General features: G+C 50.4%; 2 protein-coding genes across 4 annotated transcripts; one reads left to right on the plus strand and one right to left on the minus strand.

Annotated features, from left to right (window-relative positions):
* Positions 1-889: 889 nt before the first annotated feature.
* On the plus strand, positions 890-29,677 carry HCN2 (hyperpolarization activated cyclic nucleotide gated potassium and sodium channel 2). Its single transcript, XM_037042279.1, has 8 exons — positions 890-1,587; positions 10,957-11,380; positions 12,177-12,338; positions 13,404-13,622; positions 14,777-14,923; positions 25,849-26,089; positions 26,327-26,491; positions 28,301-29,677. Exons 1-8 carry the CDS (start codon positions 941-943, stop codon positions 28,993-28,995), a joined length of 2,700 nt encoding a protein of 899 aa, XP_036898174.1. The 5' UTR covers positions 890-940; the 3' UTR covers positions 28,996-29,677.
* Positions 29,678-29,741: 64 nt separating this feature from the next.
* Positions 29,742-59,119, minus strand: POLRMT (RNA polymerase mitochondrial). Of its 3 annotated transcripts, none has more exons than XM_037042276.1 (21): positions 58,973-59,119; positions 58,359-58,457; positions 54,990-55,618; positions 38,093-38,223; positions 37,718-37,910; positions 36,137-36,286; positions 35,688-35,852; positions 35,399-35,564; positions 34,865-35,094; positions 33,807-34,595; positions 33,247-33,369; positions 32,785-32,907; positions 32,331-32,510; positions 31,929-32,015; positions 31,739-31,852; positions 31,603-31,655; positions 31,356-31,454; positions 30,389-30,461; positions 30,119-30,210; positions 29,974-30,032; positions 29,742-29,860 (listed from the first exon to the last, which is right to left on the minus strand). In XM_037042276.1, exons 1-21 carry the CDS (start codon positions 59,058-59,060, stop codon positions 29,811-29,813), a joined length of 3,693 nt encoding a protein of 1,230 aa, XP_036898171.1. In that variant the 5' UTR covers positions 59,061-59,119; the 3' UTR covers positions 29,742-29,810. The 3 variants fall into 3 exon arrangements, with proteins under 3 accessions (XP_036898171.1, XP_036898172.1, XP_036898173.1); XM_037042277.1 differs by having other exon boundaries at positions 34,865-35,089; positions 35,394-35,564; XM_037042278.1 differs by lacking the exon at positions 32,331-32,510.
* Positions 59,120-61,434: the final 2,315 nt, after the last annotated feature.

The raw sequence follows: 61,434 nt of genomic DNA on the forward strand, positions 1-61,434 counted from the left end.
AAAGTCTTGGGCCTGTGCCCCATGTCATCTAACCCCAACCTGGCTCTGGCTCCAGAAACAGAACCTCAAGAGTCTTCTCAGAGTTGGGGCAGAGAAGTTGGGCAGCATGCTGGGGCATCTGATGGGAGGGAACAGCAGGCTCTGGGATCCCCTGAGACCCCGGACATTACCCAAATGTAAAGCCCACCAGCCTTACAGAAGACCCAGGCCCCCACTGTGGTTTAGGGCGCCATTGGAGAGTGTGGGTCGTCATCAGCCTTAGGTGGCTCTTCCTGTCAGCCTAAGTTTCCTTATACGCAGAAGGTGGGCGGCTGTGGGACAGGCGACATTAACCCCACTTTGCTCCTCCCTACATAATACATTCCCACTTGAGGGCTTTGTCTAAGAACCCTCAAGGGCCCTTGAACAAGCCAAGGGCTCCTGTGGCTTTAAAACCAGCCTTTTATTATGAAATCCTCAAACCCGTAGAAAGGAAAGAGGCTGCCACGGGAACGCCCCAACTTCTCTGTCCCACCAGCAACGGTTACCGCCCCGCCCGGAGCAATGGACAGAGGCGGACCCAAGGCCCCATGCCAAGTCAAGGTCGCGCTCAAAGGCTCCGGCCCCGCGACAGAGCTCGGTGACCTTGGGCGCGTCCTTCCGTTTCGCGGGCCTTCGTTGCCACTTCAGGGGAGAGGCCTAAGCGGATCTCTCTCGTCTCGGGTCGCGTGACCTTGGACTGTCCCCGACCCCACAGGCTCAGTTTCCCGGTTGCGGAGCTAGGGCGAGCAGAGGGCGCAGGCGGAGGCGGGACTGCCGCCCCTGCCCAGCCCCTGCGAACCAGGCTCCGCCCCAAGCGGCTCCGCCCCGCCCCGCCCCCGCCTCCCCCGCCTCCCTCGGGCTCCGGCCGGCGGCGGCGGCGGCGGCGGCTCCGCTCCGCACTGCCCGGCGCCTCCTCACCATGGACGCGCGCGGAGGCGGCGGGCGGCCCGGGGAGAGCCCGGGTGCGACCCCCACTCCGGGGCCGCCGCCGCCGCTGCCACCCGCGCCCCCACAGCAGCAGCAGCCGCCGCCGCCGCCGCCGCCCGCGCCCCCTCCTGGCTCCGGGCCCGCGCCCCTCCAGCAGCCTCCCCGTACTGAGGCGGCGCCCCCGGAGGCGGCGGACGAGGGCGGCCCTCGGGCCCGGCTCCGAAGCCGCGACAGCTCCTGCGGCCGTCCGGGCACTCCGGGCGCTGCGAGCACGGCCAAGGGCAGCCCGAACGGCGAATGCGGGCGCGGCGAGCCGCAGTGCAGCCCCGCGGGGCCCGAGGGCCCGGCGCGGGGGCCCAAGGTGTCGTTCTCATGCCGCGGGGCAGCCGCGGGCCCCGCGTCCGGCCCGGCCCCGGGGCCGGGCTCGGCAGACGAGGCGTGCAGCGAGGAGGCGGGCCCGGCAGGAGAGCCTCGCGGCAGCCAGGCCAGCTTCATGCAGCGCCAGTTCGGCGCGCTCCTGCAGCCGGGCGTCAACAAGTTCTCGCTGCGGATGTTCGGCAGCCAGAAGGCCGTAGAGCGCGAGCAGGAGCGCGTCAAGTCGGCCGGGGCCTGGATCATCCACCCGTACAGTGACTTCAGGTACGGTCACCGGGAGGGACGGACCGGCGCGGAGGGGTCACAGCGAGCGGTTGCGTGGGGACCGTCCTTGGAGCGCCTCGCGGAGGTCTGGGCAGTGCGCCCCACAGGTGACCTCGGGGCCCCTGGATGACCTCGGGAGCGTCCGAGAACCGCCTGGGATGACCTGGGTGCGCGAGGCTCCGCCCTTGGAGGGGCACTAGGAGGCTCGCGCAGACTCCTGCCGTAACCCTGGCGCTCCCCCACGCACCCAGACATCCCCCGCCCTGCCGGGAGGGCGCACGTCACGGACCGCAGGACCAGGGTCTGAGCGCGGAGGGACGGAGAGGACGAATAGAGGGGAACGTGGGTGCCGGGGACGCGGCGGAGCGGAAGGAAGAAGGAAGGAAGTGCGCCCGGGAAGGACGCGCCCTGGAAAGTCTGGCAGATAAAGGGTTAAGCAGACACGGCCCGCTTCCACGATTTCTACCTGCGCTCCACGCCACAGGGAGGCGCGTCCCTTCCCCGAGGCTGGATATTGCGTGAGGAGGGTGCTCTTAGCATCCCGGGGTCCCTGGGCAGGCTGTGTCCCGTGAGCCTCATCAGTCTCAGCTTCTGTGCACATGTGTCAGTGGGTGTGTAGATTTCGGTAGAAATTAAACCGGTTGATTGATTCGCGGAAAGGCGCAGAGTGAGGCCGAGCGCAGGGTCACCACCGTACCCCGACAGCTCGTTCTGCAGCCAAAAGGAAGCTTAGGGCCACCCAACAAGACCTGTATTATTGCCCTTCTCGTTCCTGGGCGAACGCTCTGTGGCTTGTGAGTGTGGACAGTGCATATCACTGCAGATCGTGTGTGCGATCACGAGCATGTGACTGCGAGGAGCTGGGGTCCTGGGGGCGTGGGAGGAGTAACGGGGAGGAGCGTGTTCCTAGGGGTGTGTCTGAGTGGTGAGTCGCTGGTATGTGTTAGAGGAAGATAGGTATGTGCGCGTGTGTCCGGATGGGTGTGCACAGGTGGGAAGTGTTTGTAAATTATGTGCACGATATGCATGAGGTTTTGTTTACGTGAGTGGGGTCCATGTGAGACGCATCCAGGCCGCCCAGCCCCTGCTCTCAGGGCGGGCGCGATTTCAGCACCACGGACAGCATCCCAGCCGCAGCTCTGAGTCCGCTAGATCTCGCAGTGCAGAGGTTCTCCCTCCCCAACCCTCCCCACCCACCCATCTTCCAGCGCCCTGTCCAGGGTCTCCACTTGACAGATGGGGAAAATGAGACTCGGGGATACACAAGTCCGAGACTAGGCTCGAAGAAAGTCCGGGATTTCAACTCCTCACCCCTCAGACCTTCCCTGGGAGGTGAATGCAACCTTGATTGGTGACCTGAGTTTTGAGAGAGGCTGGGGAGGAGGGGGAGAGCACCGAGGGGCAACCAAGATGGGATGCATCTGAATGGTCCCGACCTGCATGGGGGTTCAGCATGCCTGTGTAGATGGTACAAGCTGGGAGAGCCTGGGTCTTGGCTGTGGAGGGTCATGTTCCAGTCTGTCAAACAGGGAGCTGGTGCTGTCTGGCTGGGAAGGTACATGGGGGACATGGTGGTAAGGGGGAGATGGCTGCAGAAAGTGACTATCCCCCCATTCCCTCCAGCACGTGAGTGGCCCTAGGCTCCCCCTTCCTTAGAGTGGGGCTTGGCTGAGGGGTGCTGGGAGGAGCAGTTGGCCTCCCCATCCAGTACCCCTTGAGCACAGTTGCCTGTGGGACCCTGGGCAGGCCATGAGGTCTGGGCTGGTCAGATAGACTGTAAAGTGGGATAAGTAGGGGGGGTGACCTGTAGCTGGGACTAGGGGAGCAACAGTCAAATGGAAAAACTTAGGCTGTTGCCAAGCTGGGGTGTAGCAGGACCTCCACAACTCCCATGCGTTGGGAACTGTACCCCTTCTTGACCCTTCTGATTCAAGATGGAGACAGACCTCAAGCACGTGACCAAAGCAATGTTTCCTGAGCACTCCCTGGGCCAGGTGCTGTCGGAGCACCTTGCAAATATTGATTCAGTCCTCATGTCCACTGTGCAGTGGGTGCTGCAGCTGCCTGCATTTTACACTAGAGAAAGGTGGGGCACAGAGAGGTAAAGTCACTTGCCCAAAGCCACACAGCTAGCCAGGGGGAGATCAGACATTCACACCTGGGCCAGATGGCCCCTGTCTCCATGTCCTTGACTTCTGGTCAGTCTGGCCTCTGGCTACATCCTGTACAGGCCAAGAGGACATGGGAGGAAAAGGCATTTCAGGGATTGTTCAAGATATTGAGGGGCACCCAAAGGTGTGCTGTGGGTTCTCTCTAAGTTTGCATATGTGTGTTTTATAAAAACCGTTCACAGAACAGTGGGGAGGGGCCTGTGTGGCCCACTTTTCCACTGCTGCTTCCTTGTGTCCTCAACACCCACGATGCAGACACCATCCCCGTGGGTGTCCATGACCACACACGGTTCCAATTAAAGGGGGAAAGTGGGTGGTGAGGTGGAGGCTACTGCCCAGCCCCCAAGGTCCCCACCTAGTGCCATGGGGTCTCCACGTCTTTGAGCTATGACTTTGTTGCTTGCCAGTGGGGCCCATCCATGCACACAGGCCTGGAACTCGCCTGGCATCGAGAACAGGACAGATACTGCAAGGCGCACTAGAATGGCCCTGGCTGTGCCTGGTTCTGTAAGGGCTGCTGTGGAACATCCAGGGAGGCAGGCATTTGCAGAGTTCCGCAGGAGGGAGATGACCCACCTGAGACCTTACTGTGGAGGGTGTCTGCTGCAAGCCCCTGTGCCACCTTGAGTCCTCTCTGGCACTGCCTGCTCAGTTTGCCCAAATGTGATGTGGTGGTATGAGGGGAAGTGGGTATCTGGCTTTCACAGCTGTGCCAGCATCTCTCTAGGCCTCAAGTCTCGCACCTCTCTCCTCTCCTTCCTTCAGAGTGACAGCCTTTGTACAAGCTGGTCCCCCTGCCACATGTGTCCTCCCCTCAGTGTTTCTGATTTTCAGCTCCCAGTTCACAAGCTGTTCTCCCCAGAACCTTGTTCAGCACAAGCACCCTGCTGTTTCCCACCTCTTTTGTGTCTGATGCTCAGATGCTTGGAAGCTGCCTTTTCACTGGTGTTGCCTACTTGTCCCTCAGCCCCACTGCCATGAACATGAGGGTCTGTAGAGGTCCCTGTCACAGTGGGTGCCCAGGATGTCTCTGAATCCACTGAGGGACACACTTGGGTGCTGAGCAGGTCTAGGGGAGCTCTGGCCTGGGGCCGGAGTCCTCATCTCCCTAGAGAGAGTTTGGGCAAGTGGCTTCCTTGCTGCCTTTCATCCTGTTCTTAAGTCCACCTGTCTCTGAGGTCTGACGTGAGTCTTTCCTGCTGCTGCTGAGTTTCAGTTCAGTGTTTCTGAACTGTCTACTGCTGGAGGGCCTGGCATGAGAGGAAGGAGATGAATTGGCCCCTTTCCTGGCCCTCGGAGGACTTTCTACAAAGCCAGGGGATGCTGACTTGTTTCTGTGTCACCTTCTCTGGGGTTCCCCAGAAGGTGGTGGTAGGGGAGGCTGGCCTGAAGAACCCTACAGGACTAGAGGCCCCTATCCCTTGCCCGCCATAGTCCAGAGGATCAATGAGAGATGAGGATGTGGGGCTCTCTGCAAGTCCCTATATTAGCTCAGAAAAATAAACCCCACATTGGCCCAGGCTAGTGTAGCTCAGTGGATTGGATTGAGCTTGAGCTGCGAACCAAAGGGTCGCAGATTCGATTCCTAGTCAATGCTTGGGTTGTGGGCCAAGTTCCCAGTGGGGGCCACATGAGAGGCAACCACACATTGATGTTTCTCTCTCTCTTTTTCTCCCTCCCTTCCCCTCTCTAAAAATTAATAAATAAACATCTTTCAAAAAATAAAAAAATAAACCCCACATTATCCAGAGTTGGGGCGTGAGGGTTTCCCTGGCTCCAGACAACCATGAAGGCGCTCGAAGTGGGGGTCAGTGGAAAAACCCATTTCCCAGGTGGGAGGACTGAGGTCCAGGGCACCCTGAGCTGGGAGGAAGTGAGCTCCATGGCCCTTATGACCGGATCAGGGCTGGGGCTGGCCAAAGCCTCTCTCTCACTCCTGGACCTTCAGCTAAAATTTCAAATCTCTGGTCCCTGAATTCTCTTCTTTAAAAATCTCAAATCCCCAGGCCTCCCCAGGGGTATGCTCTCGGGGTGGGGGTCCCTTCCTCAGCCACTTGCTTGTTCAGACCAGACCCTGCTACACTTCCCCCCATCAGCATATCCAGCTGGCAACAGGTCACCCCATCTCCCGCCTGGATGCCGCCCTCTGCCCACTTCCTAACCTCTGGCTGCCAGCAGGGCATCTCAAGGTACACACGTATCCTCATTCCCCCATCACATAAAACCTCCCCTGGCCAGAGGCCCCAAGACCCTGCAGAGCCCAGTTCCTGCCCCCTCCCATCATCTCCTCTCACTTCCCTTACTCCTCCTGCTCCAGCCCCAGGCCATGTAGCCAACCTTGAAAGGGGAGACGGATCCTTGCACTTGCTGCTCCCTCTGCTGGGGTGCAAGACCTCCCACACTCCATCAAGGGACTCCTTCTCCACTGTCCATTCAAGTGCCACCACCTTTAAGAAGCCCCCTCTGACCACTCTGGCTGAGGTAGCACCTCTGAGGCACCCCTTTTATTTATCTGTTTGTGTGGAGCACCTGGCTCCTCGCCAGGGCTGGGGGCTCTGGGCAGGGGGTAAACCTGTCTGGTTACTGTGGGTCACAGGGCCTGGCACGCTGTCGGCCCCACAGTCTGCCCTGGCGTGGGATAGACTGGGAATCCAGCATCTTCCCCAACAGGAATCTCCCTTTCCTAATCCCTGACACTCGCCTCTCCGCCTCTCCATAACTCTACATCCATCCGAGGGCTCAGGCCCTTAATCCTCCATCCCCTACTCACCCTTAATCACTGACCGGGCCCCTAATCCCTCAGATTTGCCAGATCTGTAATTCTCTGGCTTCTGGCTTCTCACATGCTGGGAGTGGGGGGAGCTGGGAGCCAGTTCCTTGTTCACCATGTCCCTGACCAGCAGCTGTGAGGCCTCAGCCAAGCTCCTGCTGGCAAGTCTGGCCACCTGGGTCCTGTCACTTAACACTTGCTGTGCCCTGGTATCTCTGTCCGAGCCAAGAGAATAGCTGGGCATCAGCTAGAGGAGGACTGAGCTCATAGTGGTGGCAGATACGAGGGCCCCACTGAGGTCACCAGCCTGTGTGGGTGCCCCAGGAGAGGGTTCCAGGCTCTCTCCTGTCTACAGGGCACTGGAGCTGAGGAGCCTGGGCCTGGGGGCCAGGGGTCATTGCTGCTGAGCCCTGCACTCCCTGAGACGCCCTATTCTTGTCCCTGAGTCTTTTTGGCCGGCTTTCCTCTCTCCATGAACAAGGTGTGAACTGCCCAGTCCACCCTCTCCCCTCCTGGATGGAGCAGCCAGGGTCTGGGCGGGTAAGGGCCCCACTGTTACTTGTCAGGGAAGATTTTATAGCACAGGATGTAATTGTGGTCATTGAAGGCGCTGGGTAGTTGAGGGCTGACCATGTGCCAGCCCCTGCTGGCTGCCTGACGATGCCCCAGTAGTCCCTGCGTCCTGGTGGTCCCTGGGGTGCCCGATGAGGAAGGAGCTGCCGGAATTGGGTGATGAGGCATTGGAGCTCAGAGAAGAACTAATTAGCCCCACACTACACAGCCTAAAGGGGTGGGCAGGGGAAGGAAAAAGTAGGGGTGCTGGGGCAGATACCTTGGATTTCTCTACCCTCCACCCACTTCCTCTACCCAGTTTTGCCTTGGAGGCGTGAGACTGGCTGGAGAAGATAAGGGTCAAGGGCCCAGGGCAGTTTGCTGGCATCCCAGTTGGAGCAGGTGAGATGTACTGTGCATGGCACTGGGTCGTCCTGCCCATCATCCCATCCTCGGTCCCCTGCCCTCTGCTCCAATGCTCCATAAGCTCGGGGGACATCACCCAGTGGAAAGACTGTACACAGCGTGTGAGGGGGCTGGGGCTCAGGGCCTATGGGGGAATTCCCAGACAGCGGGGCAGGGGACAGGGAACAGGCCCTGGGGGTGGCACGCCTGGGTCTCAGTTCCTTGCCCCAACTTCCTGGCTGAGCCACCTCTCTGGTCTGTCAGTAGGGAGTTGTAGTTCCTGTCCCCACTCCTACCCCAAGAATAAAAGGAGAGAATATCTGCAAATCACCTGTCAAGGGTGCCCTTGTTGCAGGGCGTGTGTGTGGAGTGACTGAGGAGAAAAAGAATGAAAACTCATGGACTTGGACAACAGGGTGGAGATTGCCGGGGTGGGGGTGGAGGAGGGGATGGGGGGATAAATGACAAAGGAAGGAGACTTGACCTGGGGTGGGGAACACACAATACAGTGTACAGGTGATGTGTTATGGAGCTGTGCACCAGAAAACTATAATCCTGTTAACCAGTGTCACCCCAATAAATTCAATAACAAGCAGATTAAAGAAGGGTGCTCTCATGCTCTCGGGCCATTTAGGCATTTCTAGGCCCTGGTGGTTTCCAGGCCCCCTGGCCTTCTCAGTCACTCTTGCTTGCTTGCCATGTACCAGGGTGTGTGCCCTACAATGGGGGGCACAGGTCTCATTCCAGAGAGGGTTGGGTGGGATTAGGAGCTCTGTAGCGAATGCTCTGGGTATGGGAAGTGGGGACTGGAGGCAGCAGGCAGCAGGGTGCAGGGGGAGCCTCAGGTCCATTGGGTGCTGGGCCCTGGGCTCTCAAGGGTGAGTAAATGCCCAGAGTGGGGGCCTGAGCCCCCACCTTATCTAGATTCAGGCAAGAGACAGTCTGGAATTTCTAGCAGTCATTTGATTTTGCCCTGAACACCCAGAGCCCTTTCAGTTCTCTCAAGGTCTTCATCCCCACCCCAGGCAGGTTTGTCCAGGGCTCTCCCATAGGACTGGTCCCCTCCCCATGGGACCGGAGTCCCCATGTCCATGTCCACTTAGAGGAAGTTCCATCACAGGTAGGTGGGACAGTGCCTGGGAGGACCCTCAAAGGCTGCCACTCCCTGGGCTCCTCCTGGATGGAGAGAAGAGACTGAGGTTCCCAAGGGCTGGAAGGACTTGCCCGAAGTCCTGTCTGCCAGCGGGCAGGAGTGCGTGCCGGCCAGGTCTGGCTGCTGCCACCAGTGTTAGACGTTGGGTTCCTTCCAGCCTTTGGCTTTCGCAGGCCGAGCTATTGTGAATCTGTTGGTGTAAATAACTTAAATTTTTTTCTTTTTCTCTTGGACAGTTTCCTTGAGACCAATTTTCTGGAGTGGAACACCAGCCGGCAGGCATGGTGTTAATAGCTCTCACAGTGTCGTCAGGAAGGAGCCAATTTACAGCGGCTACCGAAATAGGAAGCTTACCACAGCCAAACCAGCGCGGGGGCTTACAGCAGTTTATTATGTGTGCTAGTTTTGGCAAGTCCCCCAGCCACTGGGAACCTCAGTCTCTTCTTTTGTCCATCCTGGAGGAGCCCAGGGAGTTGCAGGCTTTGAGGGTCCTCCCAGGCACTGTCTCACTTACATGGGATGGAACCTTCCCTGAGGGGACATGGGGACTCCAGCCTTGAGGGGGAGCAGAGTGGCCCTACAGGAGAGCCCGGCACACACCTGCCCGGTGACTGAAGACCTGAGACACCTGAAAGGGTTGATGTGATCTGGGGGTGGGTACGCTTTCCTCAGCATTAAAGGCAGAGTCAAATAATGTTCTCTGTTTAAAGTTTGAGGACACCCTTTGCCTGACTCTAGACTGCAAGTGTGGGCTCAGACCCCTGATCCAGGGTGTCTGCTTATCGCCGAGACCCCCAGGCTTCAGGGTTTTTTGTTTATAATGTTAACACAAATATAAAACATAAACTATGGCCTTTACTCTTTAAAAGTGTACAACTGAGTGTACAATCACAATGTGTTGTGTGCCCATCACCCCATCCATGTCCAGAACGTTTCATTTTCTAAAACAGATACTCCTCAGCCCCTGGCAACCACGAACCCCCTTCCTGTCTCTGTGGATGTGCCTGTTCCAGACATTTCATGTAATTGGAATCACACCCTGTGTGGTCTCGTGTCTGGCTTCTCTCACTGAGCACCATGTGTTCAAGGTCCACCCATGTTGTAGCGAGTGTCAGAGCTTCCCTCTTTCTCATGGCCAAGTGGTATTCCAGCGTGTGGAGGGACCGCATTCACTCATCGGCAGACATTTGAGTTGCTCCCAACTTTTGGGTGTTATGCGTTGTGAGGCTGTGAGTATGGGGACACCAGAACCTGTTGGAGTCCCCGCTTTCGCTCCTCTGGGTGCGCACCTAAGCGTGGGTTGCTGCATTGAATGGTGACGCAGTTTAACTTTTTGAGGGACTGACAGTTCTCCCTCAGAGTGGTTTTGATTCACATTTTCTTGATTGTTCCAGGGCTGCAATTTTCCCATGTGGCCTTTAACTGTGTCCATGTGTCCTCACAGATACTTTACCCAGAACACCATGCCTGGCCATCAATAGGTATTCCTTGAATGGACAGGCCTTTTTCTGAGAGCACATTCTGGGTAGAATTTAGGAATTGACTAGGGGGTCTGGTGTTTGGGAGTGAAAGGCACTTGTCATTACTTTTTTAGGCATATCTATCACATTGAATGTCTGTCCGGTCACTCAAGTCACTGCCACAGTCTCAGCCCTCCACACTGGCCCCACCTGGCCTGTGCCTCTTTCTCCCTGCTGCCTCCCTGTGACCCACAAGGGCCCTTCCCGAAATGGCACTATAGCCAGTGCTGCACATGGACACCCTGCTGCTCAGGATGGAGGAGCTGGTGCCCTGCACCCCCAGATGTCAAGCTGCCATGTCTACTTCCTGCCCTGCACTCTCCAGCACCTGGCGCCCCCACTGAACCTGCCACCCATGCTCCTCCCTCCAACTCCCCACCACCCTGGCTCTTCTCTGCTTGGCTGCTCTCTGCTTGTCTTCTCCTTTCTTGTGCTTTGGACTGCACACTTATGCCAGGCACATTGGGTCTTTTTGGTCAAGGGAAACATTTAATCAAATTTGGAGTGACCTCTTAGGTTCTGTGAGGTCATGAAGGGAAAATTAGAACTGGGTCAGTGGTAGGGCCCAGGCTGGGGAGGCCAGCAGGCTGTGAGGTTCTGTCTGGAGGTAGGTAGGTGGACTTTCTGGAGGCAGAGTCCACAGTGGTCATGACCTGGGGCCAAAGTCTTGGATTGGATTTGCGGGAGGAGAGATCTGGGCTGGTCCCCGAAGGCTCATGTGCACAATGGGGACACTCTCATGGCAGAGTGCGTGGCATGGGCAAGGGCTTTGGGGCTGATGCCCACACCTCCTCCCAGGTTCTACTGGGACTTCACCATGCTGCTTTTCATGGTGGGAAACCTCATCATCATCCCAGTGGGCATCACCTTCTTCAAGGACGAGACCACGGCCCCATGGATTGTGTTTAACGTGGTGTCGGACACGTTCTTCCTCATGGACCTGGTGCTGAATTTCCGCACGGGCATTGTGATCGAGGACAACACAGAAATCATCCTGGACCCCGAGAAGATCAAGAAAAAATACCTGCGTACATGGTTCGTGGTGGACTTTGTGTCCTCCATTCCCGTGGACTATATCTTCCTCATCGTGGAGAAAGGCATCGACTCCGAGGTCTACAAGACAGCACGAGCTCTGCGCATTGTGCGCTTCACCAAGATCCTCAGCCTGCTGCGGCTGCTTCGCCTGTCCCGTCTCATCCGCTACATTCACCAGTGGGAGGAGGTGAGGGTGCAAAGGGGACTGCATGGGTGGGGCCTAAGGACACTGTGGGAGGAGCCATTGCTGTAGGGGTGAGGCTTGATGGGGGCTGTGGGCGTGGTCATGGCTGCAGGGGCGAGGCTGTGAGGATTACAGGACCAACAAGGCTGGGCCGCGATGAGAGACTCAGGGTGGGGTTTTGAGGGTCCAGAGGCTGGGCCACAGGAGAAGGCAGGCGGCTACAGGTACAGAAGAAAGGCGCCTGCGGGGGCTCCGGGTGGGGTCACAAAGGCTACAGTGAAGGGCCTGTATCATAGCGAACAGAACTTGGACTTGCTGTGGGGTGGAGCGGTGATATGGGTTCATGGAGAACACTGCGTGAACCTTTGACACATTGCGCCCCTTTCCTTCATTCTGCCCTGTAAGAGGATGAATCCACAACTCCATTGGCAGTAGGGAAACTGAGGCTCAGGAAAGTGAATTCATGACTTTGTCCCTCAAGTCAGTACCACCTCTGGACTGCCCATGGACTGCCCATGCCGAGCGATGTCACCCCCAGTTTCCAGAACAGCGACAAGGCTCTAAGGGGGGAAGCAGGCGGGGACAGGGCTGTAGAAAGGGACAATGGCCCTGGAAGACGAGAGCGGAGGTTATCTGGGGCACCAAGCTGGGCAGGGGCCACGTGCTCTGGTTCAGGACGTTTCATTAACCAGAAAGGTAGCAGGGCCTTGGGGGAGTCTCGGGGGATGCTGGGAAGGGATTTGAATCCCGCTGGAGGGGGCGGGGCTCCTTTTTTACTCACGTGCCTCCCACGTCCCAGATTTTCCACATGACCTACGACCTGGCCAGTGCGGTCATGCGCATCTGCAACCTCATCAGCATGATGCTGCTGCTGTGCCACTGGGACGGCTGCCTGCAGTTCCTGGTGCCCATGCTGCAGGACTTCCCTCGCAACTGCTGGGTGTCGATCAACGGCATGGTGGTGAGCGCCCCGCCCTGTGCCACTCCCAGCCCACGCCCACCTGGGCTCCGCCCCACCTGGCTGTGTCCAGCTCAGTCCTAGGGTAGCACCCCTTTAGGACCCTAAGCAGGCAGCTCCTTGATCATTGAAGTGACTATGACAACTTTTGTCACCCAGACACAGTATTATCTGCTTACTGTTTTTTTTCTATTGAGTCCACTTTCTTATGTACATAATTTATTCAAAAGACAAATGGGAACATGGTATCATGGGCCATAAGAGACAATCTGTGGAGACCCAGTCACCAGTTGCTACCTGGCTCAGATGCTGATGATTAAAAAAAGAGTCTTGGGTCCCTCTGGCACATGTGGGGTTGGGATACACTTATTGATGGGCAGGAGCAGGGGTGAGGGGAGGAGTGGAGAGAGAGGAGGGAAGGGGGAGGGGAGGAGGAGGGAGTTGGTGGGGCAAGAGGCAGTAAATGCAACATCCTCAGGCGCGCGCGTGGCGCCTGGCACAGCTGTCCGGCTGAGGCAGCTTATTGTCTGGCCGGACACCCAGGCATGCTGTGCTGTTTCCTGAATGGGGCCCCACTGCCTCCCTCCCCTAGCAGGGTCAGCTGAGGACTGGGTTGTGGGGGGGGGGTCCTCCTGGCCCTGCCAGATGCCTCCACCCTCTGCCCCTCTGATTGGATTCCGGTGTTCTCAGCTCACCATCCCCAGGGTCCCTAGAACTTTCACATCCTCTTGGCCTTAGAGACACTCTGCCCCTCTGATCAGAGGCTGCAAAGGGGTGGGGGCTCCTGAGCACCCAGAGCCATGCTCTGTTCCTGCTGATCCTCAGTTTCTCCAGGAGTAAAGTGTGTAGGCAGATCCAGACCTGCCCCTGCCTCTGACTTGCCGTGACACATGTACATATTAGGTCACCTGAGTCTTGGTTTCTCTTGGTTATCTCTGGACACGGGAAGCTCATCACCTCAGATGCCTGGGGGAGGACAAGCAGGTGGGGCCCTTGGAGAACCCCCAGGGTCAAGGGGCCCCCTGGGGCTGTGAGCACCTGCCCACCTGCACACCTGTGGCCTTGCAGAATCACTCGTGGAGCGAGCTCTACTCCTTTGCGCTCTTCAAGGCCATGAGCCACATGCTCTGCATCGGGTATGGTCGGCAGGCGCCTGAGAGCATGACTGACATCTGGCTGACGATGCTGAGTATGATTGTGGGAGCCACCTGCTATGCCATGTTCATCGGACATGCTACTGCCCTCATCCAGTCACTGGACTCCTCGAGGCGCCAGTACCAGGAAAAGGTCTGGGGGCACCTACCTTACCATTCCCCAGCTCCATGGTGGGGGAGGCATGGTACTTCCCTAGAGGGGAGTTCTGGAGCCAGGAGGGGACACATGCCAAGGAGGGGGATAGGAGTCATGGCATCCAAACAGGGCAGGGCCAGTCCTTGTGTCATCAGGGAGCTCCCCGGGGGATGGGGATGCAGGGGACCTCTCCAGGAGGTAAACTCATGCTGGGGTTGCTGGGCTGGCTCCAGAAGGCACCGAGCAGGATCCCAGAGGACCAGGGTCACTCAAGGACGAGCTAGTCAGCCATGTCCGGGGGCGGGGGTGGCTCTGGGGCATCAAAGATGTTTGGCCGCTTGCACCTGGCTTCGGGGCTGGGGGAGTCTCCTTAGGGCTAATTCAAGGGCCGGGGGACCAGAAAGGGCTGAGGGAGAGCAGGCATTGGCCCCATAGGCCACCCCTTTGTGGAGTTTGCTCGTGATGTCTCCCTGGTGCCTCGTTTTTCCTCTATAAGGACCAAGGATGAGCTTGCTCCCCAACCCCATGCTGCCCTTGTTTGTCCTGAACTGCTGTTTGATGGCCGACCCCGGCTGGGTAGCTGGAAGCACCCCCAGCAGTACTAACCGGGTCAGCTGGGTCAGCTGGGTCAGCTGGGCCCAGTGCCAGGTGCACCGGCTGTCCGGAAGCCACAGCCTCACACCCAAACATGAGCTGGTGCTGCCACCCACCCACCGTCACGGGTTCCGCTGAGCTCAGGGCAGCTGTGGCCGGGTGGGGCTGGGGCACCCCAGGGGTGCCATCCTGGGGACAGCCGGGCCTGGCACCTCTGCTTGGTGCCCACATTCCCTGGTTTATAGAAAGATCCTAGGGGAGGAGGGCTGGAGTCACAGGCAGAATTGGGAGCCCCTGAGACAGGAGTCCAGTATCTGTCAGGGATAAGGATGCCAGATACAATTCAGGACACAAGGAATAACTTGTGTTAGCAGAAGCATGTCCAAAGTATTGCACAGGATTTACTTACGTTAAGCATGTTTGCCATTGATCTGAAGTTCAAATGTAACTGGGTGTGCTGTTTGTTGTGGTTGTGGCTAAGCCTGGGAGCCGAGTGCAGGCTGAGGTCGGGGTTCCCTGAGCAGCTACTGACCTGCCTGCACCTCGTCCCCTTCCAGTACAAGCAGGTGGAGCAGTACATGTCCTTCCACAAGTTGCCTGCCGACTTCCGACAGAAAATCCACGACTACTACGAGCACCGCTACCAGGGCAAGATGTTCGATGAGGACAGCATCCTGGGCGAGCTCAACGGGCCCCTGCGGGAGGTGAGGCAGGCCACGGGGCCCTCTGAGTTGGGTGGGGTTTGAGACAGCCCTGCTGCCTGGCCCCCAGTTCCTGAAACGAGGAGGGGCTGGCCCAGCTACAGCATGAAGGACTCAAGCTAGACTTGTACACAGCACCAGCTGCCCCTCTGTGAGCCTGTGTGTTCCACATCCCCACGATGCCCCAGCCATCCTGAGTCCCCACACCCTCTGTGTGATTCCACGTGCCCTGTCTGGGGTCTGTGTTAGAGGGTGGAGGCAGAGGAAGGGTGGAACTGGAGCCCGTCAGCCGGACCAGTCCCAGCTCTGCCTCTCACAGTGCTGTGTGACACTGGGCAAGGTTCTTGTGGCAGCCATGACGAGTGTTCACACGCTGGATAGCTTAGAACAACGGGAATTTAGTTTCTCACGCTCTGGAGGCCAGACAGACAAGATCAAGGTGTCACAGGGCTGTGTTTCCTACGGAGGCTCCTTCCTGCCTCTTCCGGCTTCTGGGGTAGCCAGCAGTCACTGGTGTCCCTGGGCTTAGAGACGTGTTACCCCGATCTCCGCCTGTGTCTTCGCATGGCCTGGCTGTCTTCCTGTGTACGTCTGTCCTCTTCTGATAAGGACACCAGTCATTGCATGTGGGCCCCCTACTTCAGTGTGATCCCATCTTAACTAATGACAGCTGGTCCACACAGGGTCACATTCCCAGGGACCAGGGATTCAGGACTTCAACATTTCTTTTTTGGGGACGTGATTCAACCCACAACACTCCCCAAGCAGTTATGGAGCAAGTCTGTGGGCCCTGCCCTGTGCCCTCAGGGAGTCCAGAGCGAGGAGCCTGGGGAAGGGCGGGAGCGGGGAGGTGACTGGTAAGAGGCCATCTTCTTGAGGTGGTGTGAACCCGTGGGTCCCAGGTGGAGGGTACAGACAGGAAAAGGCCCTGAGGAGGGAAAGGTGACATGCAGCCTGAGAAACGGTGATGAGGATGGGGAGGGGAGGCTGATGAGGGTGGGAAGGGAGGGGCCCTGTGCTCAGGCGGGGACGCTGTGGGGTTGGGGACCCATTCACTCGCGTTGCCACATAGAAAACTGGTGCTGTGGTTAATGTCATAGAGAGTGTTCAATTGTATTTGATACTTATTTTCATTCATTCATTCATTAATGGAATACACCTCACAGACCCTAACCGCATGCAGCTCAGTGGGTTTGGGAACATTCAGAATCATGCAGCCACCATCGCTGCCTACTCGCAGCGCTCGCAGCAGCCCGAGGGGACACCTGCACCCATGAGCCATCGCTTCTCCCTCTCTGTCCCCAGACACTGGCAGCCTCTGTTAGGTAATCATTTAAATGTGTACGCAGTTCCAAAGTCAAGTTTTACAAACCACATATACCTAGAAGTTTTCCAGCTTCTATCCTGTGTTTCCACCAGTTCTCTCCTGCTATATCCTTCCGTTTTCATTTTGAAATATTGGGTTGGCCAAAGAATGTGTTTGTTTGTTTGTTTTTCTTCGTAAGGTGGCTCTAGTGGCACTTAGTTGTCTTTAACTTCATTTGAAACACTTTTGTTAGGTTGTATTGTAACAGCTGTCATATCAGCAGGCATTTAAAAAAATAAAATTGATGAATTTTTGTGTAGCCATTTTAACACTGAAGATGGAAGAAAATAAGCAACATTTTTGGCATATATTTTACCTTTCAAGAAAGGTAAAAATGCAACGGGAAAAAAAGATTTGTCCAGCATATGGAGAAGGTGCTGTGACTGATGGAACGTGTCAAAAGTAGTTTGTGAAGTTTTGTGCTGGAGATTTCTTTCTGGATGATGTTCCACGGTAGGGGGACCAGGTGAAGCTGAGAACCATCAACGTCATACTGTGCAGCGCTGGCCCTCCTCCCCTTTTCCTGCACCCTGTGGGCGCTCTGTCTCGGCAGTTTTGCTTGTGCCTCTGCAGGCGGGACACCCGGCGCACCGGGCGGGGCAGAGGGCCAGGGGCCTGCACGCTGCTGCACACCCAGCAGCTCCCTGAGGGACACCTGCTCCCAGCTGGGGAACACGCACCCGAACACACCGCCAGTGTGTCTGTGGACAGCCTCAGGTGTGCTGCCCGTCTGTGTGCTTCGGGGATGTTTTATTTGTGTTCCTCTGTCTGTGAACCGTCCATAACTTTTGCTAGTTTTTCTCCAGAGCTTTCAGTCTTTTGGGGTTTTTGGTAGGAAGTGTTTACCTGTGGAGGACTTCAACTCTTTGACATACACATTTCTATCCCAATGGCCACTGGCCTTTTAATTTTGCTTATTTTGTTTTTCTTTCTTTTTTTTTCGACTTGGGGGATTTTTATGTTCTGTACAGCAGGAGCTCTGTGTCTGCTTTCTCTATATAGTAGGCCACACTACCTGCCTGTTGTATGTAGCAGATGCATAATACATGCTTGTTGCACACACCCAGGTTATAGTAGAATCCATCCATGTTTCCTTCTAATGCTTCTGTAGTTTCATTTATTTTTTTATCGCCATTCCCCACACCCTCCCCCTGGGCAACTATCAGCTTGTTCTCAATATCTATAGTTCTGCTTCTACTTTGTTTTGTTTTAGATTCCACATGTAAGTGAGGCAATACTGTATTTGTCTTCCTCTACCTGACTTAGTTTACTTAGCATAGCACGCACAACACCATGATACTCAGGGACATGCATGTCTATCCACGTTGTTGCAAATGGCAAGATTTCATTCTTTCTTATTACTAATATTTCATTGTATATATGTGCCTCTTCCATATCCATTCATCCATGAATGGATACCTAGGTTGTTTCTATTTGTTTTCCTTGGATAAATACCCAGAAGTGAGGTTGCTAGGTTATATGGCAACTCTATTTTTAATTATTTGAGAAGCCTCTATGCTGTTTCTATAGTGGCCGCACCAGTCTGCATTTGTACCAGCACTGCACATGGGTTCTCTTTTCTCCACATCCTTGCCACTTAGATATTGGTGTCTTTTCCATAATAGCCATTCTGACAGGTGTGAGGTGATGTCTCATTGTGATCTGAATTTGCGTTTCTCTGGTGTTTAGTGATGTTGAGCTTCTTTTCACCTCTGTCAGCCATCTGCATGTCCTCTTGGAAGAAACGTCTATTTACATCCTCTAATCGTTTGTTAAGTGGATTGTTTGGTCATTTATTTATTTATTTATTCATTCATTCATTAATTTACTTACTTATTTTTCGGTGTTAAGTTGCATGAGTTCCTTGCACACGTTTTTTGTTGTTTCTTTTTTGTTTTTCTTTTCTTTGTTTGCTTTCTCGTATATTTCAGATATCAATCCCTCGTCAGAGGTATCCTTTGTGAGCATCTTTTCACCTTCATTAGGTCATCTTTTCATTTTGCGGGGAGTTTCCTTCACTGTGCAAACACTGTAGCTTGATGTAGTCCCATTTGTTTTCCTTTTGTTTCCCTTGCCCAAGGAGACATTACCCAAAAAGATATTGCTAGGACCGATGTCAAAGAGTGTATACTACCTGTTTTCCTCCAGGAATTTTATGGTTTCAGAGTCTTATGTTTAAGTCTTTAATCCACTTTCAGTTTACTTTTGTGCATGGTGTAAGCAAGAGGTCCAGTTTCACTTCGTTTATGCACACGTCCGCCCAGTTTTCCCAGCACTGCCCATTGAGGGGCCTGTCTTTATCCCACTGTATATTCTCTTCTCCTCGGTCCCATACGAGCAGGGATTTATTTCTGGGCTCTCTATTTTGTTCCACTGCCCCGTGTGTCTGTTTTTAGGCCAGTACTGTGCTATCTTTTTAAAAAATTAAATGTTTTGGGGTAACATTGGCTAACAACATTATATAAATTTCGGGTGTACAACTTCATGACATCTGTATGCTCCACTGAGGGCTCACTACCTGAGGCCTCGTCTTCCTTCATTACCATATGTTTGTCCTCTTTGTCCTCCCCCACCCTCTTTCCCATCTGGTAACCACAGTTCTGTTGTCTGTGTCAATGACTTTGTTTGCTTTATTTGTTCATTTGTTGCTTTTTTGTTTTATAGCCCACACGAGTGAAAACATACGGTTCTTGTCTGTTTCCATCTGACATATTGCATTTAGCATGATACTCCCAGGGTCCACCTGTGTTGTTGCAAATGGCCATATTTCATCATTTTCATGCCTGCGTGGTATTCCATACCACATCTTTATCCCATCATCCACTGAGAGACACTTGTTTCCATGCCTTGGCTATTGTGGATATGCTACAGTGAACATAGGCACACATATATCCTCATGACTAAGTGTTTTCAAAATTTGGGGGTAGATACCCAGAACAATGGCTGGCTCATGCGGTAGCTCTCTTCTTAATTTTTGGAGGAAACTTCACACTATTTTCCTTAGTGGCTGTACCAGTTTACATTCCCACCAGCAGTACATGAGAGTTCTTTTTTCTCCACCTCCTTTCCAACACTTGTTAGTTCTTGTCTTATTGAAAACAGCTGTTCTAACAGGCCTGAGGTGGTATCTCATTGTGGGTTTGATTTGCATTTCTCTAATAGCTAATGAAGTTGAGCAAGCATCTTTTCATGTACCTTTGGCCATCTATGTGTCTTCCTTGTATCTACTCAGGTCCTCTGCCCATTTTTTAATTGGACTGTTTTTTTATAAGGTGTATGAGTTTTTAAAAACATATTTTAGATATTAGCCCCTTACTGAAGGTATCATTTACAAATACCTTTTCCCATTGGTGCATTCCTTTTTGTTTTGTTGATCATTTCTTTGACTGTGCAGAGCTTTTAAGTTTGTAGTCCCATTCATTTATTTTTTCTTTTACTTGCCTTGACTTTGGGGTTAAAAAAAAGTGAGACAAATGTCCATAAGTTTAGTGCATGTCTTTTCTTCTATATATTTTACTGTTTCAGGTCTTCCATTTAAGTCTTGAATCCGCTTTGAGTTAATTTTTGTGTACGGTGTCAGACTGCAGTCTGTCTTCTCTCTTTTGCGTGCAGCATCCTGAAACTTTACTATGTTTATTTTTAATAGTGTTTTAAAGTCTTTGGATTCTCTCTCTATAGAATCATGTCATCTGCAAATAGTGACACTTCCGCTTCTCTTTCCCCATCTGGAGGCTTTTTCTTTCTCTCTCTTGTCCAATTGCTCCGGCTAGGACTTCAGTTACTATGTTGAGTAACAGTGGTGAGAGTCAGTACCCTTGCCTGACTCCTGACCTTAAAGAAAAAGGTTCCAGTTTTTCACCATTGAGTATACTAGCTGAGAATTTGCCACAGAGGGCCTTTCTTATGTTAAGGTACTTTCCTTAACACCCATTTTATTGAATGTTTTAATGATAACAAGATGTTGTATCTTGTCAGATACTTTCTTTGTATCTATCAAGGTGACCATATGGTTTTTACCCTTCATTTTCTTAATGCATCACATTAATTCATTTACAGATATTCAACCATGCTTGTGTCCCTGGTATAAATCCCGCTGGTTGTCGTGTATGATTCTTTTAATGTATTATTGAATTCGTTTTGCAACATTTTGCTGAAAATATTTACATCCATGCTCATAGATGATATTGGCCTATAATTTTATATTTTTGTAAGTTGTTCATTTTTATCTTTTCAAAGAATAAACTCTAAGTTTTATTGATCTTTTCTATTTTTTAAAGATTTTATTTATTTTTAGAGAGAGGGCAAGGGAAGGAGAAAGAGTGGGAGAGAAGCATCAATGTGTGGTTGCCTCTCAAGTGCCCCCTGCTGGGGACCTGGCCCACAACCCAGGCATGTGCCCTGACTGGGAATCAAACTGGTAACCCTTTGGTTGGCAGGCCTGTGCTCAATCCAGAGCTTCACCAGCCAAGGTGATCTTTTCTGTTTTTCCAAAAAGTTCTATTCCATTCTGGCTCTGATCTTAACTATTTCCTTCCTTCTACTTACTATGGGTTTGCTTGTTCTTCTAGTTCCTTTAGGTGTAGAGTTAAAATTGTTTATTTGAAATTTTTCATTTATTGAGGTCAGCCTCCATGGCTATGAACTTCTCACTTAAAACTGCTTTTGTTACATGCCATAAATTTTGTAAAGTTGAGTTTTAATTTTCTTTTGTAAAGGTCATTTTTTCTGTCTGATTTCATTTTTAATCCATTGTTTAGTAGCATATTGTTTAGTCTCTACATATTTGTGTTTTTCCCAATTTTCTCTCTGTAGGTGATTTCTAATTTCACACCATTGTGGTTGGAAAAGATACTTGCTATGATTAGTGTTTGTGAATTTATGGAGGCTTGATTTTTTTAATTTTTATTGTTTTCTTCTGTTTTTTAAAAAGATTTTGTTTATTTTTAGAGATAGGGGAAGGGAAGGAGAAAGAGAGGGAGAGAAATATCAATGTGTGGTTGCCTCCTGCATGCCCCCCACTGGGGATTTGGCCTGCAACCCAGGCATGTGCCCCAACTGGGAATCGAACTGGCAACCCTTTGGTTTGCAACTGGCACTCAATCCACTGAGCTACACCAGCCAGGGCTGGAGGCTTGTTCCGTGGCCTAACATACCACCTGTCCTAAAGAATGTTTCATGTGCACTTGAAAAAATTGTATTCTGCAGTTTTTGGATGAACTGATGTATAAATATCTATTAAGTTGATCTCTTCTAATGTGACATTTAAATCCATTACTTCCCTATTTTCTGTCTGGATTGGTTTGAGTGGGGTATTGAAATTCCCTACCACTACTGTATTACTGTGAATTTCTCCCTTTATGTCTATGAATATTTACATTATGTATTTATGTGCTCCTATGTTGGGCAGGTAGATATTTACAGTTATATCCTCCTCTTAGATTGACCCCTTTATGATTATGTCCTTCTTTGTCTCTTTTACATTTGTTGTTTTAAAGTATACGTGGCAAATGTGAGTATTGCTACTCCAGGTTTCTTTTCATTTCTATTTGCATGGAATATATTTTTTATCCTTTCACTTTTAGTCTATTTGTGTCTTTTAATTTGATGCCTCTGGTAGGCAATATAAAAATAGTTATTTTTAATCCATTCAGCCACTCTATATCTTTTTATTGGAGCTTTTAATCCATTTGCTTTTAATGAAATTATTGATAAGTTCTACTGTGCAGTTTTGTTGTTTTGTGGTTGTTTCTATTGTTCTTTGTTGCTTTCTTCATCTCCTGATTTCTTTTCTTTTGGTTTACTGGTTTTCTTTAGCGATTTGTTTGAGTACTTTCTATTAATTCTTTGTATCTCTTTTGTAGGTGTTTTTTATTGTGGTTACCATGAGGTTTGTGTATATCATTCTACATCTATAATAGTCTATCTTAAGCTAATAGTCACGTAAATTCAAATATATGAGGACTACATCTGTCCTCCCCCTACACACTTTATGTTGATATCATGTTGTACATCTTTTTATGTTGTATATCTAGCTACTTATAGTTTAAATGGAGTTTGATCATTTTTATTTTGAACTTCATAGTAGCTTTTAAATGTCCAATTTATTTATTAAAGTTTGGCTTTACCTGTGAGATTTATTTTCCTTTCCCATATTCACTTTATTTTTTAATGATTTTATTTTTACCTGGCTGGTGTAGCTCAGTGGATTGAGCACAGGCCTGTGAACCAGGGGATCACGGTTCGATTCCCAGTCAGGGCACATGCTTGGGTTGCAGGCAGGTTCCCTGCAGGCCAACTCCCAGCAGGGGACACACAAAAGGCAACCATACATTGATGTTTCTCTCCCTCTCCCCTTCCCCTCTAAAGGTAAATAAATAAATAAAAAAAATGATTTTATTTTTAGAGGAAGGTGGGGAGAAAGAGGAAGAGAAACATCGATGTGCGAGAGATACAGCAATTGGTTGCCTCTCACAAGCCCCCAACCAGGGACCTGGCCCACAACCCAGGCATGTACCCTGACTGGCAATTAAACCAGCAACTCTTCAGTTTGCAGGCTGCTGATCAGTCCACTGAGTCACACCAGCCAGGGTTCCTTTCTCATATGTCCTTATTTCTCATTATGGTCTTTTCTACTTAAAGACCCCTTTAATATGTCTTGTAAAGTTGGTTAATGGTGATGACTCCCTTTACATTTTGCTTGTCAGGGAAATGCTTCATCCCTCCCTCAATTCTGCATGAACTTGTTGGGTAAATTATTCTAGGCCATAGGTTCCTACTTTCAGCACTTTAAAAGCCCCTCCCACTCCCTTCTGCCCTGTCAAGTTTGTATGTAACTGGCTGTTGTCCTCTTGCTCCTTCAAAATTCTCTAACTTTTGCCATTTTAATTACATTATGTCCTAGTGTGGGTTTTTTTAGGCAAATTATGTTTGGAATTTTCTGGACCTCCTGGACCTAGACATGTTTCCTTCTTAAGAAAGATTTCAGCCATTATTTCTTGAAGTAAAGTTGCTGTTCCTTTCTCCTCTGGGATTCTGGGATCTCTATAATGTGAATGTTTGAGTGTTTGATGTTATCCCAGAATTCCCTTAAACTATCCTCATTAAAAACAAAAACAAACCAAAGGATCACAGTTCGATTCCCAGTCAGGGAACATGCCTGGATTGCAGGCCAGTTCCCAGCAGGGAACGCATAAGAGGCAACCATACATTGATATTTCTCTCCCTTTCTCCTTCCCTTCCCCTCTAAAGATAAATAAAATCTTAAAAAAAAAAACCCCACAACTCTGGTTGGTGTGGCTCAGTGGACTGAGCATGGGCCTGTGAACCAAAGTGTTACTAGTTCAATTCCCAGTCAGGGCACATGCCTGGGTTGCAGGCCAAGTCCCCAGTAGGGGGTGCACAAGAGGCAACTACACATTGATGTTTCCCTCTCTTTCTCCTTCCCTTGCCCTCTCTGAAAATAAAATCTTAAACAAACAAACTAAAACCACCTTTTTCTTCCTGCTGTTCTGATTGGTTGACTTCCATTAGTTTGTCTTCCAGGTCACTGATTTAGTTCTTACCTGATCTGCTGTTGATTCCTTATCATGTTTTTTTTTTCCATTTCAGTATTGTACTCTTCAAGTCTGCTTTGCTTTTTCTTTTCTTTTTTTTGGTTTTATTATTATTATTTTTTGCTTTGCTTTTTCTTATACTTTCCCTTTGTTGACATTCTCCCTAAGTTCCTCCAGTCAACTTAAGTTTGGTGAGCATCCTTATGAGTGCCTCTTTGAATTCATTATCAAGCAAATTACTTTTCTCCTTTTCCTTAGGTTTTCTTTTCTGATGGAGATTTTTCTCGTTTCTTCATTTGAAAGATTTTATTTTGATTTCTATGTTTCTACTTCTATAGAAGCAGACTCTGTGTAGGCTGAATGTGCCAGGTGGTTTGGAGAAACTGGTGGGAGCTGAGCAGGTGTGTAAGGCTTCTGGAGCGCTGGCCCACTGAGCTAGAGAAGTCCTTGGTGGTGAGGCCTGGTGGATGTGGTGATGCTGTATTATCCTGTGGGAAGCTAAAGGCCCCAAACAATAAAACTGGGAACACAGAGCGGTGACCTCGCACGCATGCCAAAGCCCCAGGATAGAGCCCATACAGCCATATCTAAGTAGAGGGGACCAGAACAATGGTGTTCATCAGCCCCTTTGACCCTGGAGAGTTCCTGCAGCTCCCAGAGAGGTCTTGTGGCTCCAAAGTCCTGTTTGGTCTCTCTCGTTGCCAGAAGCTATTCATTCAGCTCTGTTGTCTCAAGAGTAATTATCTGTATTGATGTATGTTTGAGTTTAGAATGGGAGGAGGCAAATTCAATAGCCTCCTATGCCACTGCCATTGCAGACCTCATTTTTTATATTTAGGTTTTGATCCCTTTGGTATTGAAGCTGAAATATGGTGTGAGGAAGGGATGCAGTGTCATCATCTGTTGAAACATCTGACTTTGCCCCTTGATGTGGTAGCCACCCTTACCTTAAAGTTCCATTGTGCTTGGGTCTTTTCTGGACTTATACTGTATCCTGTTGGCCTGTGTGCTCTGTGTGTGAAGCTTTACAATGTGTTTTAACATCTTAGGGAGCTATTCCCACTTCCCTGCTGGTTTTCCCCTCAACGGGTTTCCTGCTATTTTTGCTCATTTGTTCTAAATGAACTTGACTATCTTAAGTTATTAGACAGCAAACCTGATGGAATTTTCATTGGGATCAACTGAAATGTGTAAATGAACAGGGAAAATGGAGAAAACTCATGTCAGTGGGCACACTTGATGTTCCATACAATGAAATCCCCATGTAACGGTCACTCAGCTCAAACATCAAACATTTCAGTCCTCCAGAAGCTTTTCTTTTTTTGCCAAGGATAACTGTCAGCCTGACTTCTACCCCATTCATTTAATATTCGTTTTTATGTTGATTTTTTCTGTCACTGCTAGTATGACTAACTTCCTCTATTGCTATTGTTTTCCACTGATTCCTTTGGGTTTTCCAGGTAGTCACATTAAAGGAGACAGTAAAGAGATAGTGTTACTTTTCCCTTTCCAGTTCTTGTGTCTACAGTTACTTTTTCTTGTCGAATTGTACTGACCAGCACTGCTAATACAGCGTTAAATAGTAAGGAATCAGTGTGCATCTTTTCTAACTTGTCTTCTTTTTTTAAAAGATTTTATTTATTTATCTTTAGAGGGGAAGGGAAGGAGAGAGGGATAGAAATATCAATGTACCGTTGCCTCTCGTGAGCCCCCGCTGAGAACTGGCCTGCAACCCAGGCATGTGCCCTGACTGGGAATCAAACCGCGATCGTGTGGTTCGCAGGCCCGCGCTCAATCCACTGAGCTACACCAGCCAGGGCTTTTCTAACTTGTCTTTGGTGGCAAAACCTGTAGTGTCTGTCCACTAAATAAAAAGCTGGCTTTCAGGCTAAAATGTTAAACCCCTTTCACAAAGGGTCTGAAAGGTGAAAGAGTCCCAAAGGTGGGGTAAGATGGAAGCAAGCACTCAGCCTGTTCCCAGATATCACCCCTGCTCATTGCCTCTACAGGAGATTGTGAACTTCAATTGCCGGAAGCTGGTGGCCTCAATGCCACTGTTTGCCAATGCTGACCCCAACTTCGTCACAGCCATGCTGACCAAACTCAAGTTTGAGGTCTTCCAGCCAGGTGACTACATCATCCGTGAGGGTACCATTGGCAAGAAGATGTACTTCATACAGCATGGTGTGGTCAGCGTGCTCACCAAAGGCAACAAGGAGATGAAGCTATCTGATGGCTCCTATTTCGGGGGTTAGTGTCTGCAGGGACCAGGGAGCAGGCAATAAAGTTGGACCCTTCCTGGGGATGGAGGGGAAGGCAGGGAGGTCACAGGGGTGCCAGCAGGAAGGACCTCTGGCTAGAAGGGGGCCACACTAGCAGAGGTGTGGGCTGGGCTGCACTCACTGCAGCTAGAATTACCCACAGGATGAATACGGGGGCAGCTGGGTGTTGACCAGTGTCTGAGGTGCCTTCTTTGGCCACACACAGAGATCTGCCTGCTAACACGGGGCCGGCGCACAGCGAGTGTGCGGGCTGACACCTACTGCCGCCTCTACTCACTGAGTGTGGACCACTTCAATGAGGTGCTGGAGGAGTACCCCATGATGCGGCGGGCCTTCGAGACTGTCGCCATTGACCGCCTGGACCGCATTGGTGAGTGGGCCTGGCTGAGCCCTCTGTGGTCCTGGGAGAAACCATGCTGAGATGGAACGTGGTGTGGCTTAGCTGACCCGCAGGAAACCAGATTATCTGACTAGCTCTGTCCCCTGGCTTAGCACAGCTTTAGTTTCCAAGGAAGAAAAATTGTGAGGTGTTTCCAATTGTGCAGAACTCTGCCCACTGGGCAAACAACTGCTGAAAAGCTACCATGTGCCCAGAGTGACAGCTAGTGGGCCATGAAGCTGCCTCAGTCACCACCCTCAGGAAGCTTGTCAGAGAGGACATGTGGTAGTGGTGGGGCTTTCTGGTGATGCTAACTGGAGACCAGTACTAGTAGGTGGTGTCAGGATGAGAAGGCATGTTTTTGCACATGGATGCTGATTATGCAAAGACCCTGCGGTGAGAAAGAGATCCAGAGTCCAGAGAGCCAGAGAAGCTGAGAGGAGGGAGGTTAGTGAGGTAGGCAAGGACCCAGGCACACAGGGTCTGGTGGGCTGTGTGGGGAGGTGGTTGGACTTTAAATCAGGAGCAATAGGGAGCCACAGACAGTTCTAAGCAGGGGAAGACCTGATCAGATTTGTATTCTACAAGAGTACACAGCAGGGAGATGGTGGCCAGGCCTGGGCAGGACGTGGTAGCCTTGGTTGTAGGAAGAAGTGGAGAAAGTCTCAGAAATATTTGGGAGGTGGAGCCCTCCGGACTTACTGACTAGACATAGGACCAGGAAGATGGTGGCCCTTGCTATTTGTGGGCATAAAGATAATGGCTAGAAAATCAGGACTGGGTGGGGTGGACGGGGATTAGAGGACTTCCCCATATGCAGAAAATGTTCAATACATGTTTATATGCAAAAGGCACTAAACAATGTCTATATAGTAGGTATTCAACATTTTTGGGACAGGTGCTTAGACATATTTGCTATATACGGCAAGTACTCAACACGTGGTTGCAGTGTATGTTTTAAGTACTTGGCCCTCTAGTTGCAAACAGGCAAGCATTCTGGGTGTGTTGCTGTATAGTGCAGGCGCTCAATACATGATTGCTATATGCGGGAAGTGCTCCATGGATGCTAGCAGTTTACATAGGTGTCTCATACCTACTTTATGTATGCAGCAGGTGCTCTGTGCTTGGTACACACAACAGATGCTTGATTCCTGCTTGTATATAGATCATGCACACTTGCTGTACACAGAGGTTCTCGTCTCCTTCCCATACACAACAGACACTAGATGCCTGCCCTCCTTATAAAGGAGACACTTAGTACACACAAGTGTACATATACTGGCTATACACTGTGGATGCTAATACCTACTTGCTGTATGTAGGAGGTAATCAATACACAGAGCTGTATGCAGGAGGCACTCAGTACTACCTGTGATATACAGGTGTGCTTTGTATACTGGCTGTAGATAGTAGGTGCCCAATACATTCTTCGTGTGTACAGGAGGCATTCCATGTACATCTGCATATATGTATAGGCTGTAGAGAACAGGTGGCTATGCCTACTTGCTGTATACAGCAGGCATTCAATACACAAAGCTGTAAGTGTACTGGTTGTAGAAAGTAGGTGAGCTGTTGGCTGTATGTAGAAGGCATGCAATATGCACAGGTGCGTGTATGCTGGCTGTAGAGAGTGGGTGACTGCTGTATGCAGGTGTTCTGTGCCTACTGGATGTAGTGGTGCCCAATACTTGGTTGCTGTATGTAGAAGGTACTCAGTACATGCAGCAGTCTGCCTACTGGATACAGGCTAACGTATGCAGGAGACACTCCCCTGTGCACTGACACCTCCCCCATCCCCAGGCAAGAAGAACTCGATCCTGCTGCACAAGGTGCAACACGACCTCAACTCAGGCGTGTTCAACAACCAGGAGAATGCTATCATCCAGGAGATCGTCAAGTATGACCGTGAGATGGTGCAGCAGGCTGAGCTGGGCCAGCGTGTCGGCCTCTTCCCACCACCACCCCAGCCACAGGTCACCTCAGCCATCGCCACGCTGCAGCAAGCCGTGGCCATGAGCTTCTGCCCGCAGGTGGCACGCCCGCTAGTGGGGCCACTAGCTCTTGGCTCACCACGCCTCTTGCGCCGCCTGCCCCCAGGGCCTGCACCCAATGCCACTGCCTCCCCGGGGCACGTGCCCGCTGCCAGTCCCCCAGGCGCACCCGCCAGTCCCCGGGCACCACGGACTTCGCCTTATGGCGGCGCACCCTGCTCTCCAGCTGCACCCCGTGCTGGGCCCGCACTTCCAGCGCGCCGCTTGAGCCGCGCCTCGCGCCCGCTGTCCGCCTCACAGCCCTCGCTGCCCCATGGCGGTCCTGGCCCTGGCCCTGCGGTCTCCACACGTCCAGCCAGCAGCTCCACACCGCGCCTGGGGCCCACACCCGCCACCAGGGCAGCCGGACCCAGCCCGGACCGCAGGGACTCGGCCTTGCCCAGCGCCACAGGAGGCCTTGACCCGCCTGACTCAGCGCGTTCGCGCCTCTCTTCCAACTTGTGACCCTCGCTGCACCGCCCCGTGGGCCTGGGTGGGCCAGGGGCGGGGCCTTCATCCAAACCAAAGCCATGCCATTGCGCGCTGCCCCGGCCACCCACCCCAGAAGCCATAGAGGAGACGTAGGTAGTTGTAGTCAGACAGGCGGGCTCCTGCTGTCCCCCCTCATCACCTTACGCCCACCCACATCGCCCCCGCCCCCCTGGCGGTGGCCTCACGGGCCTGCGAGGGGGCTCCCTTCACCTCGGTGCCTCAGTTCCCCCAACTGTGAAACAGGGAGGGAGCCACCCCGTGGCCGAGAGATGGCTGTGGACTTCCGCCTGCCCCCACCCTCACAGGTGGCCCGCCGTCCGATGAGGATTCTGTTTAAGTGCAATACTTGGCCTGCCGGCTTCCTGCTGCCCCCACCACACTCACGCAATAACCGGCCCCGCCCCTCCCCATGTGCGTGCCCCATGGTGACCTCCTTGGAGCAGGCGCAAGCAGCATCCTCCAGCACCGGGCACCCAGGGGCTGGCAGTACGGGCGCACCTAAGCATGGGGGTGAGGCTGGGGAATCCCCGCCTTTGTGACGAATGTACTGACAAGCCGAGGCAGCAATGTCCCCACCATGCCCCCACACCCCACTAACTTCCACAACCCCATTCCACGCAATAAACAACAGCATTGGCGCCCAGCCTACCCGCATCTGCTTGCTGGAAGCCCCAACACAGCAGGGTGGTATGCACCCTCTCCCCCAAGGCAGTGCTCCCTTGGGTGGGAAAAGAGCTTTATTTACACTATGGTACAGAGTGTCGCTGGGCCAGCCCGGCAGGCCTGCATCAGCTGAAGAAATATGTTGAGTGCTTCACCTGCTCCAGGTTGAAGGTCCCTGCAGAGCAGAGCAGTGAGACCGTGAACCTGGGTCCTGGGATGGGTGGGGCTCTGGGACAGTCCGGCCCCCAGATGGCAATTAGGACACCCCTCCCCTGCCCATGGCCATACCTGTCTTGGGTACTGACAGTAGCATGTCCAGCAACCTGGCGACTCGGACATTTGTGGACCTGAAGTGGAGAACAGGGCAGGGAGTGAGGCCCAGGAAGGACCAGAAGGGGGTAATGGAAACTGCACTGAGGGCCAAGTGCCTCACCTGGGGCCAGAACAGAAACGCTCCACCAGGAACCTGGACAGGTCATGCAGGATGGGCTGGCTGTGCAGACAGACAAACTGTTCACGGCATACCTGGGAAGTGGGGGTCAGAAGCCAGGAACAAGAGCCTGAGGGGTGGAGTAACCACCCCCTGCCCCAACACCTGGATGAGCACTGGGACCACAGGCTAGACAGAGGCTGGGGGTGCAAGATCCCACATGGAGAGCCATGGAACCAGGGCATTCACTCTCGGGGGCGGTGTGGCCGGTACCTGGTTCATGATGGTGACATCAGCTGCATGGGTCCAGAAGCAGTCATGCACGGAGACAAAGGTCAGGCCTTTCCTGCAGCAGGGGAGGGGCTTCCATGAGGAGGGGCCAGCCCTCTTGGTCTACTCAAGGCCCAGCTTGCAACCACTGGCCTGGGGAGTTCAGACTCCAGTGATGATGTATAGCTTCTTCCCTCCTCATGCACCCCACCATCCCTGCACGGTCCTCAATTAACCCCTCAGCATATGGACAAAACATCCTCATTTTAGAATGAGAATCTGTTCTACATCCTCACTACCATGATCCCAATTGCTGCCTGGTTGATTCTCAGCTTCCGGTAGAAGTCAGTGGATGCTGACCCCACCGCCACACCCCCAACCACAGGGCTCTGTCTCAGGGGACCCCATGCCATGCACAGGAAGCATGGAATTTGCTTGACCCCCGGCTCAGTCCAGCCAACCTCCCCATGTCACAGTCACTTCTAACAGAACTGTCCATACACCTGCCCCATCACCCCAGGCTTGCTGCCTCTTGTGGGACTCAGGACAGAAAACCAGAGGGTTCTGCTAGCTGCCACAAAGTCCCTGCATCTGTCGGAACTACGTCCAAGCCCTCAGGAACTGGTCATGAAGTGGTGCCTGCACTCAGCTGGATGAACGGGATCACAGGGACCTTCCAGGGCCAGCTTTATACTCAGAGGAACCACCCCTTCCCTTCATGGCCCAGCACTCACACCTTGCTGCCCCAAGGCCTTTGCATGCAGTGGTTCACAGTGGTTTTCTAGGCATGAGTTCCAGCAGACTCATGTTGGGTCTCCGCTTGCTATAGGCCTCTGCCCCAGCTCCCACCTGCAGGTCTTGGCCTCACAACCTATCTCCCACTCTGTGAGGGTCCCCACTGTGTGCCCAGCACTGGGCCTGCCTGCAGCAGGTGGTTAATGAATGCATGCTCTGCGGATACAGGGCCCACCTGTAGCAGTGCAGGGCTGTAAGCATCATGTGCGAGGAGTCCAGGGAGTGGATGAAGTTGGGCGGGAAGCCATTCTTCTGCTTCAGTATGTTTGGCTTCCTGTGTGCGGAGGGTCAGGTGTGCTGAGGTAGCTGGTACCTCTACCCTTGCCTGGCCTATGTGGCATCCCCTGGCCCAGCTCTCCCCTCAGTCTTCACCCAGCAGCCCCTTAGTCCAACTGCCTGGCCCTCCCACCTCCCACACTCACTGGCTGGTGTCTCCAGTGCTGCTGAAGGTGAGGCTCTGGATCCCTCCATTGATCTGTGGGGTTGGGATGGAAGGGTTATGGGGTGTGAGGCCTGCCCTGGCACTGGGGTAGGGGTGGGCATGGAGGCAGCACATACCAACACCTTGGAGTCTTGGTGGTAGGGCTGAATGATGGGGATGCCCAGGGGTGTGACCCACTCCACAGCCAAGCCAGTGTGAGCAATGAGCCGGGCGCTCTCTGCCAACCAGTGCTGCAGGGACGGGGACAGGCTTAGTGTGGGGCCTAGTCTGGGAAGCCATGCTGGGGAAGGGAGAAGGAGTACACACCTGGATGGCTCGGGTGCCCGAGAACATCTCCTGAAGGCTATTGAACACCTGGTGTACAAGGTAGTGAGAGGCCTGCCACACAAACTCCTGGGGTGGGCAGGGCACAGAAATGGCAGTGTAAAGTGGGAGGGGAGGGGCAGCTCACTCCATGCCCACCCCACAGCCCAGGGTCAGGTGACCTCACAGGACTGTGCTAAATTCTTGAAGTCCCCACCCCCTTTTTCAGGTGGAGACACTGAGGCCCAGAGGCCTGAGAAGATAGCTAGCTCCTGTGGGTCCCTCCCTCTGCCCTACCCTATACCCCACAGTGGAGGGAAACAAGCCCCTCCCTGAGCTGCCCACTGCCTAGCAGCCACCTGTTCAGGGGAAGCTGGAAGCTGGATTTGGGGTGAAACTGCCTACCTGGGGGAAGTTGCTGATCTCTCGGAGGCGCTTCTCAATCTGCAGGCGGCCCCCGTAACGGGTGACCCCATACACCACAGTCATCACAGTCTGCTTGACCACCTTGCGACTGATGAAGCCCTCCAGCACCTGGGCCACCTGCATACCCTGCTCGGCATCCTGCCTACGGAACACTTCCACCTGGGCAGACACTGACAGTCAGTGAGCCCACAGACCTCCGCTTGCCTCCCTGTCTGGCTCCACCCACCCTATCCAGTAGCACCTCCATGAGGCACCTCCTCCATTGACCCCAGCCTTCTGACACCTCCCCTGGGAAGCCTACTCTGACTGCCCAGTCACATCACATATGAAAAACAAAGCCAAGGCCATGGGTTGGCAATACATAGGTAGTCACAGGACAGAGACCCCAGGCAGGCTCTGGGGATGTGAACAGGTTGAAGGGCCTGGTGCTTACCTGTGCGGCTACGCTGCTGTACACGTCCTGTGGCAGGTCTGAGGGCACCAGGTTGACAGAGGCAGCCCCCACGCTGTCCCGGCCCAGAGCAGCGTAGTGTTGCAGGCCGTTACAGGAGCCATCCTGGGCCAAGGAGGAGGTGGTGAGGGGTCTGGGTAGGGCTGGCAGGATCACCCCTGGCCACGAGCCACAGCTCTGTCCTACCCCAGCACTCTGCTCGTATCACCAGCTTGCTGGACCCCAATGCTTAGGGACAGGTGTCATCACCCCACTACAAAAAGGAAACTGAGGCACATGAGGCAAGGAATGTGCCTGCATGAGACCACAGTACAATGTGCTGGACCCACTGGGGCTGGCCCACACACAGGGACACCCGCTAGACTCCCACACTGGCCTGTGGCACCTCAGACTGGAGACACCTTCAGATAGCCCCACTCCACCTCAGGGTCACCACTAGCTCACCTGGTGAACAGGAAAATGGGAGACGTAGGCAGTAGGGTCGGGGGCACGCACAGCCTGAGCAATCTCCATGCAGCAGGCCAGGGCTTGCCAGGGCTCATCTGCCTCCATCCACCATTTCTGGCCCTGCAGGAGGGCAGTATGTTGGGTGAGGCTGGGCTGGGGTCAGTGGGACCGAGCTCCCTGGGTATGGATGGGAGCTGAGCTGGGCCAGGTAATGTGAGGACACAGGGAGGCTGGGACAGAGCCCTTGAGACAGTAGGGTGAGGATAGGAATGGTGGACCAGGGTGGGTGACAGGGCCCAGCCATGGGACGGGGATGGAATTAGGGTTTCTCTAGAGTGGGAGGTGGCAGATCTGCTGATAGACCGGGTCAGAGGAAAAGGCCAACAAAAAAAGTTTGTCCTAAGGGAAGACTAGAGGGAGCAGCGGTTATTGACTTTGGCCTGGAGGCAAGGACACCTACAGGGCATCCTAGGTGGGTGCTGAGGTGGCTAGAGCCAGAGCGGAGACCAGTCTGGGAGAGAGTGAGTGAGCAGGAGCAAGGCCCTGGCCACTCCTACCTTCATGGGCTTGTCAGCTGAGTCCAGGATCTTCTCCATCATCTCGTCAGCAAAGGCCAGGCGTGCCTGCAGCGACTCACGCTTTTTGAGCCCAGTGAGGTTGACCAAGTGGATCTTGAGCCAGTCGAGGCCATGGGGGCCAAGTGGTCGACCCTCGGCAAACTCCAGCAGGGCTCGTGCTAGGTCACTGCCCAAGTGGTTGAAGTGGGGCGGGCAGGGGTAGGTGCGTCCTCGGAAGTCCATGTTGTGAGGCAACCAGAAGACACGGTGCCGCAGGTGCTGGGCCAATGATAGGCGGTAGAGTGCATCGGTTCGCAGACTGTGCATCTCCCTTGCAACCTTCAGGCAACGGGCCAGCTGCCGCCGCAACTGAACCTTCTGCTCTGGTGAGGCTTTGGGTGGCAGGCAGTTCTCAGGTGGGCGGGGTGCCTCGGAGGCGGGGGCTGGCACGCCCAGGCGGGGGCAGCCCTTCTTGTTGAACAGGGTCAGCACTAGGTCCAGCACGCGCCCATTTACACGCCAGGCGCAGTTGCCTAGCTGGGTTAGGGCATCCAGGGCACCATGCAGGTTGGTGGGTGGGCAGCTCTCTAGCAGGCGTTGGTGCTGCATGGTGCCCTCCACAGAGCGCATCAGCTTGGTGGGGCTCAGTAGGAAGGCACCTGAGTGTGGTGAAGTCCAGGGCAGTGGCGGGCACAGCATGGGCACTTCAGCTGCCTCAAAGGTCATTGTGCGCTCAGCTGCAGTTTCCAGCAGCTGTATAAAGGCTGGGTGTGGCTTCAGGATCCCAATCTGGGGGTGGGATGGGCAGATAACCAGTCAGGGGGTCGACTGCCCCAAAGGCAAATAGCAGGCAGAGGTCCCCAAGGTCCCATCAGAAGCCCTTATCCCAAGACCAGGCCATGACCCCTGCAGGATTTCAACAGTGCCCCACCCTGGCTCAGAAGTGCCCACTCCCCCGAGCCCCAGCCTCGTCTCAAGTGCTCAGACTCCAAGTGCCTTCTACTGCTAGGAGCCAGGAGGGGTCTCTAGGCCCAGAAGTCAGTTCCACAGCAACTCACCTGGCGGAAGCTCCGGAAGGAATACACGTGGTAGAGCACAGGGATGAGGTTGTGGGTGCCCTGGCGCTGGGCCAGGTAGCCAGGCATCTTCACTGTCTGCACCAGCACCTCAGCCAGCTGTTTGCCCAGCTGCACCACCACAGCCAAGGGCCAGGGCTGCTCGTGCGGGGCCTCAGGTGCCCCAAGTGCCTCCCAGTATTGCCGTGGCAGGTGGGACACCACCATCTGTGGGCAGCATCATGGGTCAGGGAACCAGGATCTGGGCACAGAACTGTACACTCCTCCCAGATGCCCCCACAGGCAGACAGTTATAGATGAGGAAACATGCTGGGGGGAAGGCAGCCAGGAAGTGGCCAGGTCTGGGGTCAAATCCAACTGCCCCAGGGCAGGAGGGAGGGGACTAGGGATGGAACTTCCTCTAGGGGTCGTGGTTTCTCCACCTGAAAACCCACCTAGGCTCCCTAACCCTGAGAAACCCCCAGACCCAGGCCCAAGAGCAGCTCCTCATTCCGCCCCTTCCAGATCTTACTGGTGTGTCAGATGCTAGTAGGCGAAGGTACTTGAAATAGCGCCGCTGCAGTGCCTGCACCTCATCACTGAGCTGCTTCTTCTGCACCACATGCCGGCTGAAGATGCGCAAGCCCAGCTGTTGCGCCAGGGAGAGTAGCGACTCTCCCTGCAGAGGCAGCACCTGCAAGGTCTGGGGGTGGTGCCATGAGCCCCTTGCCCTGCCGGTGCCCACACTCTATCCATCCCCCACCTCACCACCTCTCCCAACTGTACAACCCAGGCCCTGCCCCATCCCTACATGTCCACTGCCCACCTGCAGCAGCAGCTGTGCTAACTCCCCCTCGCTGAGCAGGCACAGGTAGGGGAAGATGGAGGGGCGGCCTTCACGAGCGGCATGGGCCTCGCTGGCCTTGGTCTGTCGCAGAGCCAGGCACAGCTCTGTCTCCCATGAGGTACGTAGTTCCTGCAGTGTCTTTCGCTGTGGTGGTGGGGTGTAGACACAGGGTCACCACATTGTTCTATGGGCTCAGTGCTCACAGGCTCCCAAGAGGAGTCCACCAGGAGGTGGTGTCAAGGTGAACCAAGTAGCTGCTGAGCACTCTTCTCCAACGGTGGGAGGGCACCCGGTGACCCCGCTTAGTGAAAAGGAAGGGGGACAGCCGTGGGGTAGGGAGAAGGGGCTGTGGAACAGCAGGCAGCACACTCAGACCAGGGGGTGCCCAGTTCAGCCAAGCTGGACCCTGAGCATGCTAAGCCCCTTACCGCTTGCAAGACCTCCCTGGTCAGCAACGGGGCCTTCTCCACAGAGTCCACGGTGACAGTGGTGGCCATCTCTACATTGAGCTGCTGCTGGAACAAGCTCTTCAGCGTCTTCAGGGGCAGGTGCTGCCTTGGGTAGGATGCGGGGTGGTTCTGCCGATGGGGATGGGCAGGTGGTAAGGCCCTGGGTGCCTGCCCTCGAGACCTGGGTCCCTGGTAGGAGAAACTCATCCACACTGGAGGTGGAGAAGATCAGCCGCCCAACCTGTGCTGCCCAGGACTCCCACCCTCGCAGAATCACACGCATTTCACCAAGTCCCCTGAACATTATCCATCTTGCACATCACAGGAAAAAGGCTGGGACAGAACACCATGTAAAATAGCTTTGCTGGTTTAAAAACAAAAAGCTCTGTATTTGTTTGGCCTCCCTGAGGTGGGCACTGGATAGCCCAAGAAAGCAGTTTAAGTCCCTGGACACCAGGTTTTTCTTTTTAAACTTGGAACTGCATGAATGTGTGACCCATCACAAAACAGAGAAATTAAAAAAGCAAAACCCAATACTCTGAGAATGAAAAACATAGGTCCACACAAACTTTTGTACATGCACACCCACAGCAGCGTGACTCACAGCAGCCAAAAAGTGGACAGAACCCAACTGTCCATCAGCTAATGAATGGATAAGCACAATGTGTCCATCCACACACTAGAACACAGGATGGGACAAAAGTATGTTTAGAGTTGCGAGTACATGAAACAGATTTTATTCTTGTATTACTTATTAATTACTATAGTTTTCCATATGAGCAACTGCAAACCTACTTTTGCCCCATGCTGTGTTACTCAGCCAGGAAAAGGAGCGAAACTCTGACACTACTATGTGGAGGGACCTTAAACACATGGTGCTCAGTGAGAGAAGCCAGACACAGAAGGTCACAGAGTGTGATCTCATGTATGTGAAATGCCCAGAACAGGCAAATCCACAGAGATAGGAAAGGGGTTAGTGTTTGCCAGGGGCTGCAATTTCTTTCTGGGGTGATTTAATGTTCTGGAATTAGAAGTAAACCTACTAAGAAATACTGAATTATACTTTGAAAGGTAAGCTGTATGGTCAGTGGATTATATCCTAATAAAAACAAACAAAACCCCAAGGCATCTGGGTAGCTGCCCACTCTCAGCACTGCCCTCTGTTCGGGGAAGCAGTGTTGGGATCTTGCCCCACCTGCCACCCCCTGCTAGGGCAGTTATACCTGGCTCTGCGACCACTCCTGTGCTCAGCTTATAGCTGAGTCTCAAGGGGGACAGCGATCACAATGGTGCCCGGCATGCATGTGGCAGGCTTTTCCTTCTGGCAGCACCTTCCAGCTTTAACCCTTAGGGTCGAGGCGCTGCTGGGGACCAGGAGCTTGCCAGCACTGAGTTGTTCGACCTCTGAGGAGCAGGGAGAGAGTCCCTGAGATGCAGACAGCTCAGCAAGGAGAAAAAAGGCTGAGGCTCCTTGTACCCCGTGGAGACGGGATGACTCTGGCTCACCCTGCATGCGATGGAACCACACCTACAGGTACCAGGCCACAGGCTGGAACTCACCTTGTCATAGACATCCCTGAGCAGCGGGGAGGTGTTCACCTGGGGCGAGGGTGGGGATGGTGGCGGAGGTCTGAAGGTGGGCTCAGCCTTTCGAACAGCCCTCAGGAGTGCGGCCTTGTCCTCCCTGCACAGTGGCAAGCTTGTGAAAAGCTCCTGCACCTGCAGCCCATCCTGGGCCATCTGCTTCAGACACCTGTGGGGGACACATGATGGCTGGTAAATCCCCAACTCCCAGAGCCACCCCTGACCATCTTCAAGGTCTCAGGAGGCTATCAAGTCCTGCAGGGAGTCCTGGCCTGCAGTGCAGGCCAAGCCAGCCTACCGGACCCAATACGTTGCTGTGTTCCTGGTAAGATCACCCCGACACCCACTCACCTTTGGATGGTACTGGCATCCTGGTTCAGCCGCCCCATGCACTGCAGGGCAGCTGCATAGGACAGCAGGTCTGGAGCGAGGCCAGCATCTTTCATCATGAAGAACACATAAACCAGCTCTTTGTAGGAGCCCTGGGGACACCAAGCCAGGGTTAAGGTCTGGGGGCGGCCCAGCCTGCCGCAATTCCCATCCTCCACCTGAGACCCCTCTTTGCAGTCATGACATCAAGATGGAAAGTGCTGCTAGTCAGAAGCGGTCAATTCGGCAGGCAGACAGCCCACCTGACGTTCCTGTGTGCCAAGGAAATGCCAGCACAGTGATAACACCATGGCTGTGTCACACAGAAAACTTAGGTGCCAGGGTAGGAAGGGGTGTTACCAGTTTCTGGTTTTGTGGACATGAACATGAACAACTTCAGGGCAGCTAAAAAGGAAGCCCTTTCCAGGTCACTGAACTCCAAGAGGTTCCTCAAGTTCTGATATCTTTTCAGAGGACCCACTTTCAGGTTTGTTGGTTTCCTGCTTTCTCTCTCTCATGGCACTGACCTCGGACCCCTGCTCTGGGTTTAGTTTGCTTCTTTCACCTAGTTTCCCAAGGCAGCAGTCGTGTTGCTGGTTGGAGATGGCTGCCGCCATCCCTCCAAACATGGCTCTCCTGCACCTGTGTCCAATTCCACAGTCACGAGGCACACACGGTCATTTAGTTTAAATTTCAATGAAATGTTAAATTATTCAAGTGCTCAGTGGCTACACAGGCTGACGTAGAAGAAAAATATTTCCAGAGGGGCCCAGGGTCTGAGGGTGTGGAACTCGCGCCCTCCCACCCCAGACTCAAATACACACGTGCACAGCAGACACGAGTGACTACTGCCACACAACTGAGGGCTGAGTGAGTGGCTTCTGACAAGAAACGAGAGAAAGGGATGAGCAGAGAAGACTGGGATCCAAGGGCGCCCTTTGGGCGACGGAGCCCCAAGCGCCACTGCTCACACCCCTCTACCTCCCTAAGGCCATGGGGACCACTGCAGTGTTTCCCGGCTACACCACCCAGAGCCTTCTGCCTCTGAGCAAAGAACAACAGGACATCACCACACCCACCGGCCCTCCCGCCCTGCCACTATCCCCGGCAACACCCACTGACTTCCCGAAGCACCCAGCACACTCGGCTTCTGTATCAGGCCACTTTTTCATGACTAGGGGAGAAGGCTATTTTCTCTAACTCACGTAAACAAATATACCAAGTCAAACTAAATGAAAAGACAGAATATCTCTCAGATGAAGAAACAAGGTAAATCTTCAGGGAAAGAAACCCTAAAGAAACAAAGATAAGTAATTTGATTTAAAAATTTTAACAGAAAACTGTACTTGAAAAATAATTAAATAAAAAAATTGGAAAAAAAAAACATTTTAAAGATATGGTCAGAAGGATGCTCACCAAAGCTGAGTGGAATAGAGGAAGTGGTGGAGCCTCGGTTCTCAAATTTAATTCATTCCAGAAGGCTGGTTAAGAAGTAATTTGTCTGAAAACCAAATCATTTTTTCCTAGATATCACCATGAAAGGTTTGTTAGGTCACAAACCAGTTTTTGTCCAACAACTGAGACATTTTTTCAGTAAACAACTTGGTCAAGAACTGAACTGTTCAAAATGCGACATGTTCGAAAACCGAGGTTTGACTGTGTAAGAAAACCAAGCAAACCTGAAGAATACAATACCAAAATGAAAAACACATTAGGAAGAATCAACAGCAGACTAACAAAGAAGAATAGATCAGCAACCTGAAAGACAAACCAGTTGAAATCAACCCATCAGAACAGCAGAAAGAAAAAAGTATAGATAGTCTATGGGAATTCTGGAAAAACATCGAGCATTCAAACATTCTCATTACAGAGACTCCAGAAGGGGAAGAAAGAAAGGAACAGGAACTTTATTTAAAGAAATAATGGCTGAAAACTTTACTAACCTGGGAAAGGAAACAGACATTCAAGTCCCAGAAGCAGAGTTCTGAACAAGAGGAACCCAGAGAGACCCACACCAGGACATACTGTAGTTATAATGACAAAAGTTAAAGATAAAAAGACAATCTTGAAGAAAGTACCAGGGGCACAGTGAGTTAAATATAAAGGACACCCCATGAGGCTATCAGCTGATTGCTCAGCAGCAATGTTGCTGGCCATAAGGGAGAGGCAGGGCATTTTTCAAGTGCCGAGGGGAAGGAACCTACAGCCTAGAATAATCTACCCAGCAATGTTATGTTTCACACGTGAGGGACAGATAACTAAAGGTGTTCATGACCCTTAAACCACTTTACAAGAAATGTTAAATGGTCTTCTTTAAGCAGAGAAGAAAAGATCATAACAAAAATTAGAAAATATGAGAAAAGAAAAAAATCTCACAAGTACAGCCAAATAAATATTTAATAAATGCAGCAAATCAAACATCTAAAAATCTACTACAAAGTTCAAAAGAAAGTATCAAGCCCTGGCTGGTGTAGCTCAGTGGATTGAGCACGGGCCTGCGAACCAGAAGATCGTGGTTCGATTCCCAGTCAGGGCACATACCTGGGTTGCAGGCCAGTTCCTGGCAGGGGACACACGATACACATTGTGTGTCCTCAGCAGAGGCAACCATACATTGATATTTCTCTCCCACCCTCCTTCCCCTCTAAAGATAATAAATAAAATATTAAAAAAAGAATCAAACTCTAACTGTAATAAGTAGTTAGATACACTAAACAAAAAGATCTACAACACAATATTAAAAACGTACAGTATGTGTGGGGGTGGAAATGTCCTTATAGAATGTATCCAAATTTAAATGCCTACCAGCTTAAAACAGACTGCTAGAGATACAGAATGACATACACAGAGTTCATGGTAACCACAAACCAAAACCCACAAAAATATATAAAGAATAAATAAAGAGAAAGGAACCCAAACAAAACCAGCAAACCACAGGGAAGAATCAGAAGAAGGAAACAGAGAACTATAGAAAACCTCTCAATAATCACATTCAATGTGAGTAGATTAAATGCTCTAATAAAAAGACACAGGGTGGCTGAACGGACCTATCTATATGCTGCTTATAAGAGACTCACTTCGAATCAAGACACTTAAGGACTAAAAGTGAAGGGATGAAAAAAAAATATGCCGTGCGAATAAAAACAAAAAGAAAGCTGGAATACAAATACTCCTATTAGACAAAATAGACTTTAAGACAAAAGATGTAAAAGAAGACACTACATAATTATAAAAAGGTCAATCCAAGAAGGGAATAAAACAACTATAAATGCTGGTCCTGGCTGGGTGCTCAGCTGGTCAGAGCATCACCCCCGCAGGCCAAAGGCTGTAGGTCTGACCTCCAGTCAGGGAACACAGAAGAAGCAACCAATGAAAATATATAATAAATAGGTGGAAAACAAATGATGTTTCTCTCCCCCCATTTTCCACTCTCCCTAAAAAAATCAATAAATTAAAAAGAAAGTTTAATTGTAAATATTTACACATAAAACAAACATAGGGGCACCTAAATATATAAAGCAATTTTTAATGGACATAAAGGGAGAAATCTACAGTAACACAATAGTAGATAATTTTAATGCCCCACTCACATCAATGAAAAATCATCCAGACAGAAAATGAACAGGGAATACTGGCTTCCGTGTCACATTAGATGAGCTCAACTTAATGGACATTTATAGTTCATATCATCCAAAAACTGCAGAATACATTTTTTCAAGTGCACATAGAACATTCTCCATGACAGATCACATATTATTGCACAAGACAGAAAAAAATTATGTCAATAAACTTAACAAAATTAAAATCATATCAAAAATCTTTTCCGACCACAATGGCATGAAACTAAGAAACTCAGAAAGAAAACTGGAAAAAAAAACCACACAAATATGTGGAGACTAAATACATAACATAGTAAACAACCAATGAGTTAAAGAGGAAATCAAATAAGAAATCAACAACAACCTGAAAATGAAAATGAAAATAAAAAATACAACTTTACAAAATTTATGGGATGCAGCAAAAGCAATTCTTTTTTAAAGAGATCTTATTTATTTTTAGAGAGGGGAAAGGAGGGAGAAAGAGAGGAAGAGAAACATCAGTGTGTGGTTGCCTCTCAAGCACTCCATACTGGGAACCTGACCCACAACCCAGGCATATGCCCTGCCCAGGAATTGAACTGGCGACCCTTTGGTTTGCAGGCCAGAGCTCAATCCACTGAGCCGCACCAGCCAGGGCCTAAAAGCAATTCTAAGAGTAAGATTTATAGCCCTGGCTGGTGTGGCTCAATGGATTGAGCGCGGGCCTGTGAAGCAAAGGGTTGCCGGTTCGATTCCCAGTCAGGGCACATGCCTGGGTTGCAGGCCAAGTCCCCAGTAGGGGATACATAAGAGGCAACCACACACTGATGTTTCTCTCCCACTTTCTCCTTTCCTTTCCCTCTCTCTAAAAATAAATTAAATATTAAAAAAAAGAGTAAGATTTATAGCTACATAAGCCAACCTCAAAAAACAAGAAAAATAATTAATAATTCCAAATAAATAGTCTAACTCTACACCTAAAAGCAACTAGAAAAAGAACAAATACCAAAGAAAACAGAAGGAGAGGGATAGCTAAGACCAGACCAGAAATAAACAAAATAGAAAATGACAAATCTTTGGCCAAACTCATCAAGAAAAGAGAGCCCAAGTAAATAAAATCATAAAGGAAAGAAGTTACAACTGACACTGCGGAAATACAAAGAATCATTAAAAAATACTATGAACAATTATATGCCAACAAATTCAACAATCTGCAGGAAAAAGAAAAAAAATTTAGAAGTAGATAAGCTTCCAAGACTGAACCAGAAAGAAATACAAAATCTAAAGAGAACAATTACTAGCAATGAGACTGAAGCAGTAATCAAAAAAAAACTCCCAACAGATAAAATTCCAGGACCAGATGACTTATCAGGTAAATTTTATAAAACATTCAAAGAAGAATAAACACTTATCTTTCTTAAACTATTACAAAAAATTAAAGAGGAGGGGAGGCTTCCAAACTCATTTTATTAAATCATTATCAAAACCAGACAAAAACACTACAAAATAAGAAAATTACAGATCAAAAAATAAGAAAAAGAAAAATTACATACCAATATCCTTGATGTACATGTAAAATTCTCAACAAAATATCAGCAAACCAAATTGAACAATACATTAAAAGGATCATATACCACAACCAAGTGGAATTTATCCCAAAGATGGTTCAATACCCACAAATCAATCAATGTGATACCTTAATAAAATATAAAAACCATATGCTCGCCCTGGCTGGTGTGGCTCAGTGGATTGAGGGTGGGCCTGAGAACCACACGATCGCGGTTCGATTCCCAGTCAGGGCACATGCCTGGGTTTGCAGGCCAGTTCCCAGCAGGGAACGCACAAGAGGCAACCATACATTGATATTAAAAAAACAAACAAACAAACAAAAAACCATATGCTCATCTCAATGAATGCAGAAAATGCACTTGAAAAATTTCAATCCTTTTACGATAAGAACTCTAAATAAAATGTATATGAAGGTGCCCTGGCTTGTGTGGCTCAGTAGATTGAGTGTTGGCCTGAGAACTAAAAGGTCACTGGTTCAATTTCCAGTCAGTGCACATGCATGGGCTGAAAGCCAGGTCCCCAGTGAGGGTGTGAGAGAGGCAACCAATTGATGTATCTCCCACATATCAATGTTTCGCTCCCTTTCTCCCTTCCTTCCCCTCTCTCTAAAAAAATACTTAAAAAGTGTATGAAGGAAAGCACCTCAACATGATAAAGGCCATATATGACAAACCCACACCTAATATCATACTCAGTGGTAAAAAACTGAAAGCTTTTCCTCTTAAGACCAGGAGCAAGGCAAGGATGCCCACTCCCACCTCTCTTATTCAACACAGTATTGGAAGTCCTAGCCACAGCAATCAGGCAAGAGAAAGAAGTAAGTTGGGAACGAGGAAGTACAACACATTATGTGCATATGACATGATACTATACAGAGAGAACCCTAAAGCATCCACCCAAAGGAACTATTAGAACTGATAAATGAATTCAGTAAAGTTGAAGGATACAGAATCAACATACAGAAATGTGTTGCTTCTTTTTTTTTTAGAATTGCATTAAGTGCAAGTATTGTGCCTCAACATTTTTAAAAAAATATTTTATTTATTTATCTTTAGAGGGGAAGGGAAGGAGAGAGGAAGAGAAACATCAATGTATGGTTGCTTCTTATGCATCCCTGCTGGGAACTAGCCCCTGCCGGGAACTGGCCTGCAACCAGGCATGTGCCCTGACTGGGAATCGAACTGCGACTGTCTGGTTCAGAGGCCCATGCTCAATCCACTGAGCTACACCAGCCAGGGCTAGAAATGTGTTGCTTCTTATACACCAATAAGGAACGACTAAAAGAAATTCATAAGACAATCCCATTACAACTGCTTCATTGCTTAGGAATAAATTTAACCAAAGAGATAAAAGACCTGTACTCAGAAATCTATAAGACACTGAAGAAAATAAAAATAAATGGAAGAATATACATTGCTCATGGATTAGAAGGATTAATAGTGTTAAAAACATCTTTATTAAAGCAATATACAGATTCAGTGCAATCCCTAACAAAATACTATGTCATTCTTCTAATAATCAGAACTAATCCTAAAATTTATGTGAAACCACAAAACACCCCCAATAGCTGAAGAAATTTTGAAAAAGGACAAAGTGTGAGGTATCACACTCCCGACATCAAACTGCACCATGGACTGTGAAGAGACTGTCTCAAGAGTGACTGCTGCCTGCCCCTGAGCTGGATCCACCTAGATTCCCCGCTGAATAGATCACTTCCCATAACCCCCAGAGACTATCTGATCCCCACGTGCCAAGGGGTGGTCTGTGTGCTAGCTGTTGTGTGAGTGTGGGAATGCACGGAAGATGCCGTCTGGCCTCATGCATTTGTTTCCAGATGTGCTGGTTGCCAGGGCAGGCCCTTACCCTGCCCTGGGCAAGGAAGGACATGAGACACTTCCCCCTTATCTAGGGAGGTCACATCCATGGTACTCCATTCATCCTACCCTGTCCTATATAACCCCTTAGCACCTGCCACCTGGTGTAGAGGAAATCCACATTATCTTGCCACCACCCAAGATGCACCTCACGTGTAAATTCCCTTAATAGACTGAAATGGCACTCTGTTTCTTGGATCTTAATCTGTCCTCCATGTATGGAGGTAGATTTCCAGTCTCGGTGCTTTTCCCTGGGTCTGTATGTACCAACAAACTACCCAGGAGACAGAAGAAATGGGGTTTGGAAAGGAAGCATCCCAGCAGGAAATCCCAGCAGGAAATCCCAGGCTGGCCGAACGGAGGGGAGGTCGGTGTGCTAGATACCATGTGAGTATGGGGATACCCCAGAGATGCATTACACACCAGCAAGGAAGGGATGTGCAGGGCCACAGCTGGGGGCTGGCCCCTCTTATGAGTGGTGCAGCGGGTCACTGACACCTAAATGGGGGTAGAAGCCAGGGGTAGAAAACTAGAGAAAGAACTGAAACTATGAAAGGACGTCAGGCTGTCAACAACTGTGTTAGCATTGAGACTGGCTGATAAGAGGTGGAGAACACAGCAATTGCCGGAAATCCTGGCTTGTCACTTTGTCAAACTGGGAGAGCACAAAGGCTCCCACAGCCTAAGGTCCAAGCACTTGTGACTAGGCCAGGGATGGGCCAAATTTCAGCAAAAGATCAGAGAGTGTTCTTGCCTGGCTCATGCAGCCAGGGAGCACGGGGACATGGCATTTCTGCAACCCAGCAGGAAGCAGAAAGGAGGAGGAGCATCACTGCACACTATGAGTGGCTGCACAGTTGCCTGGGAGAGTCGTGGCACCCACTCCCTTGTAGACTGATTCACCCTGCCCTGCAAGATGGCCTGGCCAGACAGGGAAAGCCATCCTGGGTGAGGGTGGCCTTGGGAGCTGAGAGAAGTAGAGCAGATCCTTAGAATGCCAGTCAAGTGCCAGGTGGTCTATAGCAAGGTGTTTCAGGGGCCGGACCACGCCACTTCCACAGTAGGAATGAAAACAGATTTTGTGGACAGCTCCAAGCACATGGTATGGGACACTGGTCCCGTAGCAGGATGCAGCATCTGCGATGTCAGGTGACCAATCTGCAGGTCTTGGGGAAATTTTGTGGCCTTAAGACAGGGTCTGAACTCTGAGGAAGGCGCAAACTCAGAAAGAAAAGGAGAGAAGGTCCTTTGAACAGAATCCACTTGTTTATGGAAGCTGGGCAGGCTCTGCGTCTGTATGTTTATTTGTCTACATATATACTGTATTTGTGTGATATCTTCTACCTCCAGATGGTATTGCTAATTTGTATTTTAAAAAACCTCTTTTTAATTGATTTAACAACAAACAAGTACTTGTAAGAATTGGCTATTCCAAAATTCTCAGAAATATAGTTCCGAGTAAGAAAAAAAATACTGAAACATTAATTGCTAGATATAGGTTCACTTACTTTTGCTTCCTTCTTAGAAAAGAAGAAAATTTCTAGCCCTGGCTGGTGTGGCTCAGTGGATTGAACACTTGCCTGTGAACCAAAGGGTCACTGGTTCGAATCCCATTCAGGGCACATGCCTGAGTTGCAGGCCAGGTCCCGTTTGGGGAGTGTGAGAGGCAATCACACATTGATGTTTTTCTTCTTCTCTTTCTCCCTCTCTTCCCCTCTAAAAATAAATAAATTCAAAAAATATTTTTTAAAAAATAAACCTCTATTTCTAATGACAGCTAAGCGTTAAGAATTCTAATTAAGATGAAAAGAAGTTAGTAGGTATGTTTTTGATAGNGCTCAGTGGATTGAACACTTGCCTGTGAACCAAAGGGTCACTGGTTCGAATCTCATTCAGGGCACATGCCTGAGTTGCAGGCCAGGTCCCGTTTGGGGAGTGTGAGAGGCAATCATACATTGATGTTTTTCTTCTTCTCTTTCTCCCTCTCTTCCCCTCTAAAAATAAATAAATTCAAAAAATATTTTTTAAAAAATAAACCTCTATTTCTAATGACAGCTAAGCGTTAAGAATTCTAATTAAGATGAAAAGAAGTTAGTAGGTATGTTTTTGATAGTAGAAAATATAAGGTATAGAAGTACATTTTTGAGGAATTAAAGGAATGTGGTTTGTCCTAAAATAAAGTTGGTTATTTCTGAATGAATAAGAGACAAACTATAAGGGGAAAAAAGTTACAGAAGGTTTGCGGAAGAAGGAACCTTTAGCAAGAAATTTTAATGTGTAGTCATGATAACTAAGATTAGAGTGAATTTAATTCAGTACACGAATTTAAATATCAAATCAAAAGTAAGCTGATCGAAATTACAGAGTTTAGTTCTCCCTCTCTGTGCTAAAAGTCTACTGTGCTATTGGTGTGATTCAAGTAAGATTACGTGAAAAGTTTTCCGCCAAAATGCAAAACCTCTATGATTTACCAAAATAATTCTCAGTGTTTTACGTTGTCTTCATCAGGTCCTCAATTACTTAAGATATCTGAACCCTAATAGTAAGAGCTAAGTTTTACTAACAATTCGGCTTATTTGGGAAACACTGTCAAATAAAAAATAACATTAAACGTTCTTTGTGTTGTATTTGTACGACTGTAAGTTTTAAGTGTTCCAGAAATTATGTGAAACACCTGGAAACCCAAATGTCCTGGCATAAAATGTCTGTCACCCACATTGAGGCACACGCTCACAGGACTGAACGACTGTCAGACAGTGGCACATGTGGGCGGCACGTATGGACGAAGTCCCTTACGCTTCAGGGAAGTTGGCCCCTCATTGCCAGACGTTTGCCGCCCTGGTGTGTTTGTAACAGGGCGGAAGTCTGCTCCTCAATCAGAGAAACTAAGATGGGTCACCAGTGGCTGTAAATTGGACAAATAGTCAGGACTACAAAAAAACGCAAGACGGCCGCTTGGTTCTTTCCAGGCTCCCTGGCAAGCCCCATTTTTCTGAGCCTGCTTTCCTTCATGCGCCACAGCACATTTAAGCTGGACTTTATTCAGCTGCCTCACATTCCCCTGAGTCGAGGCTGATGCCCTCACAGTAGGACAAAGAGACTGCTACAAAATGTTTCCCACCTCGGGTATTCTTTCAAGTGCAATCCTTCAAGGCTATTTACCGAGCCCCACCATGTCATGAAATGCTGGCTCAGGACGGGTCCCTGTTTTGTCTCCTGATCCCTGTCAAATGGACTCAATACCTTGATGACCTAACCTTAACCTGTGAAGACCCACCTCTGCCACAGAGAACCTTGCAGACTTGACCGCATCGCCTACAACAGAGGACGAGCAGTGAATCTGCCAAGAACTAAAGGGCCCAGCAGCACAGTCTCTGGCAGTGACATGGTTAAGGAAGATCTGTGTTATCCCCAAGGCCATCACAGAGAAAGCACAAGCCTACCCCACACCACAAAATGTCAAATGTAAAAAGTTCTTATGAAATCTGGGGTACTGGTGAACACTTATATCCCATTTAGCACAAGTCCTTGTCCCAGTTCAAAAGGGACATACTGATATATGGGACCAGGGAGCGGAACAACAGGCTCCCTCTGAGAAACAAAAACCCTGGTTAGACAGATTAAAGCTCCTGGACTTTCCTTGGCAGGACTGCCGTTTGAGTTAGATGTCTCAGTAACCCCAGAAGGCCTGGGTGGAACTTTGCAGCAGAAACAGCAAAGGGACAGAGTGCCCCTTGTCTTTTGGTCCCAACTATAGAAGGGGCAGAAATCAGATACAACCAGACAGAACAGCCAGTTACAGTAAGAACTTCCCTACCCATCAAGAGGTGAACAGACAACATGCTCCACCGACCGGCCCCTGCACAGCCAGACTCCTACGCTGACAAGGGTGGCATGCCCACCTACCAGAGGCCTGCTACCCTCCAAGTGCCCCACTCCAATCCGTGCTGGCCCCTGCAACCCGCAAAGAAGGTACAGGGGAGAGTCCAGCTGGCACTTGGTACACCAATGGCTCAACCTGGAGCAATCTATCTACCTGAAAGGCCATCACCATTCAACCACCCACTGACTGTATCTGGATGGAAAAGGGAACAAATCACCGTAGCCACGGGGTGAGTTAAGAACAGACTGGCTGGTAATCACATATGAACCTTGGCCACTGACCCTGTGTTCCGACAGCTGGGCTGTTCTGACTCTCTGGCTTGGACAGTGGGAGACGGAGGAGTAGATGATGGTAAACAAAGCATTTGATGGGGACTAAGGAAATTGGCTGCTGGTATCCAAAAAAGGTGCCTTGGCTTCATAAGGTTCTCCCTGCAGAAATAGAAATAAACAAAAGACAACCTGAAAAAAAAAAAGCTTTACAGGGACAGAGATGTGGAAAGGCACCTGGGCTCACTCGCAGAAGCCTGAGGCAGGTCTCACTGTCCTCCATGTCCCTGCCCACAGGTGTCTACAGCTCCAGGTAACCAGAAAGCAGACTCCTTGGCAAAAATATGCACTTCAGCCTTGACTGGTGTGGCTCAGTGCATTGGGCTTCATCCCGCAGACTAAAAACGTCACCAGCTCGATTCCCAGTCAAGGCACATGCCGGGGTTGTGGGCCAGATCCCCAGTTGGGAGCAAGAGGCAACTGATTGATGTTTCTCTCACACACTGATGTTTCTCTCCCTTTCTTTCTCCCGCCCTTCCCCTCTCTCTAAAAAGAAATAAATAAAATCTTTAAAACATAAACATGCACTACAGCAACCGACCCATCAGTGGACACTACAGATTAGGATCATCAGAACAGCGGCCCCTGTGGTGCCAAGGTAGGATGGTGTACAACTGAGTGAGCAGGGCTGCCTTTAAAATACAGGGACCCAGCAACACAGCTACGTCTAGTCCTGTGCGCTCTAGACAACACTCTAGACAACCGCCACGGAGACCCAGGACTGTCTGCCAAAGCTCCCAGCTGGTGCGGGACTGAAAATGGACTATACAGGACGCCCGCCCCCGAGTAAAGCCCCAGCTCTGCCCTGCTGTGCGTCAGCACCACCTTGGGTTTCACTCAGGCACTGCCATAAGGGGACCAGAAAAGCTGCACACTATGTCTGGGTGCTCTCACAGAATAGCAACTGGGGGAGAGGGGGTCACTAGGATGGGCAAAAAAATCCCTAAAAACAAAAAAAAAACACCCCATGGTATTGAATAGACAGTCCACAGCCCATAAAATCCACAGACAGCTCCCATGGAATGAATGGGAGAATGGAGTCTTTAAGCAACAGATAAAATTATTAACTGGAAAACCTACCTTGGCTGGACGGATAAAGGTGCTTTCCCAGGCATTAATACATTTAAATGGCCAGCCCGTGGGGCCCTTTGTTCCACAAGTCAGGCTCGGAACTCTGACCGAGGCACCCAAAACGGTGAAGGTGTAGAAAACCAAGGACTGAGCAACAGTTCTGATGCTCGCCATAGACCAGCTCTATGGTCCCTGAGATATGTGGCCACTTACTGGAATCTGCAAAGGGACAACCCACCAGGGTGGGCTGGTTGGTTACTTCCCGCCCCTGGGTGGGGGTGAACTGCTCATCCACGGGGACCCTGTCATCCCACTATAGTTGGGACCTGAGGAGACACACTACATATGCGCCGGCGCCTGCGCTGTTGAAAAGGGGAAGAGTGCAGGGTCCGTGCCTGGCACATTCGCCCTCTTACTCACCTCACGCCAGGGAGCACCACTTCCCCCACCGGCACAGCGTCCCAAGGCCATGGCTATGTGAACATGTAAGGATCAGGCTGTAAGTGTCATTCTCATAGAAGACCTACAAATCCAAGTCCCCACTAAACATCTGTCTTTCTGAACATGGATTTCTATTGTCCCTGTGGTGTCCAGTTAGAGGGGGCACCTGTGCCATCATCCAAACTGAGTGTTACGTTTTCTAAGGCAGATGACTATAAAATCTCTTTTGTTAGCAGGTAAATTGCTATGAAACCTTAAGTAAGTGCCCTGAGTGGTGTGACTCCAAGACCTGGCGAGTTGTTAACACAGACCTGGGTCCCGGGAGGCATGGTAGAAAAGTCGGTACTAATACTGTCTTTGTCCTTGCACCTGTCTATAGTGGGTTATGGCTCCAATGTGGTCAACTGGGGACTAAACTAGCTGCCTTCCAGCTGATGAAGCGCTCACTGACCTCTCAGGGCGCCTTGCAGGAGGGGGCATGCATGAGAGCGAAAGAGACAACCATGAGGGATGGACCACGTAGGAGATGTGGTATGTTATGACTGCTCTTCATAACATATGAGGACCACTGTTCCTGATATGACTGCTGCCAGATGCAACTAGACCTGCAGAACAGGGACGGCTTCCCCTGACCGCCCCCTGCTCCCACCCCGAGACTGTCCAACCCCTCCCCCATGTACCAGATGTGCTGGTCCCTGGGACAGGCCCAGGCCCTGGCCCTGCCCTGGATAAGGATGGAAGGCCTTTTCCCTTCATCTGGAAGGGTCACACCCCAGTACCCCACTACCCTGCCCTATCCTGTGTAACCTCTCAGTGCCTGTTGCGTAGTGCAGAGAACATTCATGTCATATTGCTGCTGCCCAAGATGCGCCTCGCCCGCACGTTCCCTTGATTAAACTCAATCACCAGACCGAAGCAGCAACCTCTTTCTGGAGCCTTCACCTGCCAGCAGGTGGGGCTAGATCTTCAGTCTCCAGGCTTTTCCCTGCAGCTGTGTACACTGACATGAAGCTACAATAATCAAAACAGCATGGTCCTGGCATAAAAACAAACACTTAGATCAATGCAACAGAACAGAGAACCCAGAAATAAAACCCACTCCTATATGGTCAATTAGTCAATGGCAAAGGAAACAAAGAATATACAATGAGGTAAAGACAGTCTATTCAATAAATGGTGTTGAGAAAACTGGACAGATATAAGCAAAAGAATGAAACTGGGCCACTTTCTTAAAGCATACACAGGAATAAACTAAAAATGGATAAAGACTTAAATGTAAGACCCAAAACTACAAACTCCTAAAAGAAAACATAGGCAGCAAACTCTTTGATGTCACTCTTAGCAATATCTTTTTGGATATGTCTCTTTGGGCAAGGGAACAAAGGAAAAAGTAAACAAATGGGACCACATCAAACTAAAAAGTTTTTGCACAGCGAAGGAAACCATCAACAAAACAAAAGACAACCTACTGAATAGGAGAACATATTCACCAATGACACATCCAATAAGAGGTTAATATCCAAAATGTATAAGGAACTCATATAAGGAACCAAAACACAAACGATCCAATTACAAATTTGGCAGAGGACCTGAACAGACATTTCTCCAAAGAGGACACTCAGATGGCCAACAGGCATGAAAAGATGCTCAATGTCCCTAACCATCAAGGAAATGCAAATTAAAACCACAATGAGATCTCGCCTTACATCTGCCAGAATGGCTACCATCAATAAATCCACAAACAAGTATTCATGAGGATGTGGAGAAAAAAGAACCCTCATGCACTATTGCTAGGACTGCAAACTGGTGCAGCCGCTATGAAAAACAGTATGGAGGTTCCTGAAGAAACTAAAAATAGAACTACCATATGACCATGCAATCTGATTTCTATTTATCTGAAGAAATCCAAAAGTCTACCAGAAAACACACAGGCACCCCATGTTCAGAGTGGTATTACTTACAATAGCCAAGACATGAAAGCAACCTGTCTATCAACAGACGACTGGATAAAGATGTGGTGCGTACATGCAATGGAATGTTATTTGGTGATAAAAAAGAATGAATTCTTACCATTTGCAACAACATGGATGGACGTAGAGGATATTATGCTAAGTGAAATAAGGTGCACACAGAAAAATGAATACTGTATGATCTCACTTACATGTGGAATCTAAAGAACAGAACAACTGAATAAACAAAAGAGAAACAGACCCATAGATACAGAGAACAAAGTGATGGTTGCCCAAGGGAAGAGAGGAGAGAGGACAGGAATAAAAAATATAAAAAATAAAATGTAAAAAACCCCACTTCCAGTGCTGCAGACATTTCTATTAGATTGAACTGGCCTAGAATAAGCATGTCTATCCCACTTTTCAAAAACGTTTTTCAGCAGCATCGCCACTGTCCATGTGAAAACCACCGTTTTACATCCCATGAACCTTCCCGCCCCTCCCCTACACACATGTGGAGCTGGGAATCCTGCGTTCAGNATGAATACTGTATGATCTCACTTACATGTGGAATCTAAAGAACAGAACAAGTGAATAAACAAAAGAGAAACAGACCCATAGATACAGAGAACAAAGTGATGGTTGCCCAAGGGAAGAGAGGAGAGAGGACAGGAATAAAAAATATAAAAAATTAAATGTAAAAAACCCCACTTCCAGTGCTGCAGACATTTCTATTAGATTGAACTGGCCTAGAATAAGCATGTCTATCCCACTTTTCAAAAACGTTTTTCAGCAGCATCACCACTGTCCATGTGAAAACCACCGTTTTACATCCCATGAACCTTCCCGCCCCTCCCCTACACACATGTGGAGCTGGGAATCCTGCGTTCAGTTCCTCGCTCCTCCCATGAAGCTGGCGGGTTCCCCACATGACAAATACAAAAACTGGGGCTCACAGGAAAGGGAGTGGCAGGGCCGCCAAGCCCCATCCTACACAGGCCAGCCACCCAGAAACACTGCTTAGGGAGCTGAAGGAACCATGTTGCCCCGAGCTAATAAGACACGTCCTACTGCCACAGGGCTCTTTGCTGGGGATTCTAGAGCCTCGTGGACTCAGATAGGACAACCCCTTCATTTTCACTCCCCCGAGGCATTAAGTACACCTCCCACAGTGACAGACTCGAGATACCTGGGGGAGGGCAGGCATCTCCACATCACGTTATGGCAATGCAGACAGCAGTCACGAGGCTATTAGCGTGTAGTCAAGTGCATCGAAGTCACAACAGATGTCCTCACAGGTCAGTATGTGTATCTGTACAAAACTGGCTCCCTCACCCCTAAGCAGTAAGTTTTTCCTGTGATTCCTTGAATTAGGGCTGCACGTAAAGAACACGCTCCCAAACAGCCAGAGTCAAAGAAGAACTCACAGGGGAACTGGGAAATAGAGAAGAAAAGGAAAAGATGCAGAAGTAGGCTAACACAGCACCCAGAGGGAAGACCATGCTGTGACCACCTGTGTTAAAAAAGAAGGGTCTCAGCCCTGGCTGGTGTAGCTCAGTGGATTGAGTGCGGGCCTGCGAACCAGATGATCATGGTTCGATTCCCAGTCAGGGCACATGCCTGGGTTGCAGGCCAGTTCCCGGCAGGGGATGCACAAGAGGCAACCACACATTGATATTTCTCTCCTTCTCTCCTTCCCTTCCCCTCTAAAGATAAATAAATAAAATCTTTTAAAAAAAAAGAAGGGTCTCGAAACAATCACCTGAACTTAGGAAACTAAAAGAAAAGGAGCAAACTAAACCCATGACTCAATGACTAAAGCATGGAAGTCATTACCCTGGTGAGGGTCTACAGGCTGCCCTAAATGCCAAAAGTGTCCTTGTACCACACAGGTACAGAGCCCTGGCCCAGCAGACTGGAAGGAAACGCACTAAAACATAGCAGGATTTCCTCCTCCTTTTTCAGTCATGTTCAACATTTCTTTTGAGGGCCACATAAGATTTACAACCCTCAAGGCTAAAAGAATTATTAAAACAGTAAAACCAGGCACTTGCACTTTGGATCTAAAAGACAAGGGCTGGAATCTAAGCACTGCCAGGCACGTCTCACCCCCGCCCAGCCTCACCTCCACCTGTGACAGCTGGTGACCCCTTTCTCCCTGGCCCCCGAAGTTTCCCCCACTCACCTTACGAGCCCAGCCAAGCAGGACAGTGTTGTACATGGGCAGGGTGAGCATCCGCCGCTGCCGGGTCCTGCTGTGCCACATGACCAGCACATGGTGGGCGAGGGGCAGCTGGTCCACAAGCACACAGCACTCCAAGAAGGCCAGGAGCCTTTGCTGCTGGCCTTCACGCCGCATCCTGGAAACCCTGTCCAATGGGCCCTGCTCCCCCTTGCAGCTCAGCCTCTTTGGTGCCTCCTGCAGCAGACGAGCCAGCTGCTCCTTCCAGGGACTTCTGGGGGTGCTGTGCTCCCAATGCTGTAGGCGGTCTGCCAGCTGCCCACTCAGCAGCTGGGGTTCCACACGCAGCTGCTGCTTGCGAGCCTGCCGCTCAGCCCGCTGCTGCAGCTTCATCTCCAGCTGCTGCAGCTTCATCTCCAGCTGCTGCTTGCGCTCCTGCTTCTCAATCTTCTCCTTGTCCAACTTCTGCGCCCAGCGGCCACTGAGCTCTAGGGCAGTGCCCTCATCACCTGCCTGCACCTTCTTGGGTGGCTGGGAGCCACCAGCCCCTGGGAGTCGAGCCACATCCACCCGCTTTGCCGTCACCTCTGACACATGGTCAGCCTGCAGCTGCCGCACCCTGGCCTCAAGCACTGTGGGGACAAAAACGGCAAGATGTCAGGGGAACTAATTCAAATACTAATCTCTCCAAACACCCTGGCAGCAGGGAGGTAGGAGGCAATTAGTCTCACCTGCTCTTGAGGCCTCACTTCTACATATTCGCTGATAGTTTCCACATGTCCCTGGACTTCTGGTCACATGCACCCCACTCATCCACTTGGTACTTATCTACCCCATCCCCTTCACACTTAACATCCCACACAACCTCCTCGTATCCCTTCCACATCTGTCACCACAGCTATGTCACATCTCTGTCAACCCCAGGGTTGCCTACACTGCTCTCCCTCCACATCCACTCTGTTGGCATGTCCCCAGGGCTCTGCCATCAAAATCTACCAGGTGCCCCCATGACCTTCCACTGCCCCACCGCTCACTTTGCTCCCCACATAATGGCCCCAGGGCCTCTGCACATGCTGCTCTCATTGACTGGAAGACTCTCACCGAGGATTCCCAGCCCAGCCCTGCTCTGCCCTTCCTGAGCACAACCAGCAGCTCTGTTCTCTGCAGTTCTGCTCCCACAGTTGCCAGGACACCGAACTAGTGAACACGAAACCACTACTCCTGGGGAAACACGGGGCTCCTGCAAGGCTCCAGTCACATTTCTGCCAACTGATCAGCACATAATCTTATGTCTTTCTATTTAAGAGCCCTTACATATCAGGCCTGTATAATATACACGCCTCCCTTTTCTTCCTTCTTCCTTACTTTTTACAAATAATATGAGAGGCCAACCACTCGCTATAATGTTATTGCTTCCCCTTTCTCCTTAATTTCTGTCTGCGAAAATAATTCAACCCTGGACATCATTTTTAAACACTTCACAGGTCAAAACGTGCAACTGCTTACATACGTAGTCAGGTTTAATACCTGACCATGTCAGCCCCAGTGAAGGTACCAGATTTGGAAGAATACTTTTCCTTGAGCAGGTATCACAATGAGTAAATGCACTGTTAGAAACTTATCCAACCCTAGCTGGTGTGGCTCAGTGGATTGAGCGCCGGCCTGTGAACTAAAGGGTCCCCAGTCAGGACATGTGCCCAGGTTGCAAGCCAGGTCACTGGTAGAAGATGTGCAAGAGGCAACCATATACTAATGTTTCTCTCTCTCTCTTTCTCCCTCCCTTCCCCTCTGTCTAAAAAAAATAAACAAACAGAATCTCTAAAAAGAAACTTATCCAAAACCTTAGAGGAAACTGCTGGTGCTACCACCAAAAAAATAGCCAACAAGGAAAAATCTTTAAGTTCCCTTGCATAAGTTATATTGGACAACAGAATTGCTCTTGACCATATCCCAGCTTAGCAAGATGGTGTTTGCTCTGTCAGTACTTTCTGTTGCACCTGGATAAAACACCTCTGTTAAAAGAAGGATCAAACCAGATAAAATCCAGGCACGAGTAAATAAAGTGCCCACTGATACCTCATGGTTCCTTAACATCTTCAGTGGACTGTCCTTAGGTATCGCCCCCTAGTTTAGATCTATTCTTCACAGTGGACTTAGCATTTCGTTACAGAAATGTTTGCTGTTACAAATCACTGTTTTGCACAGGTCCATGTTATAAAGCCTCACTTTGATAATGGTTGTTCAATGTTTTCAAATGATCACTAACGCCCATGAGACTTCATATGAGAAACCTCAAAAAACTACAGATGTTTGTCCTTAAAGAAATGTGGTGGCAAACCTTCCTCTGTCCTGGCACTCCTGTTGCTCAAATGTGGCCTGAGGCTCCTAAAAAACCACTTTCCCTTCTACAGGGGACATGACATCCCAGGAAAAAGCCTCTCTGGTGACGAGGAACTGACAATGGCAGACATATCCAAATGAGCCACCTGACAATGGAGGGCCAACAATGCTTTTAATAACTAATCAGTGCTGCTTTTCAGTGGTTGATCAGCAGTGTTTTCAAGGAGAGATCTTGAACAAAAGGGAAAATGTCAAAAGAAATTTATAAATGGAGCCACTTTAAAATGGAGCTGAAGCTGCCATCCCAGAGGAACTGCCTTGCACATCTCATGCCTCAAACCTCAAAATGTTAAAACAGGGCAAGATGACCTTTGAACTAGTCCAAAGAACTGTTTGCAAATATAACAGGAAAGCAGATACTATGACTACTGGGCTGACAGCTATCAGACTGAAAATTAAAAGCGCTGTGTAGAATTAGTGTCACTACATTGTTATCTGCACCAACAGCAATGCCTTCCTTCCATGGATGTAACTGTTCCTCTTCCCTTTCTCTCAAGTACCCTTTACCTTTGTCTCCTAATTGGAACGCTGGGTTTCTGCCTGAATAAATGACTTCCAAAGAGCTATTCTTATTGGTCTCAAATAAACACTTGTTTTCCTCTCACTTTCAAGTGAACAATCCCATCAGGCACCTGATCCCAGAAAGCCCAGTCAGGGCAACATGCGTTAGTTCAGGGTTCTAACCCTGACTGCGCAGGCGCAGCTGTGTAGGGCCTTGAGCCAGTCTCTCCAGCCACAGTTTTGGGCCTCACTGTCCCAAAAAGTGGAATCACCTAGTGGGTTTGGGAAAGGGAGGAATTACAAGCGGTCACTGCTTCACCATCACGAGATGGGACCCCATTAGAGGGCTTTACAGACTGACATCCCTTTTTGTAGAGTCACTGTGAGGAACCAGGGAGGTGACCCCTAGAGGAGAGCCCAAGAGAGGACAGTGAGGAAGGGGCTTCAGGCCTCAAGCCTGAAGCACCTCACCCTCCAGCAGCTCTGCATGGCCCCAGTCCCTCCGGCGGTCTTGTTCACAAGGTCTGGCAGACGAACTCCTTCTGCAGCCCCATATGCCAACCAGGGTCCCTGCGCGAGAGAAGGGGAGGTTGAAGCAGGTTGAGCGCCTGTATGTGAGTCAGGGTGGGGGTGGGTCACATGGACAGATACTGCAGGATCTGGGGGCAAAGAAGTCCTAAATTATCAGCGGAGACTGTCAGTGTTCACAGGTCTCACACTGGAAAGAAACCAGATCAAAGTTGAAGGGGACCCCACACGCTACGAAAATTGAGGTAAAGGATCAAGGATAAAATGTTCCCTGAACCAAAGGTACTGCTAGTTCAAACGTCAAGAGCCTTAGATAGCAAACGGGGTCAGCAGGCACCAAAAGAAACCAGGAGTCAAAGGTCAAAGTGCCCTGCGACCCCTGTCATAAGAGTTCGCAGAGGACGAGTGAATGCGGGGTTGTGTCAGTGCGTTCCCCAGAACCGCAAAGGGCAAAGATCGAGGGTAGCTAGATACCAGGGCCGAAAGGTCACGGCCGCGTGTTTGGAGTTAGGAGTGGCAGCAGCCACAGCGTCACCCCCGCGCCTCTTCCTCATTACCTTCCTCCGCCAAGAGGCCAGGGCGACCCGCCGGCCACAAGGCCCATCCAAGCCCTGCTGCCCCGCGGCCCCAGCGTAGGGCGGACATGCCGCCCGCACGCGGACCCGACGAGCCGCCCGCTCCTGGCCGGTGCCTCACGCGCTTGCCGGGAGTTGTAGTTCCACGACCTACGGCGGCTGAGAAGGGACTATGTAGCTGGGCAAGCGTTATCGGAACCACAACTCCCAGAAGGCAGCAGGGCCCCGGAGACGAAAAGTTGTGCGCAGCTTTCTGATTGGTTCTCCCCTGGGGGAGGGACAGAACGTTGTTTGGACGACGTGCGGTAATTCTATCTTCCAGAGGACCGAGAACCTGGATTTTATTTTTTTAATTAAAGAATACTTGTATAATAATTAGGACTTATTAGAGATTTCTGTTAGCAGTCTTTGTTAATCCAACGACCTCTTTGCAGGCAAGAACTATTACTACCCCACTTTAGTATAGAGGATGCTGGCGTTCAGAGAAGTCAATCAGGTTGCCCAAAGNGAGAAGGGACTATGTAGCTGGGCAAGCGTTATCGGAACCACAACTCCCAGAGGCAGCAGGGCCCCGGAGACGAAAAGTTGTGCGCAGCTTTCTGATTGGTTCTCCCCTGGGGGAGGGACAGAACGTTGTTTGGACGACGTGGGGTAATTCTATCTTCCAGAGGACCGAGAACCTGGATTTTTTTTTTTAATTAAAGAATACTTGTATAATAATTAGGACTTATTAGAGATTTCTGTTAGCAGTCTTTGTTAATCCAACGACCTCTTTGCAGGCAAGAACTATTACTACCCCACTTTAGTATAGAGGATGCTGGCGTTCAGAGAAGTCAATCAGGTTGCCCAAAGATACAGCGTGAACATTAATTAGTTGAAATGAATGCCCAGATCTGTGTGACTCCCAGGCAGACGTGCTTGGGACACTTCCCTGGCCTTGGTTCACCCACTAGTCCCAAAGCTCCTAAGGAGCGGAGTGAGCAAGAAGAGTGAACTACATACCAAACTGAGATGACGAATGCAATGAGGTATTCCCAGGAGCCTGAAGCTTCCCAGTTCTGGCCTCCAGGGCCAAAGCTTTAGAATCAGACCTGGAAGGCATGCCCACCATCAACCATCGGAAGGTCACTGCTGCCAGTTCAACAACAGGGGTCCCTAACTTGGGGGATGGCACAGGAGAGGCTTCACTAGGAGAAAATAGCTCTCTTGAGGGATAGCTTGGCAGAGGGAACAGCTCAGGTAAACCAGGTCAGGCGTTAGAGCTCAATTTACAAACAGGGAAAATGTAGCCAGGTGCCCTGCTGAGGCAGAGGTGAGGTGAGGAGAGGCTGGCTTATACAGAAACGATGATAGAGGAGTGCTCAGGAGACTCACCACAGTGGGCCTTGGGGCCCCAGCTCAAGTTGCTATCAGTTCCCCTATGCTCGTACTTCAATTTCCCCACTAGCTCTAACCTGGGCTCTGGAAGGGCCAGACTTTTGACCTGGAGACCTCTTGACAGCCCATTCCAGATCAACTGCCCACATGGATGTGCGCACTGTGAAGCACAGTCACCTGCTGGGAACATTTCAACAGAGGACAGCATCCTCAACCTGTCCCAGCCCACCCCCAAATGCCCTGAGGGGCACTGACCTCACACTATACTCACACCTCTGGGTTGGAGGTTGCTAAATCAGCTGGGACTGGTTCCCCTAGACCTAGAGGTATACCCTCGCACCCCAGAAGTCTGGCAGAGCCAGGAACCTGGGCTGAAAGCCAAGACTCCTGAATTCTTTTATCTTCTCTTATGCCTCATTTTTCCTTATATTTTATGAGACATCAGGAAATACTGGAAATAAACCAGTATTTCCCCAAAACCTAGATTCCTGCATCTTAGCAGCAAGAAAGCTTTCTTTCAGTCCTGCTACTACATGGGGAGTTTCAGCTCCCCGGCTATGATCCTACTGATCCAAGAATTTGTCACCTGTTCTCCTTTTGTTTCTATTTAGCTTTTTAAAGATTGTATTTATTTCTTTTTAGAGAGAGGGGAAGAGAGGGAGAAACAGAGGGAGAGAAACATCGATGAGTGAGAGATACATCAATCAGTTGCTTCTCCTATGCGCCACCCCCCCGCCCCCATTTGGAGACCTGGCCCATAACCCAGGCGGTGCCCTGGATGGGAATCAAACCATCAGCCTTTTGGTTCACAGGCTAGGGCTCAGTCCACTGAGCCACACTAGCCAGGGCTTATGTTTAAAGTCATTATGTCAATGTATAGCACTAGCTTTCCTTTCCTGATGATGATACCAAGTTTCCCTGTAAAACTTAAACTGGCANTCGATGAGTGAGAGATACATCAATCAGTTGCTTCTCCTATGCACCACCCCCCGCCCCCATTTGGAGACCTGGCCCATAACCCAAGCGGTGCCCTGGATGGGAATCAAACCATCAGCCTTTTGGTTCAC

Source organism: Sturnira hondurensis, unplaced genomic scaffold, assembly GCF_014824575.4.
Source record: "Sturnira hondurensis isolate 20B ecotype Veracruz unplaced genomic scaffold, ASM1482457v3 Scaffold0003693, whole genome shotgun sequence".
Classification (NCBI taxonomy): domain Eukaryota; kingdom Metazoa; phylum Chordata; class Mammalia; order Chiroptera; family Phyllostomidae; genus Sturnira; species Sturnira hondurensis.

Excerpts from the sequence above, each read along its gene's own strand:
- POLRMT (XM_037042276.1), bottom strand. The coding sequence starts at position 59,060 with ATGTCCGCCCTACGCTGGGGCCGCGGGGCAGCAGGGCTTGGATGGGCC. Across the intron at positions 35,095-35,398 it reads TCGCCTACTAGCATCTGACA|CACAGATGGTGGTGTCCCAC; the intron begins CACCAGTAAGAT and ends CATGATGCTGCC. Across the intron at positions 31,656-31,738 it reads ACCAAGACTCCAAGGTGTTG|ATCAATGGAGGGATCCAGAG; the intron begins GTATGTGCTGCC and ends CCAACCCCACAG.
- HCN2 (XM_037042279.1), top strand. The coding sequence starts at position 941 with ATGGACGCGCGCGGAGGCGGCGGGCGGCCCGGGGAGAGCCCGGGTGCG. Across the intron at positions 11,381-12,176 it reads ACATTCACCAGTGGGAGGAG|ATTTTCCACATGACCTACGA; the intron begins GTGAGGGTGCAA and ends CCCACGTCCCAG. Across the intron at positions 12,339-13,403 it reads TGTCGATCAACGGCATGGTG|AATCACTCGTGGAGCGAGCT; the intron begins GTGAGCGCCCCG and ends GTGGCCTTGCAG.